A 67,402-nucleotide genomic window follows, 5' to 3' on the forward strand; every position below is an offset into this window, starting at 1 on the left:
ATCGCTATTCTTCTCTAGTCTGACCTCCTGCAAAATAAGCCTTGAAATTTTTCATTGCGAGCCCTGAAAATGGTAAAATTAAATCAGAGAAGATGAATGAATGCTGTCAGATTTTGTGTTAAAAATAGCTTTTCAAAGACACAGGAAAGAAGACAAATGCTTAAATTAAATATTTCACACACTAAACAGCTGTTAGATAGAAGACATCTACTTTGGCATTATTATTATTATTTATTGTATATTACACCACTGCCCACAGTTGTGCCTTTGTAATAAAACACAGATTCCCTTACCTACTCCCTTCCTGACTTTGAGAGACTGCAAACAAAGGCAATGACCATGCCAAGCTTCACACCCATGATGAATTTCACACACTGCAAGAGTTTCCTCTAAAACCCAGGTTTGTGCATAGATTTAATGCAGATGTGGATGATGCTGTAGCTCTATGCTTGTGCCCATGCAAACAAGACGGTACAGTTTATGGGTTTAAATACATGCTCATGTCTCTGTATACTATTTTTAAAGTCATAGAATTCACAATTATTTATTTTCCTGAAAGTTAAACAAGGGAAAACTTCTGGTTAGCAGGGATCGATGCCAGTGCATACCTCCATGGAGCTGGATACTGGGAGCCTTGTACATGGGTTGGGGTGTCAGATGTTGCTTCATGTTTCCCCACCCCAGTATCCCACAGGGACGGGAGAGGAGCACTGTATACACAGAGGAATCCTGGCACAAAGCAGATACATTTCTTGCACCAAATCATCAGCTAGCAGCAGAACAAAAGGGAAAATGCATTCTTCCACCTCCCAGGGTCACACTATTTGCATGGTGGTCTGTCCTGCATGAGTGAACAAATGTGCAAATATGCCATTTTCTCTTGTGTGCTGATCTCGCTGTGTTTAGCTTACCTACACAGAAGGTTTTTCAAATGCACTTAATGGGTATTAACTTGCAGTTCCTTACAACCCTCCAGCCAGATTGCTGAGCAATTATATACATACTTTCTGTTTTCAGAAACTCAGACAGACTCAAAGAACTAAATCAACATAAGGTGCAGAAATTTGTTCTACCACAACTAATTGTCCAATGAAAACCCTCAGTTCAGCAATATATCTGAAAATAGAGTGCTTAAGAAAGCCAACCTAGCATTTCAATCTATTTATAATATAAACCTTCATTATAGCCACTGTCGTTAAGAGGTTTTTATAGTATATAGCAAGAAGTTTTGGTCTTTAATTACTCCTTTAATCTTTGCTGGGCTTGTTCCTGAGAACAAGTTACACTCCTGCCTTTTACAGGATAAACAGCTTCCAGGAATGCATCAGACTGCCATAGGGGTCAGAGAGTGCATTTATTGAACACCACTCTATTTCAGCCTAAATCCTGACTGATCTGTTTTTGCTTAGTGGAAGTGTAATTATTATAGCTAATTAACAAATGGCCACCCAACTTTTTTTTTTTTTCCAGAGTAAGAGAATTTACATAAACTTTAATTTCTTCCATATGGCTCCATTTGTGGGGACACTTAGTAATAACAATGTATCGATGTGGTCCATTTGTGTTGACTGATGAATGGCTGATAGAACTGGTTTCAGCATTTTCCTCTTTTTTGTTACTTTTCCAAAACAGATGCAGGGGATGAGATGGTGCAGTGGCTCCTGTTACAGATTCATAGAAGACCTTCAAAGGCCATGTGTTTTCTTTACTGTCCTGCAGTATGACAAAGCACCATTGGAGATGTTTCTTTCACAAGGATGCACTGTTTTGATTACTCCTGGAAACACCATGGAGGCATAATGCTACTGTTTTCTGGATACCCTTGAAACTTGTGCTGGTGATGGGAGAATGACCCTTTATTGTAATTATAGGCCTCTCCTGTAAGAACAAAACTCTTTTATTCACCAGACACCCCCTAATAACCCTTAACAGAAGACAAACACAGAAAATGTTCACAAGCTAGTATTGATTTCTGAAAATTGATTTATTCATAAGCATTCACTAAGCAGCTTTCACAAACAGTTTCTGGACTAGAAGGTATTCATGAACAGCGCCTTCTCACCCTGAACCGTACATTATGCATAATGTGTTACTTCAGTCATATAGTATTGCTCCTGTTCCTGGACTGGTCAGTGATAATGTAGCTAGTGACTGGATGACTAACGCATAACGGCCAATATTGAATCATAAATAACATATAAATATTCAGAAAAGTGACATTTGAGGAATACAAGGGATCTGTAAACAGATACAGAAGTAGACTGTAGTCATTCATATACTCATGAATAACCTTATGAGACCTCATAAGAGAAGAGAAGTAAATCCACATACTCATTTGTGCCTAACCTCATTTTGTTATTCCAAGAGCTCTAATCTAACCCAGAGGGAGAGCAAAATTTACATGAAAGAGTCAGATAAAATGCATAAGCAGTCTTTGAAAGACATATGAGAACACAGTTCTATCTCCTCTCCAAAGCAAGCATGATCTACGGAAGGTTTGAGAGCTCTGCAGTCAGTTGATATCCCTTTCAGATTCAAAAAAAAAACTTGTGTGCTATTTTGTGATCAGCTTCAGTGTTTGAAGAGAAGAGAAGAGAGAAAGAGAAGAGAAGAGAAGAGAAGAGAAGAGAGAGAAGAGAAGAGAAGAGAAGAGAAGAGAGAGAGAAGAGAAGAGAAGAGAAGAGAAGAGAAGAGAAGAGAAGAGAAGAGAGAGAAGAGAAGAGAAAGAGAGAGAAGAGAAGAGAAGAGAAGAGAAGAGAAGAGAAGAGAAGAGAAGAGAAGAGAAGAGAAGAGAAGAAGAGAAGAGAAGAGAAGAGGGGTATGTGTCCATTTACTACCATCTGGTGAGTCTAGGGCTCCCCGTAGGAAATGTGAGGTCTTATTTTTAACCTGTTCGGGTAAAAGTGAACTTGAACCTCAGCTTCTCAAAGATCCAAGTGTTCCAATGACTAGGGCTGATAGTTCTACTTTTAAAATATAAACAGCTTCTCCTCCTTTACCTACCTTTTAAACACTACAGAAATAAAGAACTCAGATGTGAGACACTGTTTCTGTACTTCCCCCAAGTGATGGGGAGGGGACATCACCAGGGCAGCTGACCTAAACCAACCAAAGGGATATTCCATACCATATGATGTCACACTCAGCAATAAAAAGGGGGGCTCTCGTGGGGGAGGGGGCTGTCCTCCAGAACAACCATTACGTGTATTGAGGCCCTGCTTCCCAGGCCAAACATCGCTCGTTGATGGGAAGTAAAGAATAACCTTTTTTTTTTCCTTTCTCTCTGTGCTTCCACGCGGCCTTTGTTCTTTTTTTTTCTTTTTTTTTTCTCCCTTTTCCCTTTAATTAAATCATGCTTATCTCAAACCTTGAGCTCTTTGTGTTGTATTTTCTCCTCCTTCCTCTTTGAGGAGGGGGAGTGAGAGAGCGGCCGAGGTGGAACTCGGCTGCCCACCTGAGTAAAACCACCACAGTCCTTTTTGGTGCCCAACATGGGGCTCGAGGGTTGAGATAACAGTAGAATTGATTAAAATATTTACGATTAACATACTTCCTAGTCACAATGTTCGGTTTGCTGTTAATATTTTTCTGTGTGACTATGTCATATGTAATCCATTCTCTGTTCTCTTTTCTCCTCTATATCCGGTCAAGAGAACGTGCTAAAATCATAAACGAATCAGAAACCACTCCATCCCTATCCCTGAGTGAGTTGCGAGAAATACGAAAGGATTATGGTCGTCATCCAGGTGAGCACATCCTCACGTGGCTGCTTCGATGCTGGGATGCTGGGGCCAATAGCCAACAACTAGAAGACAATGAAGCCAAACAGCTGGGATCCCTCTCTAGAGAAAGGCTCATTGACAGAGTAATTGGGAGAGAGGCACAGGTTCTCAGCCTCTGGAGGCGACTCCTGGCAGCTGTGAAAGAAAGGTATCCCCATAAGGAAGATATTGTATATCAAGTAGGCAAGTGGACCACCATGGAGAAAGGTCTCCAGCAACTGAGGGAGTTAGCTGTGCTGGAGATGATTTACAGTAATCTGAACCATGAACAGACACCTAAAGACCCTGATGAAGTCCAGTGCACAACATCCATGTGGCGGAAGTTTGTATGGGCTGCACACCTATCACATGCCAGCATGCTGGCAGCAATAAATTGGGATGACAGGATGGGGCCAACAGTGGAAGCTCTGTCCAACTAGCTTCATAAATATGAAGAAAATCTCTCGCCCCAGTACGGGCCTGCATTTCAGTCATGGAGAAACTGTCCCAACGGTTAGAAGAAGACACAACTTCCTCCTTACCTAGATGGACGAATCTTTCAGCCATTAAGTGCCAGCCTTCTCCAGCTCAAGCAAGGGAGAATCCAGGATGCACACCACGGGGCACCTTGTGGTTTTATTTACGTGACCATGGGGAAGATATGAGGAAGTGGGATGGTGAACCAACCTCGGCCCTAGCTGCTCGGGTACGTGAACTGCGGAAAGATACAGCAGCAAGAAAAGAGGCCCCTAGGAGGACCGCTACCCCAGTTTCTGTTGGGCAGTCCCCCAGAGGCAGTAGAAGGGCTAGCATTGCTCCTGACCCTGATGAAGAGACCTCTGCTTCACATTTGGAAGAATTAATTGACAGATGCTCCAACCAGGACTAGTGGGGTCCTGCCTCTGGCCAGGTAGAGGAGAGGGACAACCGGATTTACTGGACTGTGTGGATTCGATGGCCTGGCACACCGGAACCGCAGAAATATAAAGCTCTAGTGGACACAGGTGCACAGTGTACACTAATGCTATCAAGCCACCAAGGGGCAGAACTCATCTGTATCTCTGGAGTGACAGGGGGATCCCAAGAGCTAACTGTATTGGAAGCTGAAGTGAGTCTAACTGGGAATGAGTGGCAAAAGCACCCCATCGTGACTGGCCCCGAGGCTCCATGCATCCTTGGCATAGACTACCTCAAGAGAGGGTACTTCAAGGATCCAAAAGGGTATTGGTGGGCTTTTGGCATAGCTGCTTTGAGCACAGAGAAGATTAGGCAGCTGTCTACCCTGCCTGGTCTCTCAGAAGACCCTTCTGTTGTAGCATTGCTGAGGATTGAAGAACAGCAAAAGCCAATTGCGACCACAACTGTGCACCAGAGGCAATATCACACCGAGACTCCCTAATCCCCATCCATGAGTTGGTTCATCATCTGGAGAGCCAAAGAGTGATCAGCAAGACTCGCTCACCCTTTAATAGTCCTATATGGCCAGTGCGAAAGTCTAATGGCGAGTGGAGGCTAACGGTGGACTATTGCGGCCTAAATGAAGTCATGCCACCACTGAGTGCTGCAGTGCCAGACATGCTAGAACTCCAGTATGAACTAGAGTCAAAGGCAGCTAAGTGGTATGCCACAATTGATATTGCTAATGCATTTTTCTCCATCCCTCTGGCAGCAGCATGCAGGCCACAGTTTGCTTCCACTTGGAGGGGCATCCAATACACCTGGAATTGACTGCCCCAGGGGTGGAAACACAGCCCTACCATTTGCCATGGACTGATCCAGATGACACTGGAACAAGGGGGAGCTCCTGAACACCTGCAGTACATTGATGACATCCTCGTGTGGGGTAATACAGCAGAAGAAGTTTTTGAGAAAGGGAAGAAAATAATCCAAATTCTCCTGAAAGCTGGTTTTGCCATTAAACAGAGTAAGGTTAAGGACCCGCACAGGAAATCCAGTTCTTGGGGGTAAAATGGCAGGATGGACGTCGCCACATTCCAATGGATGTGATCAATAAAATAACAGCAATGTCTCCGCCAACTAGCAAAAAAGAAACGCAAGCTTTCCTAGGCCTTGTGGGATTTTGGAGAATGCATGTTCCAGGCTATAATCAGTTTGTGAGTCCTCTATATCGAGTGACTCAAAATAGGAAGTATTTTGAGTGGGGCCCCAAGCAACAACAGGCCTTTGAACAAATCAAACAAGAAATAGTCCATGCAGTGGCCCTTGGGCCTGTCCGTACTGGACAACCTGTGCAAAATGTACTTTGCACTGCAGCTGGGGAGCATGGCCTCACCTGGAGCCTCTGGCAGAAGACCCCAGGAGAAACGCGAGGTCAACCTCTGGGTTTCTGGAGCCGGGGCTATCGAGGATCAGAAACCAATTACACCCCAACTGAAAAAGAGATACTCATGGCATATGAGGGTGTTTGAGCTGCTTCAGAAGTTGTGGGTACAGAAGCAGAGCTCCTCTTGGCCCCACAGCTACCTATGTTACATTGGATGTTCAAAGGGAAAATTCCCACTACACACCATGCGACTGATGCTACGTGGAGTAAGTGGGTAGCGTTAATTACACAGGCTCGAATGGGGAAACCCAACCGCCCAGGAATCCTGGAAGAGATCATGGACTGGATGGGGAGGCAGGGATTTCGGAGTACCGACAGAGGAGGTAACCCGTGCTGAAGAGGCACCACCATACAATGAGTTGCCAGAAGTCAGAAAGCAGTATGTGTTGTTCACTGATGGATCCTGCCGTGTGGTAAGGAGCCACCGGAAATGGAAAGCTGCTGTGTGGAGTACCACACGATGAGTCGTGGAGGCCATGGAAGGGGAAGGCGAGTCGAGTCAGTATGCAGAAGTGAAAGCTATACAACTGGCCCTGGAGATTGCTGAAAAAGAAGAATGGCCAGTACTGTGTGGCGTAATGACCACACGGATACCAGGGTTCTTTTAGGATCAGTAACTGCTGCTTCTTTATTGATGACATAACATCAGCTCTCTCTTACTGAGGGCCTAACTTCGTCTCTCATATTGAGGGCACAACTTCATTATTCCTTGTTGCATCCCCATCTTGAGGACAGGCTCCCTTCTTATACCATTTGCCCCACAGCAGTACTTTTCCACTAACTATTCATTCGTCAACAACTTTGCCCAGCAACGGCAAACACCCAGCAACTTCCATGCCTTAACAACTGGAGAACAAGCAACAGACAACAAGGCATCTCCTGAATCACCCTTCTTTGTTCCCTCTAAACTCTTTACATTCCTGATGGTCTCAACGTTAAGAGCCCGATGTTATCACCAACCATGGGGCTTGACCCCCATGGCCACACTCCCACAGTACTGCATCTCTACACTGACTCATGGACGGTGGCAAATGCTCTGTGGGGGTGGCTGCAACAGTGGAAACAGAACAACTGATAGGTATAGGTACTGGTAGGTAAACCCATCTGGGCTGCTACCCTGTGGCAAGATATTGCTGCTCGGGTAGAAAACCTGGATGTAAAAGTACGTCATGTAGATGCCCACATTCCCAAGAGTCATGCCACCGAAGAACATCAGAATAATGCAGAGGTGGATCGAGCTTCAAAGATTGAAGTGGCTCAGGTGGACCTGGACTGGGGATGTAAGGGTGAGCTGTTTGTAGCTCGATGGGCCCATGAAACATCAGGACATCTGGGGAGGGATGCCACATACAGATGGGCTCGTGATCGAGGGGTGGACCTGACCACTGAGGCCATCACACAGGTCACCCATGAGTGTGAGACCTGTGCTGCAATCAAACGAGCCATGAGGGTAAAGTCTCCCTGGAATAGGGGGAGGTGGCTTGGATTTTGATACGGTGAGGCCTGGCAAATTGACTACATCGGACCACTCCCACAAACCTGACGAGGCAAACGGTACATACTCACCATGGTAGAAGCAACTACTGGGTGGCTGGAAACATACCTCGTAAACCATGCCGCGGCCCGAAACACTATCTTGGGCCTGGAAAGACAAGTGCTGTGGTGACAAGGTACACCAGAGAGAATTGAGTCTGACAATGGGAGTCACTTCCAAAACAATTTGGTCACCTCCTGGGCCAAGAGGCATGGTATTGAGTGGGTGTATCACATCCCTTATCACCCACAAGCCTCTGGGAAGGCTGAGAGGTACAATGGGCTGTTAAAGACTATGTTACGAGCATTGGGTGCTGGGACATGGAAACAATGGGACATAAATCTACCAGAGGCCACTTGGCTAGTTAACAACAGAGGGTCTGACAGCCATCCTGGTCCTGCTGAAACAGAACTCCTACACTCTGTGGGAGAAGCTAAAAAGTCCCCGTAGTGCATGTAGTGAGTGGATGGGGAAGACAGTGTGGGTTGCTCCTGCCACTCGTGGGATTGTCTTCACCTAGGGACCAGGGTACACCTGGTGGGTAATGCAAAAGGATGGGGATATCAGGTGCGTGCCTCAAGGAGATTTAACCTTGGGAGAAAAATAATCTGTAATCTAAGTTATGTGTTACAGTATCACACAGTATCACAGATTTCTAGGTTGGAGGAGACCTCAAGATCATCGAGTCCAACCTCCGACCTAACACTAAGTACTCCACTAAACCATATCGCTAAGCTCTACATCTAAACGTCTTTTAAAGACCTCCAGGGATGGTGACTCCACCACCTCCCTGGGCAGCCCGTTCCAATGCTTAATAACCCTTTCGGTAAAGAAGTACTTCCTAACATCCAACCTAAAACTCCCCTGTCGCAACTTTCGCCCATTCCCCCTCATCCTGTCACCAGGCACATAGGAGAACAGACCAACCCCCACCTCTTTACAGCCTCCTTTAAGGTAACTGTAGAGAGCGATAAGGTCGCCCCTGAGCCTCCTCTTCTCCAGGCTGAACAAGCCCAGCTCCCTCAGCCGCTCCTCGTAAGACTTGTTCTCCAGACCCCTCACCAGCTTGGTCGCCCTTCTCTGGACTCGCTCGAGCACGTCCATGTCCTTCCTGTAGCGAGGGGCCCAAAACTGAACACAGTACTCGAGGTGCGGCCTCACCAGAGCCGAGTACAGGGGCACAATCACTTCCCTAGACCTGCTGGCCACACTGCTTCTTATGCAGGCCAGGATGCTGTTGGCCTTCTTGGCCACCTGGGCACACTGCTGGCTCATATTCAGCCGACTATCAACCAATACTCCCAGGTCCCTCTCGGCCAGGCAGCTTTCCAGCCACTCATCTCCCAGCCTGTACCTCTGCTTGGGGTTGTTGCGCCCCAGGTGCAGGACCCGGCACTTGGCCTTGTTGAACTTCATACAGTTGACCTCAGCCCATCGCTCCAGCCTATCCAGATCCTCCTGCAGAGCCTTCCTGCCCTCGAGCAGATCGACACACGCACTTAGCTTGGTGTCATCTGCAAACTTACTGAGGGTGCACTGGACGCCCTCATCCAGATCATCGATAAAGATATTAAAGAGGACCGGCCCCAGTACCGAGCCCTGGGGGACTCCACTAGTGACCGGCCTCCAACCAGATTTGACTCCATTCACCACAACTCTCTGGGCCCGGCTATCCAGCCAGTTTCTAACCCAGCGAAGCGTACGCCAGTCCAAGCCCCGAGCAGCCAGTTTCTTGAGGAGAATGTTGTGGTGAACTGTGTCAAAAGCCTTACTGAGGTCAAGGTAAACCACATCCACAGCCTTTCCCTCATCCACCAAGCGCGTCACTTGGTCATAGAAGGAGATCGGGTTCGTCAAGCAGGACCTGCCTTTCATAAACCCATGCTGACTGGGCCTGATCGCCTGCTTGCCCTGCAAGTGCCGCGTGATGACCCTCAAGATAATCTGCTCCATGAGCTTTCCTGGCACTGAGGTCAAACTGACAGGCCTATAGTTCCCCGGGTCTGCCCTGCGGCCCTTCTTATAGATGGGCGTCACATTGGCTAGCCGCCAGTCAACTGGGACCTCCCCCGATAGCCAGGACTGCCGATAAATGATGGAAAGCGGCTCGGCTAGCTCCTCCGCCAGTTCTTTCAGTACCCTCGGGTGCATCCCATCCGGCCCCATCGACTTGCGCACATCCAAGCTCCATAGCAGGTCGCCAACCATTTCCTCATGGATTGCGAAGGCCATGTCCTGCTCCCCATCCCCTTCCACCAGCTCAAGGCACTGGGTATCCAGAGAACAACCGGTATTGCCGCTAAAGACTGAGGCAAAGGCGGCATTAAGCACCTCAGCCTTTTCCTCATCCTTAGTAACTAGGTTTCCCCTCGCATCCAGTAAAGGATGGAGATTCTCCTTAGTCCTCCGTTTCGCGTTGATATATTTGTAAAAGGATTTTTTGTTGTCTTTAATGGCAGTAGCCAGGTTGAGCTCCAGATGAGCTTTGGCCTTTCTAATTTTCTCCCTGCACAGCCTCGCTACATCCTTGTAGTCCTCCTCAGTGGCCCGCCCTTTTTTCCAAAGATTATAAACCCTCTTTTTTCTGCTAAGCACAAGCCGCAACTCTCTGTTGAGCCAGGCCGGTCTTCTTCCACGCTGGCTCGTCTTTGGACACGTGGGGACGGACCGCTCCTGAGCCATCACGATTTCCTTCTTGAGGAGTGCCCAGCCTTCCTGGACTCCTCTGCCCTTCAGAACCGCCTCCCAAGGGACTCAGCCAACCAGCGTCCTGAGCAGCTCAAAGTCAGCCCTCCGGAAGTCCAATACAGCAGTTTTACTGGTCCCCTTCCTGGCCTCGCCAAGAATAGAGAACTCTACCATTTCGTGGTCACTCTGCCCAAGACAGCTCCTGACCACCACATCTCCCACCAGTCCTTCTCTGTTTGTGAACAGAAGGTCTAGCGGGGCACCACCCCTGGTAGGTTCACTGACCAGCTGCGTCAGGAAGCTATCTCCCACGCTCTCCAGAAACCTCCTAGACTGCTTTCTCTGTGCCGTGTTGTGTTTCCAGGATATGTCCGGGAAGTTGAAGTCCCCCACGAGGACAAGCGCCGACGATTTTGCAACTTCTGTCAGTTGCCTATAAAACTCCTCATCCGTCTCCTCATCCTGGTTCAGCGGTCTATAACAGACCCCGACCAGGAAGCTAGCCTTGCCGGCCTTCCCGCGGATCCTAACCCACAGGGATTCAACCTTATCATTCCCAGCCTGGAGTTCCACAACATCAAAAGATTCTCTAATGTAGAGAGCCACGCCACCACCCCCTCTGTGCTGCCTGTCCCTCCTGAAGAGCCGATAGCCAGGCATTGCAGCACTCCAGTCGTGGGAGCGGTCCCACCACGTCTCCGTGATGGCAACCAAGTCGTAGCCTGCCTGCTGCACGATGGCTTCCAGCTCCTCCTGTTTGTTACCCATGCTGCGTGCATTAGTGTAGATGCACTTCAGCTGGGCCATCGCCTTCTTCCCTGACCTAGCCATTGTTTCCCCCGGCACAGCTCCAACAAGCCTTGTTTGAGCCCCGTCCCCCTTCTTACCTAGTTTAAAGCGCTCTCTATGAGTCCCGCCAGCTCCTGGCCTAGGATCCGTTTTCCCCTTGGAGATAGGGACCCGTCTGGGGCCATCAGGCCGGGTGCCGAGTAAAGCTCCCCATGGTGAAAAAACCCAAAATTTCTGTGCTGGCACCAGCCTCTGAGCCACCTATTAACCCCGCGAGCTTTCCATGTCCTCTCCGTGCCTCTCCCTTCCCCCGTAGGGATAGACGAAAACACCACCTGCACTCCCGCTCCCTCCACCAATCGTCCCAGCCCCCTATAGTCCTGTTTGATAGCCTTGAGGTTTCTCTTTTCAACATCGTCACTGCCAGCCTGGACTATCAAAAGCGGGTAATAGTCAGAGGGGCGAACCAGGTTTGGAAGCTTCCTGGTAATGTCTCTGACCCTGGCCCCAGGGAGGCAGCAGACTTCCCTATGTGTGGGGTCAGGCCGACAAATAGGGCCCTCCGTTCCCCTGAGGAGGGAGTCGCCCACAACAATCACCCTTCTTTCTTTCTTGGTGGAGGCAGTCCTGAGGCGTGGAGTCAACTTCCTCACCTCAGGCATCCTCCTGGGTAGGCTTCCTACCTCATCCTCACCCACCGGTCTCTCAAGCTCCAGGGCCTCAAACCTATTGTTCAATGGCACCTGGGAAGGCGGCACCGGAAGGGGAGGGCATCTCCTGCGAGGTCGAGCAGGGACCTGTCTCCATTCCTCCTCAACTCACAGGTCCCCTCCCTCTGCCCGATGGCGACAGGGCAGGGGGTCCACCCCCCTTTGGAGCGTCTCACCCTGGTCCCTCTCCCTCCGGTCCTGCAGGGAGTCGCTCCACCAGTCTATCTCCCGCTCGCACTCCCTGATATCCCTCAACCTCTGCACCTCCTCCTTGAGTTCCGCCACCATGCGGACCAGGTCGTCCACCTGCTCGCACCTCACGCAAGCAGTCTCTCTGCCTCCCGCCGATGGCAGCAAGAGGCTCAGACACTCCCCGCATCCGGAGACCTGAACTGCCGCGTGTTTGGATGGGCAGTCGGTCTGGGTGTGCACTGACTTCCTAGAGAAAGCACCGTGCCTGGTGGAGACCATTGCAGCCCAGCTGACAGGAGAGTGCCGTTGGAGGAGTTGTCCCTATGGGCGGGTGTGAGCGCTCCGCCCTTCCTGCCCGCGCTAACTGCCTCGCTAACTGCCACGTCACTCCCTGTTTGCCGGCCCTGGTCGCCGCGCTCCTGGTCGCTCGCGCTCCCTAAGGGCTGCCTTTGAACGGCCAGGGGGAGGCCGGGGGGAGGAGCTGTCGCTGACGCTGCTGGCTCCGCCTACGCCTCGTCAGCCTCCCTCACGAGGGCTGCCGGTGCCTGGCGGCTCCCTCACGTAGGCTCGATGCCCGAAAAATAGCCCTGCCTGTCCCGATCCCGCGCTCCGCTGCAGCACGCATCTGCCCCGGAGCCAGTCGCCTCGGCAAGTGTTGTAGGAGGACACTGCATAACCAATGACAGGTCAACTTTGCAAGGAACCAGGCAAGTAAAATAAAACTACTTCATGTTTCTGGTTGCAAAATCTCTTTTGAACTTCATGTGAAATGACTTAGTCCCACAGAAGCTCCATATTTGATAAGAAAGCCAGTCTTTGCTTCAGAAAATAAAGAATCGTGCAAAATTTTATTAACATCATAACTCTTAAAGTATTAGCCAGCTCAGCTTTGTAAAGCCCTGTAATGTATGTTTTCCATTTTATATATGAGGAATCTTAGACATCAAAAGACGACATTGTGAGCACTGCGAAATCATTGGTAATAATTATTTAAAAAATTCTTCTGTAGGGTCTCATCAGTTAGAAGACTATTGATGTAAAAAGGTACATAAGTGCTCTCCAAAAGCAGGAAGAGAGACTCCTAAAAAGACACAGTCTTAATGGAATTCATTGAATGGAAAGGCACAGTTACAAGTAGTCAGAGAGTGCATATAATTACATATACAGTTAAAAGAGAAAAAAAAGCACGGTGAGTACATGCTTTGAAGTTTTCCACATACCTACTCTTTCATAAAGAGAGGCAACGCACACACTCTATTGAACCCTAATGGCTTGTCTGAAACAACTTGCATTCAGAGAACTTTCAAGGAGCATTTGACTGTTTTCAAGATTATAATTATGTTTATGTTCATTACATGTACTTAAATCTCTACATCTTTTTTATTGGCTTTGCTCGATTTAGACCAAACCCTGTTCTTCAAATAATTAACTTTTTTACAACTAAGAAATCCTGTATAGCTACTTGGGTTCAGCTGAATTTCAGCTGAATTGTATCTAAAATAATCTTTATAACAATCCTAAAGTATTTGCCAACTCCGTCATCCATTAACTTTTCACAGTAGGCAAACATTTCGTGTTTTACTGACATATTCCAAAAACACGTACAGGGGGACTAAGTAGGCATGAGGGCAAGGGAGTTATCATTAATTTGCAATTTCCTGTTATTGTACATTACACCTAATCTGCATCTTTATGGCCTTCTTCCATCTTAAAATGTTACTATGTTATTTTTCTGGCTTACTTTTGCTCCTTGAATATTGTAAAAAATACTGTAAAAGTCACTAAAAATGCAATAAAATTGTGTCAATCAAAAGCAATGCAGCAATCTCTATTGAGCAAACAATTCGAAAGCTACAGCGAAAATGCAATTGCAGCATGTTGCAATTGATTAAAAATATAAATCAGAAAATTAATTTTTTTCAAGTTTTAGTTATTACGAGCTGTTTAATGTATAGAGTAGTTAATGTGATCCTATCTGAAGTCCTGTAAAGAGGCTACCAGTACAAACAGTGATAATGTCTTCCGTTGTTCCATTAATATGGATTCACAGAATCACAGCATCACAGAATCACAGAATCATCTAGGTTGGAAGAGACCTCCAAGATCACCTAGTCCAACCTCTGACCTAACACTAACAAGCCCTCCGCTAAACCATATCACTAAGTTCAACATCTAAATGTCTTTTAAAGACCTCCAGGGATGGTGACTCAACCACTTCCCTGGGCAGCCCATTCCAATGCCTAACAACCCTTTCAGTAAAGAAGTTCTTCCTAATATCCAACCTAAACCTCCCCTGGCGCAACTTTAGCCCATTCCCCCTCGTCCTGTCACCAGGCATGTGGGAGAATAGACCAACCCCCACCTCTCTACAGCCTCCTTTCAGGTACCTATAGAGAGCGATAAGGTCGCCCCTGAGCCTCCTCTTCTCCAGGCTGAACAACCCCAGCTCCCTCAGCTGCTCCTCATAAGACTTGTTCACCAGACCCCTCACCAGCTTCGTTGCCATTCTCTGGACTCTCTCGAGCACCTCGATGTCCTTCTTGTAGCGAGGGGCCCAAAAGTGAACACAGTACTTGAGGTGCGGCCTCACCAGAGCCGAGTACAGGGGGACAACCACTTCCCTAGTCCTGCTGGCCACACTGTTTCTGATACAAGCCAGGATGCTGTTGGCCTTCTTGGCCACCTGAGCACACTGCTGGCTCATATTCAGCCGACTATCAACCAATACTCCCAGGCCCTTCTCTGCCAGGCAGCTTTCCAACCACTCATCTCCCAGCCTGTACCTCTGCTTGGGGTTGTTACGCCCCAGGTGCAGGACCCGGCACTTGGCCTTGTTGAACTTCATACAGTTGACCTCAGCCCATCGCTCCAGCCTATCCAGATCCTCCTGCAGAGCCTTCCAACCCTCGAGCAGATCGACACACGCACCTAACTTGGTGTCGTCTGCAAACTTAATGAGGGTGCACTCTTTCCCCTAATCCAGATCATTGATAAAGATATTAAAGAGGACTGGCCCCAGCACTGAGTCCTGGGGGACTCCACTAGTGACCGGCCTCCAACTGGATTTAACTCCATTCACCATGACTCTTTGGGCCCGGCTATCCAGCCAGTTTTTAACCCAACGAAGCGTACGCCAGTCCAAGCCATGAGCATCCAGTTTCTTGAGGAGAATGTTGTGGGAAACGGTGTCAAAAGCCTTACTGAAGTCAAGGCAGACCACATCCACAGCCTTTCCCTCATCCACTAAGCGTGTCACTTTGTCATAGAAGAAGACTATAGGGAACTCTTCCCCAGGGAAGACTATAATAACAGGGGAAGTGTAAAGTCATCCTTCCCAGGAATGATCTCATTGATGTGGCTCAGGGACCTCTTGACCCAGCGCTGCACATCTCTGCCTTTAGGAGCATTTGCTGAATTTTTCTCCCCTGCCCTTGCCTAATCACTTCTTGAGCCCAGTATAGACGAAGCATGAATGAGACTGAGACAGCTTTCAAGCGAATGACTTGGGGGTTGTGCTGATTTCAGACTCTGCTGTAACTTCACGTTAGAAAATAAATTTTCTCACGGGACCACCACAATGGATCAAAAGTTCAAAAGCTGAGAGGAAATGATAATCTTGGGATGGGGATATGGGAGAAAGAAGATCTAGTAATTTCAAGGCTAGTGTGGGTAATTTTCCTTCCCCATCCAATTTCGGTGTATGAGTGGAGGTAAAGTAGCTTCTTCAAGAATCCAGATATCCTTTTGGTCAATATGACAACTTAGTTCTAATCTGGTTTTACGCACAACAGATAAATAAGCAATCATAAACTATGTCATCATAAATAAAAGCCTTACTGAGCTCAGGCAATGAGAACCAATCAATAGAGGATACATCCCCAGTGAAAGCAACAGCTAATGCTGTGTGGTTCCTGGTGGATACTCTGTCATTGTATTTTAAAACCACAAGGAATTCCCTGTGTCATCAGCAGTGACCACTTTATTGCTGGTGAATTAGAAAATGAGCAGGGCTAAAGGTACATTTGAATTCCACAGACTCATTCATTTAGCACATCTTCCAATGGGGGAGATCACCGGGTTAGCCCATGGGTTTGGAGGGATGCAGAAAAGAAAAACAGGCTCTTGAATTTCAACTTACCAATGATACTAGATTATGATATTTTCTGCTCTTTCCATTGCAGTGAAGCAAATTAAGGCTGATTACCAGCAAAAAATAAAGGACTGAGCTGGTCTGCTTAGTCATTTATGTCACATAGTAATTAATGTCTATTCCTCTGATTGTTTCAGTCAGAAATTCAAACTCAAAACAAAACTACATTTTTTCAAGAACTATTACACTTCCTAATATTTACTAGATTGAATATTTCCTTTTTTAAAGATCAAAATTCTCAATTTCAAAATAGCTCTTCACTTTTTTTTTTTTTTTGGTGAGACGAATCTTTTAAAAATGGATCATTCCAACTTGAAATTAATAATTTTATTTATGTCTAGAAAAGTTGATTTGTTCAACCTGGAAAACCATATAGCACACCCTTCCCCGCCAATATCTTTTAAATCTTTTTATGTCATTGAATATTTTTAATGAATCGGAAGTTTTAGCGAACTGAAAACTATCTGTTTATTTTTGTAGTTGTGCTACCTATCTATCCCATGGCATATATCCTGAATACCATCAGATACATTAATTCAGTCTCAGTCTAAAAAGTGAACAAACTTCATTAAAACAGTGCAATTCCTTTTGCAAATATTAAAGGAGAAAAGAACAGCAATTTGAAATCATTCATTTCTCTCTTGCTTAATGAATTATTGATTTGTACCTTACATTTGAATGATAGTGCTCTGATGTGATAAACATTGATTTGAATCTTTATACAAATATTGTATATCATCACCAGATTATGGCAACAGAATAATACATAGCAAGATAGACCAGAAGGGTCTATAATACAAAAATCATTATGAGGTGCCATGACTGTGTACTGCGTGTGTATGATGGGGGTGTATATGTAAAATAGAAAATGGAAATGAAAGTAATACATCCAGGGGGATGGTAACAATGAAGAATTATAGAAAGTTTACATTTGCGTTAACACTGAACAGGGAACCTTGAAAATGAAAAATAATTACTTTCTGCTACTAGTAATTCTTCTAAGTTGACATTTCTTGCAACCAGAAGTGCAGAGCTGTTACAGGTTTAGAGAGTTCTCTTACACCTTGCTCACGTTCAGGAGCTTTAACTTCATGCGCAGCTATTCACACCAATAGGAACTACATAGTCAAAAGACAAAAGAAAAGTGCTGAGAGCAGTAAACACATAGATAATACTGTCCACCAAACAATTTTGCATTTCCTTTATGCACCATTTATTTCAGACAAAAAAGATGCTGAGAGATTTACATCAAAGTGATTTCCACAGCTCAGCTGTTCAAGGCTAGGGAGATGATTGAAGCACTGAGCTACGCTTTCCCGGGGACCTGTGTCTACCCCTCTCCTGTCATGCCTGGGAGTGGGAGATCTCATATGGTCTCTCTCAGACAAGTTCATTTCTGGGATCCGTTGTCTGTATTTAAGCAGCCTGGACAAGGGGCAAAGGCCCCTGTTTACAGAGAGGATGAAGGAAAAATTGTCTCTATTTTTCCCTTGGACAGCAGAAGGACCGGTTGTCCTTCCTTTGGGGTACGTGCAGTGGGCAGGCTGGGAAGGTCTCCACCATCCTTCTCCTGAGCCCACTGCAAAGTGGAGAGCACCCCTTCAACATTCGTGGGGGAGAAAGCCATGCTCAGGGCACACATGAGGTTGAAATAGTCAGATATTTCACAATATAAAACAAATCATCCATGTCCAGTTCCAAAATATTCATATTTGTCATGCAAAATCCTCAAAGATCCTTATTTAGAAAAAATAAAATACAATACAATAAAAAAATAAATTAAAATAAAATAAATAAAATAAAATAAAATAAAATAAAATAAAATAAAATAAAATAAAATAAAATAAAATAAAATAAAAATAACTATTATGGCCAGGAATTATATCAACAGTTGCCACAAAAAAATGTGCTCTGCTGTAAGGGATCGGTTTGTCAAAAAAAATGCAATGTTTGATGAGTCGAAAGTTAGTTGTCTACCTAACATACAGGAATCTAAAAAGTGAGAATTAAGACATGAGAGGATGCATTTTCTGCAAGGGAGGCCTGCGTCCCTGCCTGTCAGTGCCTGCAGCATCAGTAAGGACTTCAGCAAAGCAGGCGTTTGTTAGAAGAATGTGTGAAAATGTTACCAGATTGCAGGGCAACACACAACAGCCCTTGTGCTGAACATGGAGTCCAGCTCTTCTTAGTTACCATCAGTTACCTGGAGAATTTATTATAATTGCTGCAGACATTGCCCAAAATATACATCCTGAATAAACTTTGATATCGAGTGCAACTGCACAAAACAGTAACTTGGTGCACCTTTGGCATTGCCTTTTCCCTGGCTATGGACTGTTGTCCTGAACCTTTTCTGTTCCCATGTCTCACCCATTGTGCAGCTCCTTTGGCAATACAGGTTAGAGAATCACTCACTGAGCACGGTTTCTACTCCAGACATTTTCAACATTCCTTTTCTGTTCCTTTAAGAACTAAATAAGAGGAACAGAGGTTGTATCTGAGAGCAGAAACATCACTAGGGAAGAGTTGCCCTCCTGTTGCTTTTTTTGTTTGTTTGTTTGTTTTTTGTGTTTGTTTTTTTTGTGTGTGTGGGTGGGGGGAATAAACATTAATTGATGATTAGGGAATCATATGAAGACATCAAAACACATTCAACTCCAGACACAGCCTTAACTCCAAATCCATTATCTTGGCTCTGCAAGAACCCACATTACCTACAGCAGCTCCTGCTGGTCACTGGGGCTATGCCCAGTTCATCTGCTCATTACATTTTTTTCTGTCGCCTACTTACAGAATAGTCGGAACATCTCATTTTAATGACAAAATGGTGTGGAGATTCAGGTGGCAGTCAGTGGCAGTGATGAGAAATCCAGCCCAGGAAACTGCTCCAGGAAAAAATGCTTGGACCTAAGTGAAAAGAGCAGATGCATTATGGCTAGTTGCTCATCCCATTTGAAGGCCGAGTTGTGTTATGTGTATTTATTTCACATTACTATAGTCAAAGTTAAAATTTTTATGTACTACTTCTCATTTGTCCAAGAGTTTGGGAAAAAGGGAATTACAATTTCATATACAATGTGTGGTCTGAAACAGGGTGAATACATGGCTTGTGTTTGTATTTAAATCCATCACTGCTCAGAACCTTCTCCAGCAGTAATGTTTAATACAGGCTTTAATACTGTGCTTCTGTTCATTTAGAGGTGATTTAAAACCATTTCTGGAGTAAGTACACATTTAGGAATTGTTGTCCAGGGCACAGAAACTTCCTGACTTGAGCTTCAGAAGAAACCAAAACCTCCTAAGCAAAAATTAAAGTAATTGCTTATTATTGAAAATCAAGTAAACACCTTTGTGGCCAAAGTTTCTCTTCAAACCTCACCACCAGGACATATGTTGCTAATTTGCAAGTCCCATTTTGAAAATTTTAGGCATATTATTTTTAATTTTTTTCATATTCAAAATGTCAAAAGCATTTATAACAGAGAAGCACTTCCTGTAAAGAAAAAAATGGGAAAGGTAATGCAAATTCGTTTTTAGTGCTTGTCAGAGCCTTCACATGGGTTTTAGTTTTGATTAAAAGAAAACAATACACAATCATCGACCACAAAACCAGCAGTGATGATGTAGAAGATTTGGGCAACTGGAAATTTCATTTTTGATTACCAATTTCTGCCTTTTTCATTCATCTCCAATGTTTTCAGAGAAATGCCTTCTGGAAAGTAGCTATATATTATAAGCTAATTTAATTTTAAAACTCTGGTTTGGTGACATTTACAGGATATTTAACACTTTCCAAAACTGTGACGGTATTTATATTCCTGGATATAGTTTTAGGAGCCTAATTTCAAGTTTAAAAATGTTGACTCATAGGCTGCTCAAGATGTATGAGAAACATCCTTTAGAACATGTGTAAAATGACAAGAATAAAGGTGTTAGGCTAAAAACCTGGTCGAAGAAATAAAAACCTACCAGGAAGGCTGTTAATCTGCTCACGTAAAACTGCACCAAGCAACCTGCAATCTCCTTATGTAAGGTTTCTAACCAAAGGATGTCTTGGGCTGTACAAACACTTACCAAGCTGGAATTGCAGCTCTGTGGTGGATTATCTGGGTAGATTGAGGATGCACATGCTAGCTTGTAGCATACAGGAAACAAGGGGGGAAACTTGGTTATTAAGATTTTATTATTGAATTAGGCAATTGTACTTTCGGAAAGTTCAGTGTTTCTATTTCATGGAGTTCCCTGAATCCAAGAAACCGGGTGAAAATATCCCATGAATAGCATTTTCTATGTTGGCCCCTTTCAGAATGCTTGGTGCTTGTTATACAGACCTGGATTCAGGTGATAACAATTTTTTTTATTTAATTTTATAAAATGTTTTTATTTTTGACAATTTTAATTTTATAAAATGTTTTTATTTTTGACAACATCAACAACAACAACAAAACCAAAGAAATTCAAAACAAAAGTGCTTATGGTATTAATTATAGTGGTTGCAAGAAAAAAAATAAAATAACAGTCTTTACAGTTATGCTAGCAGAGGACAAGGCAGACCCAAAGCTGTTCTTCCTTAAAAAATACCTCATGATCTGAACTTCTTTTCAGGATTTTAGAAATTATTGGGATATCTCGTATATTTCTGAAACTTGAAAATCACACTACAATCTTTTTGGTGAATTTTCCATCACTTGGTTGGATTTTGAAGAAATTAGAAACATACTGCTTTCCTAGGACTTTTCAGCACCTCCTCTTTTTCACCCTCCTACAGATTAAAACATGGTATGATATACCAAGACTGGCCAAAAGAAAGAAAATGCAGAAGCACGTCTTAAAGCCTCAGGCTTTCAAACTGCAAGAGACAGGGATGGAAGCTCCAGACAAACATGTGCACCCATGCTGTTAGAGGGTGCAGCCCCAAGCTTAAATATAATGCCCAGTTGAGAAATCTTTCCTTAAATTTCAAAACTCACAGGCTGCTGCCCTCTGCCTCTTCCCTTGCTGCCTGACTACTGCATTTTTAATTAATGACATCATTATGTACCAATTAAAGACCCTGTTGAGCGCAATATATAGGAGCACTTTGAAGGGGCAAAAAACATGATTACTCTTCTTATGTTAGGACTTCTTAAAAAATATCTGGACATATAGAGATGCCATTGCAGATTTCATAAATGAAATGTGTTAGTGCTCTTTAGCATCCCAAATACATTGAAGAAGACTAAGTGCAGAAAAGCCTCAGATTTAATTCTGTCTTCAGTAACTTTCCTTCTCCTATCCAACCTCTGAATACAGTTCCTGCAGAGCTTTATCCATGGGGACAATTCAGTAGCCCCAGTGATTTACCAATGGCCAGAATTCTGCATCAGGTAATGAATTGCCAGCCCCATTCTCATATAGGTGCCTTATCAAAGGTTTTCTCTCACTGATTTATGGAAATGATTCTTCTTCTGGAGCTCCCTGCCTCAGGACAGCTCTGGAAATACAACTGTAAGAGCTAGATATTGTGAAGATGGGGGCTAGCTACTCCAGCCTGATCTGAAAGGTTTTCTTGAACTGTCTGATATTTTCCCTTTTCTGCATCTTCTGTACTGACAGAGATCTACATCATTTCCATCCCTGACCAATATTAATAGACTTCTATTTACTGACTGCCTTATGTGTATCATTGGGTTTATTTGGCAAGGTTTTGGTGGCAGGGGGGCTGCAGAGGTGGCCTCTGTGATCAAAGCCCAGCAGCTGCCCCATGTCAGAACAGCGCTAGCTCCAGCCAGCTCCAAAAGGGACTCCAGATGCTCCAGGCACCAGAGGAGAAGTTCCCCTGTGGCCCGTGGAGAGGCCCATGGTGGAGCAGGCTGTCCCCCTGTGGCCTGTGGGGTTTTGCCCATGATGGTAATTGTTGAGTGATCTCCCTGTCTTTATCTCAACCCTTTGACCCTTTTCCTTTGTATTTTCTCCCCTCTTCCTTTGAGAAGGGGGAGTGAGAGAGCGGTGTGGTGAAGTTTAGTTGGCCATCAGTGTGAAACCACTACACAAAGCCTCATTCATTCAAGACTGCCTGCAAGTTTTCATCCTTCCCTAGCACCACAAATCTTCCTCAAGGCAGTATGTGCCATACATACACATGTATGTCCAGGTGTGGCTGCAATGGCTCTGAGATATAGGAAAAGGTTAGTGCTGTGGTCTGCAACACAATGTCATATCAAGCTGCATTGCTCAAAAGTAAATTCCCTTCTGCTTTAGTGCATACGTGTGAATTGTTTAACTCTGCTATTTTGATAGGCACCTTTGTGAATTAAGCACTACAGCAGATAAAGGTTTCTAACTTCAGCTTAAAACCAAAGCAACGTGACTGGGTCTGTAAGAGCATCCTCTGCTGTGGGAGCATGGGGCTGGGGGAGGTTGGGGAAGCTGCAACCCCATTCAGCACTGCGTCACCACCGATCAATGCAAACTGAATGACCAAATACTTTCTAATCTATTTAGCTTCCTGGGTCTTTTATTTTAGCTTGGGGTTGGTGTGCTGTGCAAGAGCTAAACAAATAAAACTTCCATGCTGAAATGTAAAAGAAGAGACAGAAGAGTGAAAAGAAATAGAGGAGATATTTCTAGCACTGTTTTTTATAACTGTTTTCCAGCATCTTCCAAATCTACTGTTATCCCTTTAAGAATGCTCATCTTGGTTTATAGAAGCTAGTAGCATTAAAAATACAGTAATTAACATGTTCATAATGTAAATGCTAATCATTTAACATGTCAAGCATCTTCATCCCCTACTGAATCAATATGAATTATTAAAACAGACTCTTTAAGACCTTTAAAATCAACTCTCAAAGCATGCACTAAACAACCACACCACTGGCATACAAGAGCACCAAGTTACAAATTCATGTGTTAGACTGTCTGACACACTCATTCTCTTTGATGAGAAAAAACAAAGACAAAAACCTCCTCCCAGAATGTTATAATCAGAACTACATAATCTGTATGCATAAGTGAAATAGTTTTTTTTTTTCTCAGAGGTTTTGTAATTTTTTTTTTTAAGTAAGCCCTATAGAGTTGAAAAAAAAAAAAGAGAACTAACATGTTCAGGATAAGCAATAAGTTTTTCCACAACAAAACTGTGAGACAGTCCCAAAAGATCTTGAAACAATAAATATATAAAGTTAATAAAAAACAAATATAATAGAGTAATAACAAGTAGGATAAAAGTTAAAGTCCCTAGCTTTAAAAAAAGTTTTGTCAGAATTGTTATTGGTCCTGAAGAATGCTGTATGGACATTTGGAAATTTATTTTAAATATTACAAATAAACCCTAACTCTTAAAACCAAAGTTATTTCCATCTTTATTGCAGAAAGGACAAGAAAAAGGTTCACATTTTCAAATGGCTGCAAAACAGAGATGAAATTATTAGACATGCATCTTACCTCAGATCCAGCTTACTATGCTTCAAGAGAGTCGTGAAGTAGCTTTTGTGTATTTATATACGTACGCAGACAAATGTCTGCATGAGATGGCTGTTTCTTGATCAACCCATTGAAATAAGATTGTTTTTTGTTGTTGTTGCTTCTGTTAGAGATATGAAATAAATGAAGTTTTGCAATCGGATGCAAACAATCACATAAAGAGTGAATTTCAAATACTTTCATATCAGATTGCACAATGCTGGTGTTAACATCATGTTCTACTTAAACAATCAGATAACAGCCTGGATGTTAATAAGCCAGAGGTTGTTCTTGCTTTGTGAAAATCTTCTATGCCCATCAAGTTAATTGATAGGCATTTTTCACAATGCCACTGTACTTCACTACAGCTATCTGGATTCAGATATCAGATATATCAAATTTTCTGCATCTGGATCTACCTGATTTCAGGTATAAGTTGAAGTTCTACCTGGGCAATCCTAAATCCCTTCTTTACAGTGAGAAAGGAGGAAACATTTCAGAAAGGTTAAAATTTTACAAACTTTGTGTACTCAGAAATAATTTATGAGGGCTTATGCATCTGATAGGAGATAGGAGCTCATGCATCTTGCTTTCCTAGCATGAAAAATAGATCTTGACCTCCCACCACCCCCAACTAGGAAAAAGTTCAGTAAACTGCCTCAGATGCTTGTAGATAGCACAAATTATAGTCAAAGGGTAACTAGAACAAGGAGAACTTCAGATCTAAGACAAAATAAGTCAGCTGCAGTTAGGGAGGTTTTTCATGCCTGTGTCAAGAAGCAGCTACTTTATGTTTGGTGGGCATATCTTCCTGTCAACCTCTCATGATTTCACAGTAAAAATTATTTTCACAACAGGGTATAAAACAGGCATCATAGATGTGAGCATGGTCTACTAGTTTCTAAAACATCTAATGATTTAGAAATGATGATGAGTTGCCTCTTCTCACAGATAATTAGCGATAGGACAAGAGAGAATGGCCTCAAGTTGCGCCAGGGGAGGTTCAGGTCAGAAATTCAGACACTTTTCTTCTTAGAAAGAGTGGTTAAGCATCGGAAGGGGTTGCTCGGGAAGGTGATGGAGTCACTGTCCCTGGGGGTGTTTTAGGAAAGGTTGGACTTGATGCTTAGGGACATGGTTTAGTGGGTGATATTGGTGGTAGGGGGATGGTTGGACCAGATGATCTTGAAGGTCTTTTCCAACCTTAATGATTCTATGGTTCTAATGAGAAACCTCCAAACAGCTCCTGAATTTCCCAAAATGTCTGGAAAGGCTACACAGGTTACCAGACTAATGTGGGTGCTTGGAGCTCTAATACCTGCCCCTGAAAATAAACACAGTCAGACTTCAAAACTCTTAAAAGGTGAGAGATGAAACAAAAATCTGGGTAGATTTCCCAAGTTATATAATCATAAACTGAATGTAAAACAACTTTTCCTTTCTTCCTTCCTTTTTTTTTTTTTTGGTTGTTGTTGATTTTTAATTTATGTACTTGAAACAAATGTTCCTGAAGTTAGATATCCAGAGTCAGAATCATAGCATGAACACAAACAGAATCATGATGGAATTAGCTTTTACAAGATATTAGTTGCATTGTAATTTCACAACACAAAGAACATACTAAGCAAAAAATAGGCTAAAATCTTACAGAATCACAGAATCACAGAATCATCTAGGTTGGAAGAGACCTCCAAGATCACCTAGTCCAACCTCTGACCTAACACTAACAAGCCCTCCACTAAACCATATCACTAAGCTCTACATCTAAATGTCTTTTAAAGACCTCCAGGGATGGTGACTCAACCACTTCCCTGGGCAGCCCATTCCAATGCCTAACAACCCTTTCAGTAAAGAAGTTCTTCCTAATATCCAACCTAAACCTCCCCTGGTGCAACTTTCGCCCATTCCCCCTCATCCTGTCACCAGGCATGTGGGAGAATAGACCAACCCCCACCTCGCTACAGCCTCCTTTCAGGTACCTCTAGAGCGCGATGAGGTCTCCCCTGAGCCTCCTCTTCTCCAGGCTAAACAACCCCAGCTCCCTCAGCTGCCCCTCGTAAGCCTTGTTCTCCAGACCCCTCACCAGCTTTGTTGCCCTTCTCTGGACTTGCTCAAGCACCTCGATGTCCTTCTTGTAGCGAGGGGCCCAAAACTGAACACAGTACTTGAGGTGCGGCCTCACCAGAGCCGACCACATCCACAGCCTTTCCCTCATCCACCAAGCGCGTCACTTGGTCATAGAAGGAGATCAGGTTCGTCAAGCAGGACCTACCTTTCATAAACCCATGCTGACTGGGCCTGATCGCCTGGTTGCCCTGCAAGTGCCGCGTGATGACCCTCAAGATAATCTGCTCCATGAGCTTCCCTGGCACTGAGGTCAAACTAACAGGCCTATAGTTCCCCGGGTCTACCCTCCGGCCCTTCTTGTAGATGGGTGTCACATTTGCCAGCCGCCAGTCGACTGGGACCTCCCCCGATAGCCAGGACTGCTGATAAATGATGGAAAGCGGCTCGGCCAGCTCCTCCGCCAGTTCGCTCAGTACCCTCAGGTGGATCCCATCCGGCCCCATCGACTTGCGTACATCCAAGTGCTGTAGCAGGTCGCCAACCATTTCCTCATGGATTAAGAGGGCCACAATCTGCTCCCCATCCCCTTCCACCAGCTCAGGGTACTTGGTATCTAGAGAACAACTGGTCTTGCCGCTAAAGACTGAGGCAAAGAAGGCATTAAGCACCTCAGCCTTTTCCTCATCTCTCGTCACTAAGTTTGCCCCTGCATCCAGTAAGGGATGGAGATTCTCCTTAGTCCTCCTTTTTGTGTTAAAGTATTTATAAAAACATTTTCTGTTACCTTTAACAGCAGTAGCCAGATTGAGCTCCAGATGAGCTTTGGCCTTTCTAATTTTGTCCTTACACATCCTTACAACATCCTTGCAACATCCTTATAATCCTTCTGAGTGACCTGCCCTCTTTTCCAAAGGTCATAAACCCTCTTTTTTTTCCTAAGCTCTTGCCACAACTCTCTGTTCATCCAGGCCGGTCTTCTTCCGTGCTGGCTCATCTTTGGGCACGTGGGGACAGATCGCTCCTGAGCCTTTAAGATTTCCTTCTTGAAGAGTGCCCAGCCTTCCTGGACTCCTCTGCCCTTCAGAACCGCCTCCCAAGGGACTCTGCCAACCAGTGTCCTGAACAGCTCAAAGTCAGCCCTCCGGAAGTCCAAGACAGCAGTTTTACTGATCCCCCTCCTGACTTCGCCAAGAATAGAGAACCAAGAATAATGACCATTTTGTGGTCACTCTGCCCAAGACAGTTTCCGACCACCACATCTCCCACCAGTCCTTCTCTGTTTGTGAACAGAAGGTCTAGCGGGGCACCTCCCCTGGTAGGCTCTCTAACCAGCTGCGTCAGGAAGCTATCTTCCACACTCTCCAGAAACCTACTAGACTGCTTCCTCTGAGCCGTATTGCATTTCCAGGATATGTCTGGGAAGCTGAAGTCCCCCACGAGGACAAGAGCTGACAATTTCACAACTTCTGCCAGCTGCTTGTAGAACTCCTCATCTGTCTCCTCATCCTGGTTTGGCGGTCTGTAACAGACCCCCACCAGGATGCTTGCCTTGTTGGCCTTCCCGCCGATCCTAACCCATAGGGACCCAAAAGTAGCTAGGGAAAATTGGTAAACCAACCACTACAAGAAAGACTGGGACTGATAAATGTGAACCTCCCTGACTGTGAGCAATGCCAAGAGCTATGACCAAACTGGACTTGGATTTTCTTCAGTGATAGGACAAGGGTCCAGGTGAGAAGGTGAGGCTGAAGCCATGAAGGGAAAGGAAGAAGAGGGAGAAAGAGGGGAGATTGTAGAGTTGAAGGGGATGTGCTTTGGAGGTAATGGATGAGCTAGTCGCCTTGTAAATATAAGCAAAGAGTATGATCCTGAAACTACTTTAGGACTGTAATTATGTAATAGAAATAATATCCCTTAGTGAGTGAAATATGGACACAGATGTTGGAAACAAGAATTTTCTATAACACATTACAGAACCTCACAAAATAAGAGACCCTAGAGCCTGTCAGTGTAAAACTGATCAATAGCTAAGAGTGATATGTGAGACTGCAAATAAGACGGTGGTTCAGTGGGTTCATTTGCTCTCTCTGACACTCCCGATGCTGTGAGTTGTTGTCCAGGCTTAAGCCTCCCAGGAACTTACAGCATGCTAATGTTGTCTTTTACTAGATGATTTGATACGATTTAATTTTGCACGGAGGTAAATGGACATGGCAGTATCAGAACGTGGTAAAAGGATTATCATCTGGAAAAGCTTACATTAATGGCATAAAAAAGCAGACAGACTAGAAAGCAAGCAGATACAAATGAGTTGTGATGAGATTACTTGATCATGCATAACTCTAAACTGAGTGTCTTTAATATAAGGAACTATTCTTTAGGGAAAGGAATACTGGGAAACAGAACATATTGTTCATTTAATGTCCATATTATTTCCCTCCCAGATTTAGCTTTTAAAAATGTCTTTTTATTCTAAAACAATGTTAATTTGCTCATTATCATTTGAGGAAACTGGGGATAAAGTACAGACATTAAGTATTCATGGTTATAGCTCAAGCAAATACACTATCAAGACAAGGTATTAATATACAAGCCAGCTTGATTGTCCAAGTTTAGATTATGTACTATGCAAAGAAGGAACCAGGAAAAAAAAATCCAGAATTTGCCTTATAACTTGCCGCCAGCTTTGAGTATCTACTGACTTAGAAGAGATACAGCCAGTAGTTTGACATTTCTGCAGGAAAGTTACAGTGAGTGACATCTCTATTAGAGCTGCAGACTTAGTTAAGTATACAGTATCTGTAGTGACAAGCTATCTGCTGAGAAGAAAAATCATTGGCTTGTCATGTATATCTGGTCCTCTAATTACACATATATATGCAGACAGTGTAAAAGAAAGAACTTCTCCAACAGAAAATGTTTCCATCAGGAGTAGGCTTTCAAATCTCTGCGGGTCCATCCTTTTTAAGGTAAAACATCATTGCGCATATCCCAGAGATTAATTCACACAAAGGTCTAATTTTCTTAGGGATGGGATATTAAAAAGAGGGACAGGGAAAGGAAGTGAGGTCACACAGCAGTTTGTTTAGTGAAGACCAGAAAAAAGCTAAAACCAGCATCCTTCAAGCCTGGCCACAGACCCAAAGTCAGGATTATCCCACTGGGGTAGCTCAGAAATTGGTAAATTTGACTTTCAGATGGCTTATTTCTGGCTGTTGTAGAACTTTTGATCTCATCTACCCTGAAATCTATTGTCATCCAAAGGAGACCTGTCACCTCGGAAATCAACCTGACTTTATACCCTACTTCTTTTCAAGATCCTGTGCACAAATTTGACCAGCATCAGATGTGACTGACTTCATAGAACAGACACACAGAAAATTTGAAGTCAGGATGAAAACCCATTTTGATTCCTGTGTTATGGTGAACAAAAGAATCAAAACCCTCATCCAGTTTGTTAATTTTATATGCAAAAGATATATTCATCATGTATTTCACATCAACTATGAAAATAGGTCATTAACTTTGGCAAAAAATAAAAATAAAAAATGTAGAAAGAAATATGTATTGCAGCAGAGTTCTCTGCCTCAGAGACCCAAACAGTCTCCATTTCATCAGATGCCATCATCCCCACAAGCTCTTTCAGCAAGTGACATGCAAGACAAGATGTGTTCCTGGGTCTGATGCTGTCCATGCCATGAAAAAATTATATGGACAAGATCTTTGTCTAGAAGGGAAGAAATGTATGCCATTTTTGAAAAACACCAAAAGCTGTTCTAGAGCTTGGGACAGAAAGACGGACATACTGGTGGCTGCATTTACACATTCTGAAAAAGGAGATAGAGAGAAATAGCCTGCTGGAATATAACAAAAGGGAATCATTCTTGCCTGAGCCCCATTCCTTAGGTCTCTTCCAAGACATCAGGGATTTTAAATCATGTCTATGTGAAAAGAAGACTCAAATACTTCATGAGCTCCCTGACTCTTTTTTTTTTCTTCTTTTTTTTTTCCCCATCAAAGCCATTCCCTGTATCTACATTCTCACCAGCAAGAGTCCAGTCCTCTGTTTCTGCAAGAGGACCAGCCTGTAGATCTCACATGGTTCCTCTCAGTCCCAATCTGAAAAGAAAGAAGCCAAGGATGCCGATCCATGACAAGTTTCAAGACATTCTCCAGCAGAAGGGCTGTCCAGTGAGGACAGCCTTGGGGGCAGTTTTCAGTGACTGCAACAGATTTGTGGTCCTTTAGGGCCCATGTGATCTGAATGCTCTGAACTTCTGGGCTGTCATGACCATAACCTTGTCCAAATCCCCCACAGCCAGGGCTATAGCTGCAGTGCTAAGGGTTGTGCTGGGTGGACTAGAGGAAGCCAAGTGAGATGGGTCACAATGAGACCCAGGTTAGAAGCCTGGTCTCGGTTCCTCTGTTTGTTGGGGCCAGTCAGTTCCAGGGAAAAGAAACAAAATGCACACATTTCTTTCATGGCCAGTTGCCTGAGCTGAACGCAGTGGCAGCGAGAAACCTTGGGGGAAGGTTGCAGGCAGCAGAGGAAAATGCAGGTTTCTCAGTTCTGCAGGCTCCTGGCAGGCAGAGAGGCAGCTCCAAACTGTAAGAAATGTAACACGCTGACACTACTATGCCTCCTGTGAGAAGGATTCCTTTATTCTGTATAAAACAAAGTGAAACAATGTTCATTGTGGGATCAGTAGACAGGGCCAGGAGATATTAAATACCTCCTCCTGCCTTCCAGCAACAGGGTCCCTGCAGCAAGGGATCATCTCCAAATCACCACCCCTGCAAGGGAAACGTTCCACACATCTCTCACTGCATATCTTTCTTTCTGTAGAAATACTGCTATTTAAAGAGTAGTTGGCATTAAACAATTTGTTCTGCACTTGCTGTGACAAGGTTTTATCCACCTGACTTGCTATTTTTCATGCAAGTTTTCTAGCTGCCCTGTGTCTAAATTCAAAGACTTTAACACAAGTCTTACAGCTAGGAAGTAGCCTAAATGTACAAACACAAAGTTAACGGATCTCTGGCTTTCAGCAGCTTCACAGTGGCCCTCCTCACCTTGCAATTCCACTTCCAGCACTGAAATCCTTTTGCTGAAATATGAGCCTTAAAGACATGGAGCTTAGCACTGTAACAGAAAAACAGCCTGCTTTTCTGGGAGCTACCTATGAGTGTGCGTTTCAGTATTTCTCAGTGATTTTTCAGCTGAAAATAGTAGGCAAAACTAGTATCAATATACTGAGGGTGAATAAAAAACTTTCTTTTTCATATGAAAGATCAGTACAAATATTGCCTCCTTATGCAACATGAATAGAAATTAAATATGTATGGTGATTGAAATAGGCTTTGCTAAAACACGGCGGTGAACTAAATTCCACCATCTGTCTGCAATTTTCAGGAAAAAATATTGTATTTTGGTGATCAGACAAATGTCTATCCAGCTCTTTTTCCTTTATTTTTCATTCACTCTCTCGTAGTACCGATATTACATGCATACAGGAATAGAGGATTCTAAGGAGCAAAACCAGACTTCACCTGCCTTAAGACAAAAAACTCACCTGTCTGTCTTTAACCAAAGACCTTTCAGATTTAAAATTCTCAGTTCACAATTTGATGAATATGGTTGGTGTCTGTCTCGGCTTCATGGACAGGAGTCTGGCACCAGCAGTGTTTTGTTTTCTGCTCAGGCTCCAGCAGAATCCTTATGGACTATTTTAGCAGCTTTGACTTTGGGGACTGGAGTATTATCCTCGACTGTAAGGAAGGATGGAGAGTTTATAGCAGAGGGCCCTGGGACCTTGCTGTATCACAGGTACTTGTTATGTGGATAGTACTGCAATGGCTTGCTTCCCTCTGCCTACATTTTCTGTGTGTAAAACAAGAGAGGTAGCTATCATCATTAAGCTGGAGAAGAACTACCAATTAGAGCAAGAGACTGCAGTCAGGAAATCCGTGCAAGCACCTTGCAGAAAGTTAGAACAAACATATCTCTTTCTATTTGCCATTCTGTTCCTGCGTCCACTAACTACAGAGGCTCGTGAGAAAAACAGGAATGCAGCTGTCTTCTCACTTCAAGTGAGATAATTCAGATCAGTAGGCAAAGGAAATAAACAGCTGAGAGAGCACTGAAGTGGAGGTTATGTTTCCTTTGGAGCTGCTGTTTACATCATGTATGCTGCAGAAGATGCTTATTTACTCCCTTTAGAATAGGTCCTGCACTCAGAGAGATTTTTGTTGTGTTGCTGTTACAGTCCTCAGAGAACAGCAGGGAGTATCCTTTATTCATATAAAGCTTTGAGAAGCCACTTCAGATTCAGGCCTTCTTTAATGGAGCCCCTCTCTGTCTTTTGAGAACAGGAGGACCTGTACCATTGCCTTCTTGTTCCTGAAGAAGTCTTCAATTTTGATGAATTAATAAAAAAAACTTTCTTATTCTATTTATTTATTTTATTAAAAAGTAGCCATATGACCTCCTACTAGTAGGAAGAGTAAATAATAGATAAATGGTTTCAGAGTCAGAAGTAAAACATGTAATAGTTCACACACAGCTTTCATTCTGTGGCATCCTCCACTCCACTCAGGGCTTTTTAGAATCAAAGTGCACACAGATATTCAGTTACACACATTTTTGCAGATCCTCATACTCTAACCTGTACTTCTGTGGAGACCACCAGGGTATATCAGAAACACCGTGATGTTATCCTTTGTTTAACTTGTTGCAAATTATACCAATAGAAATACAGGATCAATAAGAAGCTTTCACAGGTATGGACATTTCTGGCTACTACGTGGTAGGTTTGTGGAAAGAGATGGACTCGGTCATCTTGGGAAGTCTTGTGTCACTTTGCTTCCTGTAAGTAACACGCTGGTCTGTGCCTAGGCTTAATTTCCCTGGAGACAATGCCATCAGGGAATCAGGGCACTTCTTATTTGAGCATCAGATGTCAGGCATAAGGTGATATTTCACTAGCTGATGTTGGCAATCTTGCTAGCAAGACTTTAAAGGACTTGAAAGATTGACTTAAATTTACCACAAATACTTCCTCTTGTAACATAAGAATCTTTTGGTCCAGACACAGACGTGGCAAAGGAAATATTTGGCTAGCACTTGTACAAGACAGCAATCTCAATACCTAAACAAAGGTTTCCCACTGCCTGTCTGGCACTCATGAGCCTGGTTAATTTGTTAGATGTTAGAGGAGAAGAATACTGAGAAGATTTCCCCATATATTGCCAAAGCAGAATGCTTTCCTCCTAAATGGGAGGCAAATAGATTGCAAAAGTTAGTACTGATTTCTTTGTCCTTTGTATGCTAAATACTAACTTAGGGAGAACAGCTCCATAGAAAAAATGAAGGAAAAGCTCTTGCCTTGCCCTGTAATTATAACAGGGCTTTGGGGGTGTGCCTCTGAGCACACCACATGTACTTTGTCATAAATCCCCTCTCCTGGAGGTCCCCAGCTTGTCTTTGCATAGGTGGACAACAGACTAGTTTGAGGTGATGGACTGACTTGGGACAAGGTTGTTTACTGAGCTCTTAGCCATCCATCTTCACAGCAAAGTATTTGACTAATTGGTGCAGCAGCTCTCCAGCTGGGGATTTTAGATGGTCCTGGAGATACCCCAGCTCCAGCAGTGCCTGCTACGTCCAGATCAATTCAAAGTCACTCTTTGTATGCAATTGCATATAAATAAAGCACTTCTAAGAAACTGTACCTACAGATACAGAAATTGACACATAGTACAGTCTTTTGCATATAGTTTGGAGACATAATACATAGTACAGAGTTTAAGCAAATCAATAGCAATGGATCATGCAGGTATCGGTGTGGCCATGTAGGACCATGGACTGGCTGCCTATAAGAGCATAACAGCAGTTTGGTGAGTCCCAGCCCAACCAGGTTCACTGTTCTTGTGAGTGTTGGAGCCACTCATAAAAGTATGAGGAGCGCTCCTTAATCCACACTCAGATTACTTCATCCAGTGTGGCTTTGTCTGATAGACTGTAGGTATTATGTGGTGTGTGTATGTACATAGGGAGAGATGATAATATATATGAATAAAGAGAAAGAAGGGGGATTTTTTTTCCTGAAAATGCAGCCTCTGAAGTTGCTCAGTGCACTGTTATTCCAGCTCAGAGCAAGATGCAGAAAATGAATTCACTGAAAAACTCTCATGGATTTTGTGCTTGGCCTGGAACCTTTCAAAAGTGTTTGGAAAATTCCATGAAGGAATGTGTCTGCATGGAGCTCTCCAAAAAGTGAAACGAGAGATACTTCACACTCCCATGTGAAGAAAGCTTATTATATCTGCTCGGGGTGGGGGATATGTAACATACATGGTCCTGCAAGAGATGAAATTAATTTTAATTGATGGAAACCTCAAAAATCAGACGCAAAAGACATTAATCAGCTAACTGACTTTCTGTGGTGTTGGTTTTACCCACTAGCTAGCGCATGCTCCTTTATGACTCAATTTAGTGTGTGTAACATTTAACAGCCAGGACAATGCCAGGACACGTGTTAGAAAACTGCAGTCAATAGAAGGTGCTGGATCCTGTCATTACATCAAAGCATCGTTTCCCTTCTTATTACCTAGAGATTGTAAAGGATGCTTTTCTGACAGAGAAATATAAATAAAATAAACTGCCAGAACCGAAGCTCTTCCTTTCTTAGTTTGCATTAATTTATGAAAGCACACCGGAATAAATGAAAGCATGGCTGAGACATACAACACGCTTTTTGCATGTCAGTGACAGGTGGTCTGTGATATAATGTGCCTATGAAAATATCACGCAGTTTAAGAAGAATGAGGAATAATTTGAGTTTCAGAACTCATGAATTTCAGCTTCCAAAGTATTTGTGTTCTAAACATTGGATTAAAATGCTGTGTACTGAATGCACCCCTTACTAGACACCAGCGAATCCACACACTACCCTTGATTGAGAAAAAGCCTCTTTGCTGTTGTATGGTTACAGCATTTCTGTTTCTCTCTCTTTTTTTTTTATTAATTCCTTTAAGTTTGAATGTTTAATCTGTTAAAATCTTTCTGCTTATTAATCAGGCACTTTCCACCCAGCAGTGGAAATTCTCTTTTTGAGAATGCTGAGGACTGGGTAGCTCTGACAGCATCACTCCTCTGTCAGGTTTGCAGCTGATAAATGGATCCAGCAGTTATTAAGTGGGACTGAAAGACAGAATGATCATCCAAGCCTCATTTCCTGAAGAAACCAGGCTAAAAATTTTTCAGTAATTATCACTAATTTGCCAGGATGCATCACCAGCATTTGATGAGGAATGTTTAATTTGATATTTAATCTTTTTTTTTTCCTTTCAAAATTAAAATAATACTTCTTCCTTACCTCACACCTTCCCAGAGGTTTTTCCAAAGATTCTCCTCCCTAGAGCAGCCATTTATCTGCCCAGATTCCTTGAACTAAGGGCCTTTTTATAAATAAGATCACCTTGGATTACATGAGGCTAACACATAGATAACTTGGATAACTATCAGCCTCCAGCAATAACTGAATTATTTCCTTAAGTAGTCAAAATAACTGGGTAACTGGGTCTTTTAACAATCCCAACAAATAAGAAATGAGCATAGATCACAAATCCAGCAGAACTCAGAGGTGGAATTGTCTTTATCTTTTCTTGAGCAAGCTGAAATGGGCCATCCAAAGGTTTTGAGTCTCTCAGACTACATTTGACTAGACCATGGAAAAGAGCAAGCTTTTCAAATAGACACAACTCAGATTTACTGGGACAGAAAGCAGCTTTTACGTATCTCCAGGATCTGTGAGGATCAGCAGTTCTCCTGTAGTGTTTTTCAGTGTTTCTTACACTTGTGGCTTCTTGGACTGCAAGAATTGATAATAACTTTTTGTATATTATATATTGTGGAAGATTGTATCAGGGACATAATATGGGCTTATTTATTTCTGTACACAATTCTGTCAGGTGAGTTTATCTAGAAAGTTTATCTAGAAATTAACAATTAAGATGACCTCTTCCATGACAATTTAGTGCTGTTTGCCAAATGTTTGATGAGAGAATGATACATGACGGTGCCGTGTCCTTCCCTCACCTAAGATAATACATAATAGCTGTACACAACCTTGGAAAGAACACTGTTATGCCTCAAATACATATCTGCACTACTCTAGTTAAAAAGAAAGTCAAGTAAGTTATTAGTAGGGTTTAGTACAGACAAGAGTACAATACACAGGAAGGATAAAAAATTAAAAGGTAAAAATCACCTTATTAAAATACATGCAGCAAAAGGAAAGACACTACGGTCATGACAAATTCCTCTACTTACCTCTGAGGGCTGAGTGGGCCTTGTATATCCTTTTTTTTCTCCTGTTTAGCACATGATAAAGAAATGCAGTGTGGAACCCCAAGTCAGTTTATATTTATCATGCATTCCCTTTCTTGTTTGGAAGAGGTCATCTTTAATGGAAAGACTTGGGAGAAACTGTGTTCCTCCCCACAGCTTTCACACCTGCATGCCTACCAACAACATTTCAACTTACAGCTAGCTGCAAACCTTGATGCTTCACAGAGGTCCATTGATAAGGAGATTCTTTTTCCTTAGTTATGTCTTATGTTGTGATGATTAAACCATCTTATCCTGTAGAGTTTGTGGAAAACGCATAAATGAATCTCTTACTGCTTCTTAGTGAGAGAGAATACATTTAAACTGGATTAACAAAGTATAACTCTGAGAAGCACAGTAAAATCAAAGGAAAATAGCAATATTTGGCACTGCTGAAATTGAATTGCCAGCAACCTTTTATATATAGCTCAATATAACCAAGTGCACTTGTTCAGAACCAAATGCAATTAAATGTTACCAGTGTAGTGTTATCTAACATAAGCAACGCATAAAACTTTGGATATTTGGCTTTTTTGTCCTAAGCTACTGTCTCTTCCCATTCATCTCTTCTTTAGAAATGGGTGAAATTACTCTGAGTTGTCTCTGAACAAATTAATCTGTATTATGGCTGAGTGACAATGCTTGGTGTCCAAAGTGGTATATGAATTAATAGATTCAGATGAAGAGTCTGACCCATTTCAAGCTATTTTTATGGGGTACATAAAAATGTTAATGCTATGGAAAACAAATATAAAAATATATTAATATCCCACTAGGTAATGCAAGGAAATTCATTCCGGTTCTGTGTACCTGGACAATTTGGAATCTTCTCAGCCGACAGCCCTTCCTATCCTTAGAGCTTGAAAACTGATAAAAAAGCTTGAAAGCCTGATAGATAATAAGCACATTGTCCTCCAGGACATTTGACATGGCATATGCTCTGAAAAGAATTCAAGTAAGGGATGACTTAAAGAAGGAGGAGAAGATTCATTTCATTTGTGGTGTTTTTTAGTTTTGTGATTGTGCTGTAAGTTCAGGCCTAGCTTTGTCAATGTGATTATTTTTTAAACATATTAGAGAAAGGTTGAGAAATAAGTGTAACTGGGTATTGCTTTATAATCTAAACAATGTGATAATATTTAATATGTAATGTTACAAAGGGATAAATCACCTTACTAGAATATTAGTATTGGAGAGGAATGACATGGAAGCATTTTAGGGCTGGCTACATAAGATGCAGATTCAGACATGAGTTTTGCATCTGTAGCCATTGTTAAAAAGGAGTAGATATTGCAAAGATTTATTGACATAGCCTCAAACTTTGAATTATTCTAGTGATTTAAATTGAACTAATAATTTAGTTAAAACATAGAGACATAGTGGCAAGTATGTAATCATGAAAGCTAGATCCTCTCCCACAGGTGTAGGAAGCTGGAAATTAGAAATCATGACTATAAAAGCAGCTGATGAGATTTTAGTCTCTGTGACTTCCCTGCACTTACTTAACTGTGACCGTTTCAATGTCACCATGCTATAATATGATAACAGTCATTTATGATGGTCTAATGCACTTGCAAAGAGTCAAAGTGTCTTCAGTGTTGTTCTCTTTTGGCCCCTGCCACTTGCAGACCCACATCAAAGCCTTGAACACGGGTGCCAAAAGCTCTGGATGCGATAAAGTGTATGTGGAAAATATGCAAATCATCCTCAGGAAGAAATTTCCATTTCTGTACCAGTAGTTTTCACTTTAATCCTTTTGCCTTGAAGATTTCATTTCCTTGGAAGAAGGGGGAGAAAGGGATGGATAATTGCTCTCTAGTTCCATTTCTGTTGTTGTAGGGCCCTGATACTGAGATCCCATTTCTCAAGCTTTATTGACTTTGATAAAAGCCTTTGACTTGCTGAACTTGCTCTCACTTTAGGTACAGCTATGGAATTATGGATTTCCTGCCAAAATAATTAATCTCTATCTTTCTTCCTCTCCCTTTACATATGTGAGGAAACCGAATAAGCTCACTAATAAAATGTTTTAATGCAACTTCTCCCTAAAAACAGCAATATTTTTTCCAGTAAAATTCAAGGAGAAATGGAATAGATAATCTCTGACTTGCTGTGCAAGATAGAAAAAGGTATCACAAGTTCCATCATTGCACAAGTCACCCTACTTAACATACTTGCAAGAGAGCTCGACATCGAAGCTAAGAAACAGATGGACAACTTCAATGAAATTTCTCTTTTAATAGAACAACTAGATGGAGAGGGACACTTTTGGGTTGCACTGTAACCTTTTCCAATTCCCTATTGCTACTTTATTTATAAAACTTTATATTCTGAACATAAACATCTTTAGGCACAAGAAAACGTACTGTAGCTGGACAGTTGTGCAGTCATTTTAAAATGGGAAACCTGTGGTAAAACCAAGACGTTTATATCTTGGTTAAATTTTATGACTCACACATTTAAGGAAGCTATCACACTTTAATAAGCTTCTTTGGGTTAGCTGAGCTGTGGTTATTGTCTGTATTTATACATTTAGCCTGCATCCAATGGAACATAACACAAGTTAACTTAATGCTCTTCACTGCAGTCTGATGTGAGATAGAGGATCTCAAACTACCATAGACTAAGATCATACACATGGTAATTCTGTAAAACCATGGCAAAATGTTTTGATGTTTTGATGTTCAGTCTGGTGAGCAGAACGTGTGACTGCTTCTCCTTTCTTTCACCAGGTATCAGTGAGGCACAGCTCCTAATTGTCATCAGCTCTCAAAGTTCAGAAGGAATGTCCTGATGTTTTCTGACCCACAGACAAAACAAAAATCTAAACTGTTATTACTATGGTGACCTGGTAAGTTTTCAGAAATCTTTCAGGGTCAGCGTTCATGTTTTATAGACAGGGATGTGCCAGACTTCAGAAGTTACAACTCCACTTTCACCCCTTTACATACATGAGAAAAAGTTAGATATTTCCCATTTGATATTTGGCTCTTTCTATTTTGCATTGAAATTATAAATAACATCCTAAAAATTAGATTCAGGAATTCAAGAGAAAGGAATGAAAATCAATGTATATTTGTAATGTGCTGACTTCTGAGTCTGAGGCTTACTTTTCAGAAGGATCCAAGTTTCAGATGTTCACTTGTGCCAAGGTTTTTGATCACTGTTCCCCTCTTTTACACCCACCTGTTCCTCACAAGGGCACAAGTAGGAAAACAAGGATCCTGTATCCATCAGTGCTAGTGCGGGAGGTAAGCTGTACCATGCTCTGTGAGTAAGAATACTGCAAGCTTTTGATGAGGAAATGGTTTCACAGTCTTTTTGTCTGTCTTGAATGCAAACATCATTTTTGCTTCCCTCATGATCTACTTTGTGCGTTTTTGTAGTGTGATGGTGTACTTGATTCAGGGAGACAAGAAGTTCCTGGAAGAGCAGAGTTAACATTTCTGAACCATGTATTTCAATGAGACAACCACGTGTTAAGGTCGCCTTGCTTCTGGTTGCTATTTTGTTTTTATTTGTTTGTTTGCTTGTCTTGTTTTTGTTTGATAGTTGGTTTGCTTTTCCCCAAGATTGTCTTTCTGTGGCAATCTGGAAGCTAGCAAAAAACAGTCCTATCAGGTTGTCATCCCTCTCCACTCTTAGATGCTCCTTTAGGAAGAATAAACCACAGCCAATGTTCTGACCTAAACAGCCCGATTTCTTCCTCATTACATTTTCGTCTGCCAAAAGAGTCTCCTATTCATTTATTCATTTGTTTCTCTCCTGAGCTCCTTTTGAGATTTGTGGTTGATGATGATTTTTGATGCAAAAACCTTTGCAATAGGATTCTGGAGCAAATTTTATGTCACCAAGAGTATGAAAGGATGGAATGAAATCAGTGCTAAAAGGATCTAAAGGCTACTGTGGAAAATAAAGTTTTTCTAGCTTTCCCTTCTATAGCTATAAAGTCACAATAAGAAAATGGGACGGATTAAACTGATGAACAAAACAATTCACTTTTTAAGATGTCTTAAAAAAATAAAACAGTAATTTTTATAACCTTAGCATTACAGATTACTCTTCTGAAGATTTATTTGGGGGTTTTAACTTTTTAGTAACATTATGATTAGCTGGATTGTACATCACCTTTGAACCAGATAACATACACAGTGTTCTTATTCATATTGGACACAATACACTTTGCAGCACAGATCTAAAATATTATTCTCATAGTACCGGCAGAATTTTATTTTATTTTTATTTCAAGTTCTGGGTATAGGTGGACAGTTACAAGTCCTCATATTTGCAAATACCAGAAAGTAACTAAGAGAGTAACAAATTTTAATTTACCCAGTGTCCACTCCTTGTTTTGGCATAATAAATTCATACGAAGTGTCCCTTAAACTATTCTTGCAATTCAATTTTCATGATGCCTTAAGTTTTATAATTTTGCATTGGAATTTCAACAGATAAGTACTGTGTAAAGGGATAATTACCACATCCCAAAGCAGACCTAGAGAAATTCCCAAGTTGTAATTTCCAGGGCAGAACTGCATCAGACAACCAAGAAGCACCAACATCCAAATCCACTAGATTGAGATTTTCCAGAGACGGTGTATCAAAGTTCTAATTTCAGAGTTTTTCCTTGTCAGACTGTCATATTATAATGACAACACTAAGAAAATATTATAACATCCCAAAATTTACAACTAGAATGCACATCAATTTTTATTTATTTTTTTGTCGGTTTAGGTATGTGTTTGTGTATGTTTATGATAATAAAGTGTCAATTAAATTTAATACATTTTAACTGCAAATCTAAAATAGTTCTTCAAGGTTTGGAGGGTTGTTTTCTCCTTCCTCAGTATCAAAACCTTGTGTGGTAAACCTCACAGTAGGGTTAAGTGTGATTTTTTTTCCTGTGACTGAATGATGCCTCAAGCATTTGGTAGTGTTTGTGGTCTTTTCTGGTAATTTGAAGTTGTTGGATAACTGCTGTTCTTTCCATGGGCTGTTCATCATGTCTCATGGGAAAATACATTTCACTAGCTTGTATTCCCCACAGTTTTGTCTTGGGTTTGGTGGAAACAGAATAATTGGAAGCTTGGATGAAATAATCTTACTGCCCATTGTCATGTTAGAAGCTTGAGCTTTTATCTGTTCAAGGCATTTAACTTGCTTCATAATGTGTGGTTTGTCCTAGGGAAACAATTTGATCCTAACAAGATCTGCAGCTATAGGCATGGAAATATCTCTACAATCCAACATTGAGTGTTGGACCAGGCTTCTGTTAAAGACTTCTGTGAATTTCTTTATGAGCAGCTTAGCAATTTGATCTGTCAAGCTGATGGCTAACGTACGGAGATGATGTGATGTGACCAAATTCCCACTCTCATATAAATAACAACACTGCCAGTAAACTGGGACTGTAGTCTGAAATTAAATATTTTGGGATGCTTTGGTTTCTGAAGTACTAGATAGCTTGACTTACAGTATCCCAGTAGTAATGTATGGCAGTTCATCTATTTCCCAGATGCGTGAGTATTAGTATACTTTGAATAAGTTGGAATGAAACTATCCCTTCCAACCCTGCTTCTGTTCGTCTTATGGGAAGACTTTGCACTTTGTGTATCTCTTTGCTTACTCTGCTTTTGCCCATGTGTCACCCATGCTAACCAGGTCTCTCATGTCCTTGGACATATTTGGACAAGATACTGGTTTTGTAGACTTCTGTTGTGGATTCCTGAGACAGCTTCTGCTTTCAGTGATCAGTGTTATAATTCAACTGACTACATCTGTGATAGTTCTATGTGTCTTTTATTCACTCACCGTGATGCTTCCAACATTTCTGAGAGCTGACTTAGCCTTCTGTGTGACTGTCAATTCTAACAGAATAGTACATCGACAGCTGGATATGTTTCCTGGTAGATAATCATCAGATCTTTTACTTGCCTTGGAAATTACAAACAAGCCAACTTGGCTGAGGATTTCCATATCTTTTCATGTTTTCTTTAGTTTCCTCCAGTTGAGAATCTCATATGCTAGTTTACTTTCATATTTTCAATGTGCAGGGTTTTCTGGATAAGAAGCCAACTTTATGTATCTCATTTCATTGCATGTGACACTACAGGCTCAGTAACATGCATTGCACTTATGCTAAAAATGGATTTTAACCATTTTCTTCAAACAATTCCCCTTCCCTGAAAAAAGAGCACACCTTCATGTTGGTCATAGTAATATTCATGCAAAACTTACCATATGTTCCTTGGTTCCTTGATGCTGTAAGCCATGCTTTATTTATGCCACTCTGTATAGTCTCTTTCTCTATATCATCTTCTCAGCATAGATAGGTGGCTAGCAGTTTTTCTGAGATATACAATAGCTGAACCAAGTAACCATTTTAAGGAGGACCATTATTGAGTTGAGGTATGAAGGATTAAAAGACATTTGAGAAGCTTAGAAGACTTTAATGCTTTATGCTTTTATGCTTTACAAAGCATAACAGTAATAACCATTTAAATCTATTTCTATGTGGATATTTGCTATAGAAATATATTTTTGAAAGTATTGGAAATCATTAAAGCAGATAAAGCATATTAAGTATTTAATCCATTGTATTTCAACCAGTTGCAACCTTGTCTTTGTTTTGTTTGTACTCACTTTCAAATGTATTCAGTGACTTTTTCTTGTGAACAGATGGCGTTGGGATTGTGACCTGCCACAGCTTCTGTCACGCTGCCTCTAAAGGCAAAGAGACTAAGAGCTAAAATATGTCCCCAGTGAGAATTTTAGAGAAATAAAATGGAAATTAATCCTGAACTTGCAAACCAAAACTAGTTCTAAACAAATCAGGACACAGCAGGTGAAAACAAACAACTCAACCTGTACCTGCTGAGGTCTGCAAGTAAGCAGATTTAACTCTTACTACATGCAGGATGCACAAGAATGAGCTGTAAAAGAAAGATATTTGCTCTTAGAAGAGGTGTGCAACTACAGAAACGTTGTGGTGGTTTTACTCAGCTGGACAGCTGAGCTCCACCACAATTGCTCTCTCAGTCCCCTTCCTCAAAGGGAAAGGGAGATCACTCAACAATTATCATCACAGGCAAAACAGACTCAGCATAGAGAGATTAATATTATTTATTACTTATTGCTAACAAGCTACAGCAGTGAAAAACTAAAAACAGTCTAAAAACAGCTTCCCCCCCATCCACCCTCTTCTACCTTCTGCCCCCAAGCAACACAGGGGAACAGGGAATGGGGGCTGCAGTCAGTCCCTGATGCTTCATCTCTGCCACTCCTTCATGGTCACTCTCTGCCTCTCCTCCACGTGGGGTCCTTCCCATGGAATGCCATCCTTCCTGAATTGATCCTGTGGGGGCTGCCCACAGGCAGCAGCTCTTCAAGAACTGCTCCAACATGGGTCCGTACCACGGGGTCCATCCCCCAGGAGCAAACTGCTCCAGCACGGGTCCCCCACGCATCACCTGCTCCACCGGGGGCTCCTCCATGGGCTGCAGCGTGGAGATTTGCTCCGCCATAGGACCCACGGGCTGCAAGGGGACAGCCTGCTCCACCAGGGGCCTCTCCACAGGCCGCAGGGGAACTTCTGCTCTGTGCCTGGAGCACCTCCTGCCCTCCTTCTGTACTGACCTGGGTGGCTGTAGGGCTGGTTCTCACTCTTCGCTCTCCCAGCTGCTGTGATACAGCATTTTTTTCCTTAAATCTGCTCTCACAGAGGTGCAAACAACATGGCTTATTGGCTCTACTCTGCCTAGCAGTTAACTCCATCCCAGCCAGACCCAGTACAGTGCCATCTGAGATGCCCTATATTGTTTGAGACATTTGCCTGGAGTTGGCAGATGTGACCCAGGACCTACAGGAGGCACATGCTCCTCTCAATCAAAAGTTAGAGACTATGTTATATTCTAGAAAATCTCAGCACCTGGTACCTACATTTAGTCAACAGAACTGAGTTTTGGATTGTACAGAGATAACAATTATCTCATTTGTAGACAGCTAAACGTAGGTGTCTCATTCAATCTGTGATCTGAATCTCATCTTAAATAATTAATTATACTAAGATTGATTGGAAAACTGGACTTCTCATGCAAGTAAGAGTTTTACAAGTACGAACATACAGAGATTTATGTCTTGCAACATGATGCTTTTCATATCAAATAGTATCTGAGTCATAGAATGTGGTACAAGAGATAAAGCAGAACAAAGAGAATGTGTGAGGTATATGTGTCTGGTTTTGGAAAATGGATTTTGCATTGATACTGTCTAATTTATTTGCATTGTGAGATATGGACATTCAAAGGGACAGAAGTAGCTAGGCAAGAACTAAATAATTAAGAGAGCACAAAAATCAGGATAAAGGAAAATGCTCATATTGGTTTAAAAAAAGGGAGAAGCAAAACAGGAAGTCATTGTCTACACTGTTATCTATCAATGTATTCTTTAAAGGGAATAAAAGTCATATTTTCTATGAAAATTTTTGAAATTTGCTATAAAACTTTGATTTTCCATTGGAAAACAAAAATAAGGAAGATCAAACATTACAATATTCTTTCAGAAAAATTTCAGAAGGTTATTTCCACCAAATGAAAGATAACTTTGTTTTTCATATGGACTTGGGGAACTCCCCTTGCCTCTAAAATAATTAAAACTAAGGACCTCAGTCTTTCAAAAAAGAGTTTTCTGTTTCTTGGACAGCTTTACTGGTCAGTAATTTTACCATTCTGTTTTGCCAGTACTGTCATACTGCAAGAGGTGAAGCATGATTTATAATTATAATTATTAAGTGTTACTGTTGGGGAAGGAATAGCTAGATTCCCCCAGATCATAATGTTCCCTATATGTGACATGTCCTGTCCCTTTGGCTTCTCTACGACAGTTTTGAACAGGTTATTTTTAGTCTTATTATTATTTCTTGCTGTCTGTGCTTTCAAGTTTCCCCCTTACTTTAATTAAAGTGTCCTTACATTTATGTGTGTAAAAATCTAACAAGTTCACCCAGTCAAGATCTCTCCTAATTACAATGCAAAGTAGGAGTTCAAGTGGGGAGAATATCAAACAGTTTTTATGTGACATATGAGAGGTTGACATGGTATTTTGACAGGCCTGTTGTAGAATACATGATGCCACTAAAATACAGTTTATAAGTAATATCCCAGCTTATACGTCAGCCACAAAACAAGCCAGTGGTATAGAGAGCAAGCTGTAAAACATGCTGTATATAGAAAAAGACAGTGTTTGGTGTGTTATTGATGTGTTATATAAACAGTGGTAAGATCCAGAACACTATGACTTTTGGTTTGGCTTCTTCTATATGATGGTATTTACAGATAAACCAAATCTATAGGGCATTTCTTCAAATCTAGGTGCCTTCAGAGTGGCTGCTTGATGAAATATTAAGCAGTGGACCTTCAGCAGTAGCAAACACAATCTGCCAAAGCACTAGCTAAACAGTGAAGCCTTTCCAGGCAGGACCAGAGTGCAACAACTTTTTTTTTTTTCTGGCACAAAAGCAAAGCTGTAGTACGATCTCATTACACTAGGACTCTGTGCCCCAAAATACATGATTTTCACCCCAGTTGCCTTCATGATAGCTGTAAAATGTAGGCTCACACTGCAGGTGCCTAGAAAGCCAGGCTCTGTGTCCAGCCATACTTTTAGGCAGCAGTTCATCCAACTTGGAATGAGATGAGTCATGCCAGGAGGTTTCACTTTTCCTACTGCTTGTAAGAGGAGCCAAAGGTGACTAGCTTAGATGTCAGCATTGCAAGCATCTGCACTTAGTCACACCTGTGTACAAATCCCTCTATTTTCTATGTTCACTCTTGCAATTTTAGCTCTCCGTTAGCATATAGTATGTAAACTAGTTGAGGAAGAAGACAAGCTGGGACTGGGAGAGAGGAAAGAAGGTTTGATATGATTAGTATGTGTTATCAGAGCCAAAACAAACAGACATTTTTTACTGCCAGTGTTTTTCTTTCCATGGAACATTTGTTGCTGTTGCTAACACTGGAATTTTCTTGGAAAATATATTGTTGGGTTGAAGTCTTGAAATATTGCAAAACAGACTGAGAAACAACACAAGATGTGTGAAGAAAGCGTCAGTGAAAAGTATGAGAGGTTAATTTCCTGACCTTCAGCTCTAGTCATAACTCACCATCGTCAGCATTGCTGTGAGCACCCTACAGTCAGAGCTGACACTACCGTAGCAGGAATGGGTGAGTCAAGTCCTGTGGGAGTGCAGATGACTGTACAGGACTCCTGCATGACAAGTACCTTTTATTTCACAACTCATGGTGCCACTCAGCACTCAACAGTGACCTATGCGGTTGCAAGATCAATACACTGAATGAGAAGAGGCAGAGGATGGAGGAATGTGAGATAGATAAAGAACAGAAACACATTGTAGGACAGAGAAGGGAAGTGAAGGAGTGGAATCCACAGTGTGAAAAGGACACCATTTTTTGTTTGTTTTGTTTGTGTTGTCTTTTTTTTTTTTTGCCCCCTAATAATTGCACAGAGCTGATCACACAACTTTTTGGTCAAGGGTAACACTTCTGAGAGATTCCCATAACATCACAGCTGCAATTTCTGCCTTTCATTGTTGAGATGAATGCAATGTTAATAACAACATTATTTCATAAAATATATCACAGTGTGAATATTTAAAGCAGACTAACTGCAGAACATCTGAACTGCCAAACAGCTCCTCAGCTGAGCAAAATTTAGGACTGAACAGCAGAGGTATTATGCATTGTCTCACAATTCAGGCAAAAAGGAGGCAAAAGCCACCAATTTTTGCTTTCTGCTCATCCCTGGCTGAGGAAAGCAATTATTTCCTCAGAATTCGATGCAAGCACAAAATATATTTGAAGGCAAAATAATGTGCAGAGACTAGAAATACAGTGTCTCAATATCTTAGAATGTCTTAGGCATCCGCTATTAGAGCTGCATTTACCTGAATGTATTTAATTGTGGGTTGTCTTGTAAGGAGTACATGTAGACAGTGTTGTAGTTATCGTAACAGCCACAGGGCCTGCCTGAATGGCATGGCACAACATACTGTACTTAATGTTGACACTGTTCAGTGAAAAAATTATTACAATCAATTTGACTTCTAATGCAACTTCTCTTGTAAATCTCTGGGTCATTAACCTTAACAACATCAATGTACTGTCAGTATCCAATTCCATCAAATTAGTGTCCGAGGTAATAGGAGAAGGAATGTATTAATGCATTATTGGTGACTAATGAAGACAGTAACCCTCTAATGTGCTATGAAGAACAGCTGAAGCATGCAAGGGAAGAGGAAGCAGGCAAAGTCAGGGCAACAGACACATTTGGTGGTATATGTCAGGTCATCTGATTAGGTGTTAAACAACTTAACCTCTTTACCACAGACTCAGGAGGACCAGGGATGGAACTGGCTCCACAGCATATGACAAATGAAGAACACATTGCATTTTGTGCTGATCAAAAGAGCCTTTCTTCACAAAGTATCACTCCATGTTCCAGCAGTTGAAGAGCACCATCAGGTACAATCATATGGTTGTACTAGAAAGAAAGGGAAAATGCTCCTCACTGTGAACAGATTTAATTTTATTAGCCCTGATTATGCTCCAAAGCATAGCTTGTACTTCACAGAACTGAAGTTATGCTGGGCTGATATAAATAGCTCTTTGCATCAGTGCCATCCAGTTTATCTTCCAGCTGGAAGGCTCTAAGTGATGTCTTCTGATATTGTTTGAGACAGCAATTTACTGAGATGATAGGTGTCACAGCCCATCACGTCCACCACTGTGAAAGGAACACTGAGTGCTGACAGCGCAGCAGAAAAGGTGCACCAAGGCTCTGGAGGGAGCAACCAAGTGAGCGTTAGGAATCCCACTGACATACAAGTGTCAGGAGAGCGCCATGTTTGGAGTTGACTCCTGCCAGCTTGCATTAGTGAAGAGAGTTGTGGTGGGTGAACGTGGCATGACACAGGCAGGATTTAGATCCCCTTTAATGCCCTGCAACATCAATCTTTACCTGTAATTACTGAGTGGCAATAAATTTCTCATCCAAGAAAAGTGATATTCAGATAGTTGATATAGCACAGAATAATGAATCACAGAAAAAAAAAGGGAAAAAGGAGAAATTAAAGGGTTGAAGAAAAAAAATTGTACATATATGGTATAGAGGAGCATCAAGTAGCTTGTGAACCTGTAGTACTCAGCCAATGAGGAAACAGGGGAGGTGATCAGGCGTCAGGTAATAGGGAATAAAAGGTTATGATTTGTTTACTAAAATGCGCTCCTAATTGGCAGGACACCCACCATTGCAATTGCGAATAAAATAGCTTCACAGAAAATCCTGTCTGAAGAAAATTATTGAGATTTTTCTCACATTAGGAAGTTGTCATATCACAGAAAAGCACCTCCATAGAAACCTAATGAGGTTCAACAAGGCCAAGTGCAAGGTGTTGCACTTGGGCTCGAGCAATCCCAGGTATTTATATAGACTGGGAGAAGAAGAACTTGAGAGCAGCCCTGCGGAGAAGGACTTGGGGGTCCTGCTGGACGAGAAGCTGGACATGAGACAGCAGTGCACGCTTGCAGCCCCGAAGGCCAACTATGTCCTGGGCAGCATTAAAAAAGAGGTGGCCAGCAGGGAGAGGGAGGTGACTGTCCCCATCTACTCTGCTCTTGTGAGACCCCACCTGGAATACTGCATGCAGGCCTGGGGCCCCCAGCACAAGAAGGATGTGGAGTTCTTGTAATGGGTCCCGAGGAGGGCCGCTAAGATGATCAGAGGGCTGGAACACCTCTCCTATGAAGAAAGGTTGAGGGAACTGGGCTTGTTTAGCTTGGAGAAGAGAAGGCTCCGGGGAGACCTCATTGCGGCCTTCCAGTACTTGAAGGGAGCGTATAAACAGGAGGGGGAACGCCTGTTTCTATGTGTTGATAGTGATAGGACAAAGGGGAATGGTTTTAAACTAAGACAAGGGAGATTTAGGTTACATATTAGGAGAAAGTTTTTCACTCAGAGGGTGGTGAGGCACCAGAACAGGTTGCCCAGAGAGGTTGTGGATGCCCCATCCCTGGAGGCATTCAAGGCCAGGCTGGATACGGCTCTGGGCAGCCTGCTCTAGTGGTTGGCAACCCTGCCCCGAGCAGGGGGGTTGAAACTAGATGATCTTTAAGGTCCTTTTCAACCCAGGCCATTCTATGATTCAACCCATCATCTGCCTGCTTTTACACAGGAGTCTAGAGGAAAATGAATGTGGAGACCAAGTGATCCTCCTCCTTGTAAGGGTTCAGGTCATGGCTGAGGGCACTTTGTCTGGGGCTGGCCAAGCCAGGCAGACCAGTGTGAGGAATCATGTCTTTGCTTCTGATCAGGACCTGCAAGTTCTTCAGGTAAGCTCAGGACTTCAAGGTCCAGAGCTGCCAGTGGAGCATCTTTCATCAGCATGTAGACTTGCAGATTCCAAACCCTTTCTTAACCCAAACAGAGCACAAAGGGAAAGATAATGACATTTTGTTGCAAGCAGAGAGCAGATGATAAATGTATAGGGTTCATGCTCTAATGTGAGAAAATGTTTATTTTCTTTGTCTGGGGAAAAAAATAAAGTAAATCCAGATAACTAACAGCACAGCTGTTTTTTTCTACACTCAGTTGCCCCCACCTGATTGCATTATGGCAAGATTGGCTCACATCAGGGAAACTGTTCATTCCCTTATACAGCTTCACAGCAAGAGGGCAGGTTGAAGATGATGTTGTTGTTTTCTTTTCTTCTCCTCTAAGGTGTCTCCTTCTGGTATACCAGCTTGGGGCTGCTCTTTTCATGTTTGCAGGATTTCATCTCTCCACTCTGTGCTCCATTTTGGGTGTCTCTAATGAGATCATTTTGAATAGGATTTCGGTTGGCACTGGTGACCCCCAAGCACAAAGGTCTGAAGAAAACATAAGATCACTGAACCTACATTTTTTATTTTTTATTTTTGATGGAAGAATGATTAGGGAAAAAAAAAAAAACAAAAAGAAAATAAACATATTTTCATATACAATTGAAAATTTGGCTTAACTGAAGTCTTCAAGAGTTTGGTAGGTAGTTCATTTTAGAAATCAGAACAGAACTTTTCACTTAATCATTAGAATAAAATCATGACATTTCTTTCTAGTCAGGTTTTATAATGCTTTTTTTCTCCTTTCTTCTTTGATCCATAATAACATATATAAAAGAAATTTCACTTTGGAGAGGGACCTGGAGAAATGAACTATACCCAGTCTCTTTAGGGAGTGGTGGAACATTTTCCCCATGCACTGCAGTTGCTTTGGTTCAAATCCAGCCCTCTCTTAAAGAGTTTCTGTAAATCAGGACTAATGTCAGTCTGGTTAGTCCCTGAACATAATATATTAGGGAGTGAATAGAGGTCTCATCCTCATCCCTAGCTGACAATGAACCTACCCTTGAAGAGGAGCTGGTAATTAGCTTCTCTGCTGGCATCCTTAGATGAAGAAGTAGGGATTAATTGGGCTTTGTAGCCCAAATTGCCTACTTGCTACTAAAAGAAAGATTGGTGTATTGTTTCAGAATAATGTAAGAAAGACTAGTATTGCTCCCATTCAGACAGTATGTAGTGATCTTGCATGGTGTAAGTGAGAAGTGGCCCATTGAAGGGCAGTTCAATGGGTGATCTTGTCTGGTACAAAGGTTTGCCGCACTTCATGAGTTATGTATGAGGCTCCCTCATTTGATGACCATTTCATGTCCCTCTTTCAGCATCCCTCCACCAGCCACATCATGTGGCTGCAGAGGGAGGGCAAGAATGCATTGCTGTGCCAGCGTGCAGTTTTGCATGGCAGCTTTGCATGGCTCGTTCCCATCGCCATCCCCAGCAAAAAGGCTCTCCTGGGCTCCTTTTTTTTGCAGAGTCCTTCCCCAACAGCACATGCATTGGGTGCAAAAGTATTTCAGAGATCCCAGAACAAAACGACTGCAGTGCTAGTTTGGCACTTTTGGCACGTACAATAAAATCACCACAAAATGTAAAGATACAATGAACTAGTGATCAAAGGGTTTTGTTTCCTACTACAGTGTTACTTTTCTTGTTGTACCTAATAAAATTTCTAACTTTTCCTCCAAAAAATATTTGTAGGTAGCATTTCTTTCCTGTCGGCTAGCAATCACAGCTAGAATGACAATATTGCTGGGAAACAGTACAAACCACAGCAGAACATCTGAAAGCTTGGCTTGCTTCAGCCTGTTTTCTGCACAGCAGGCCCTGACTTTAATATCTCATCTTAACAGAGAACAATTTCTCTGGGAAAAGCAATAATCACACAATTTGCTCACTGTGCCTCTATATAGTTGCAAGCTCTCAATGGGAAACAAGGCAAGTCATTTGGATTTCTATTTTAATTCGATACGGCACTGAAAAAATAGACTGAAGCCTTCAGATGTGTTCATCTTATTTTTGGTTGTGGACCTGCTTCCATATGGTCAGAGACACCTCACATTAATAAATAAACTTCTCAAATGAGTAATATAGGAAAGGGAAGAAAATCGGCTTTTTTTCTGTGATAACTCTGTGCAAAACCCGAATCACACAGGTGAAAGCAGGGATGCACGGCCATCATCAATACAACCTAGATGTCATGCTGGTATGGCCAACAAGTCAACAGAGAGCATCTTAACATGTGCCAAAGGGTCTCTCTGATCAGGTAGATGGAGTGACTCTGTACTGGTGTCCCAGTGCTGGCTAAACATTCTGGCTTCCTCCTAAATCTCCAACCCCTTGCCCCCTGGTACTGTACTGAGTGCTTCAGCAATGACCCAGGAGATCTTTTACCATCCCCGTCTTCTCCCAGAAAAGCCCACACTGTAAATCCCACTTCCATCCTGACAGCTCACTACTGTGCTGGTGATTATACGCCCTCAAGATGTTTTGAGTGCAGCAGAGAACCAGAAATATTACAGAAAATCACCCCTGGGAGCATGCAGCTGATCAGTGCCACCAGAAATTGCCTGCAGCTTTGGGGCCCTGGGCAGCTCTGCATTGCTGTCACCAACAGGGACATCTGGACCGTGGAGGGTCACAGAGGACCAAGGTTCTCTCTGGCGACACTGCTGCAAGGACTGGGGGGGACACCCACAGAGGTAAAAAGATGAGGGCAAAGAGTGGGAGTAAGAGATGCTGTTAGGATAATTACTATAAGAAATAAAAATAAAAATAAAAATCCTGCTACATGCTAAAATCCTGACTCCTCTCTTACAACTTTCTCTCTTTTTGAAGCATGAATATAAAGTGCCAGAGTGGTATCTTCAGGGACTGATGGTCCCTGTCCCTAGGACAAACATTGCAAGGGAACAAGCCAGGCAAACATCTTTCCATGCAAGCTTCAAATGTGTCTCAGCTCCAGCCATGAGGCTGGCCCAGTAGCAATGGGGAAGAGAAACCATGCAGCCCTTCCAGATGCATGGTGCAGGGCCTCCGGAGGGAACTCTGCATCTCCTGACACCACCCGGCCCAGAGCACAGCGGAGCAGTTACGCACCAGTTGAAGCACAAACTAGTTTAAGTGCACAGTTAACTGCTTTGCCAAGTCAGGAATAACAAGCTTGTCGTGTTTCTAATGTGTGGCTGGGCAGCACTGAACCAAGTCCTGCACGGGAGGTTTATGAGGATGGCTCCAGACTCACACGTATGCACTGGGCCTGGATGGCTCATTTCACGCCAGTGTTAATTCCACTGGTGTGAAAACTGGCTGAACTCAGAGGTGAATCATGAGGCTGACATGTTTCTCTTTCCAAGGATATTTGCAACTGGATTACCAGGTTGTCCTGGTTCCAGTTAGGACAGAGTTAATTTTCCTCCTAGTAGCTGGTAGGGTGCTATGTTTTGGATTAGGATGAGAAGAGCGCTGATAACATGCTGATGTTTTAATTGTTGCAGAGCAGTGTTTACACCAGGCCAAGGACTTTTCGGCTTCTCGCTCTGTCCTGCCAGCAAGCAGGCTAGGGGTGCAGCAGGAGCTGGGAGGGGACAGACCCAGGACAGCTGACCCAAACTGGCCAAAGGGGTATTCCATACCATCTGACGTCATGCTAAACAATATATAGGGGTGGCTGGCCAGGGTGGGGGGCCGGCTGCTCGGGGATAGGCTGGGCATCGGTCAGCGGGTGGTGAGCAATTGCATTGTGCATCACTTGTTTTCTTACACATTATTATTATTATTATTACTGTTATTATTATTTTCCTGTCTTAATAAACTGTCTTTATCTCAACACAGGCTTCACTTTCCCGTTTCTCTCCCCCATCCCGGAGAGGGAGGGGGGAGGGTGAGCGAACGGCTGTGTGGTGTTTAGCTGCCGGACGGGTTAAACCACAACAGTCCTTTTGGCGCCCAACGTGGGGCACAAAGGGTTGAGATATCGACAGATTTGACCAGAGTGTGTTAAACTAAAATTGGTATAAGTATTGGACCTGCTTAATAGTTGCTAGTCACGATGTTGATTGCCTTAATCTCCAGTCTGGTGTGCCTGTTTTCCAAATTGAGTTTTATAGCGCGTTACTTTCTGTATGTGCTCCCTGTTGCACTGTTTATCCTTTCCGGGCCCTGGTTTAAGATTGTTATGGTACTGTGCGGTGTAACAATGGCTTATGAAATGATGAGATTTCTGGTCATGACTCTAACCTGGTAATTGTACTCAGCACTGTCATCGACTCTATACTTTGGAAACCATATCTCAGATACTATTAGCAATTACACCTATTGCCTGTTTTCGTTAGGGAGCCAATCTGTGAAGGGGACAGGGGAAGACATGTTTCCCTACCTGTTCACTCTCCCTTTCTCCTTCACCACCACCCTCTTATCCCCCGAGCTAGTTACGGTGGCTCTCCGAGATGTTGAATATCCTTGGGATACTCAGACCAGCCTGCTCTTGTTGTTATGTCTCCTGAATGCGCTTCAGGTTTTGTTTAAGGTTAGACAACTACTTAGGAATCTCATCCGGAGATCTGTCTTGAGGCGGGATAGTTGCGAGTGGCAGGGAGTGTGGGAGGATATGGGCAGGTTTCTAGAGCAGTGGGCACCTCCAGTGTTTTGGACATTCACCCCTGAACAACTGCAAAATCCTAAAAAGCTGGCAGAATGCTTGAAAAAAAGGTGTCATGACTCTGGCAGTTCCAAAGTGACACAAATCACTGTAGCGTGCTGGGGTCTGGCTTGTGCCTATCGAGCTGCAATTGATACTACTAGCAACCTAGCTCCAGCTCCTGCAGCCGTTCCAGCTCCAGCTCCTGCAGCCACTCCAGCTCCAGCTCCTGCAGCCGCTCCAGTTCCAGCTCCTGCAGCCGCTCCAGCTCCAGCTCCTGCAGCCGCTCCAGCTCCAGCTCCTGCAGCCGCTCCAGCTCCTGCAGCCATTCCAGTTCCAGCTCCTGCAGCCGCTCCAGTTCCAGCTCCTGCAGTCGCTCCAGTTCCAGCTCCTGCAGCCGCTCCAGCTCCTGCAGCCGTTCCAGTTCCAGCTCCTGCAGTCGCTCCAGTTCCAGCTCCTGCAGCCACTCCAGTTCCAGCTCCTGCAGCTGCTCCAGCTCCAGCCCCTGCAGCAGCTCCAGCTCCTGCAGCTGCTCCCACTCCTGTGGCTGGGTCAGTGCTGGGGTGTGGCTTGTGCCTATCAAGCTGCAACTGATGCTACTGTCAACCTAGCGAAAGACCCTGAAGCCGCTCCACCTCCCACAGCCACTCCAGCTCCTGCAGCCGCTCCAGTTCCAGAACCTGCAGCCGCTCCAGTTCCAGCACCTGCAGCCGCTCCAGTTCCAGCTCCTGCAGCCGCTCCAGCTCCTGCAGCCATTCCAGTTCCAGCTCCTGCAGCCGCTCCAGTTCCAGCTCCTGCAGTCGCTCCAGTTCCAGCTCCTGCAGCCGCTCCAGCTCCTGCAGCCGTTCCAGTTCCAGCTCCTGCAGTCGCTCCAGTTCCAGCTCCTGCAGCCACTCCAGTTCCAGCTCCTGCAGCTGCTCCAGCTCCAGCCCCTGCAGCAGCTCCAGCTCCTGCAGCTGCTCCCACTCCTGTGGCTGGGTCAGAGAAATGAGCTGTAGCAGTGCAAGTTGACCCCGCAGAGGGTATTCCAACCCCTGTGGCAGACCCTGTGGCTGGGTCAGAGAAACGAGCTGTAGCAGTGCAAGCTGCCCCTGTAGACAAGGTGAAAAAATGGTATAGAGGCTCAGGTCATTTAGAACGCAGACAGTCTTCTGCTAAGTCTGGGCATAGTGAAGACGAGGCTGGGCCATCAAAGGTGCAGGAGGATGAAGATGAGGATGGGGATGTCGAAAAATCAAAAGCAACTACCCGGACTCTATACCAGCGTGAGCTACGCGATGTGCGAGAAGATTTTGGTCGCTGTATAGGTGAGCAGCTTGTCACCTGGCTGCTCCGGTGCTGGGACACCGGAGCCAATTATGTGGAATTGGAGGGCAAGGAAGCCAGGCGGCTGGGATCCCTTGCTAGGGACGCATGTATTGACAAAGCAATTGGAGATGGAGCACGATCTCGCAGCCTCTGGAGGCGTCTCCTGTCAGCTGTGCAGGAAAGGTATCCCTTCCAGGAAGAACTTGTATGTCTACCAGGCAAATGGACCACCATGGAGAAGGGAATTCAGTACCTGAGGGAATTGGCCGTACGGGAAGTAATTTATAAGGACCTCAACGACGCACAAACATCCACAGATCCAGATGAAGTCCGGTGTACACGACCCATGTGGCGGAAGTTTGTACGGAGTGCACCATCATCATATGCCAGCTCATTGGCAATACTAACCTGGAAAGAGGAGGAGAATCCCCCAGTGAATAAAGTGACTAAAATACTCCGGCAGTACGAAGGAAATCTCTCCTCTTCCCTACAGGCCTGTGTCTCGGCTGTGGAGAAACTCTCTGAAGAGGTCCACCAACTTAAAGAGAATTTATCTTCCCCTCCACCTGAACGAACCAGTGTCCACCAGCTAAAAGAGAATGCTTTGGAGAAACTTTCTGAAAAGATCCACCAACTTGAAGAAAGATTATCTTCCCCTCCACCTGAACGAAACAGTGTCTACCAGCTAAAAGAGAATACTTTGGAGAAACTTTCTGAAAAGATCCACGAACTTGAAGAAAGATTATTTTCCTCCCCACCTGTACAAACCAGTGTCTCAGCTATTAGGGGTAAACGTTCATCTATGCAAGGAAGACAATATGGTGGGCACACACACCGCGCCACCCTGTGGTTTTACCTACGTGACCATGGAGAGGACATGAGAAAATGGGATTGAAAATCTACTGCGACCCTAGAGGCACGGGTACGTGAATTGCAAAAGAAAACAATTGGGAAAAAGGGGTTCTCTGAAAAGTTTGCTGCTCCAACTTCCAGCAGGCAGTCCTTTAGACACAGAAACGAAGATTCTGACCAGGACTAGAGGGGCCCTGCCTCCAGCCAGGGGGAGGAAAGGGACAATCGAATTTATTGGACTGTGTGGATTCGATGGCCTGGCACGTCAGACGCACAGAAGTATAAGGCTTTAGTAGACACCGGTGCACAATGTACTCTAATGCCATCAAGCTATAAAGGGCCAGAGCCCATCGGTATTTATGGTGTGACGGGGGGATCCCAGCAGTTAACTGTATTGGAGGCTGAAGTGAGTCTAACCGGTAATGAGTGGCAAAAGCACCGTACTGTGACTGGCCCGCATGCTCCATGCATCCTTGGCATAGACTATCTTAGAAGAGGATATTTCAAGGACCCTAAAGGGTTCCGCTGGGCTTTTGGCATAGCTGCCTTGGAGACAGAGGACATTAAACAGTTGTCTACCTTGCCTGGTCTCTCAGAGGACCCTTCTGTTGTGGGGTTGCTGAGGGTTGAAGAACAGCAAGTGCCGATCGCTACCACAACTGTGCACCGGCGGCAATATCGCACCAACCGAGACTCTCTGAGTCCCATCCATAAGCTAATTCGTCAACTGGAGAGCCAAGGAGTGATCAGCAAGACTCATTCACCTTTTAATAGTCCCATATGGCCAGTGCGAAAGTCTAATGGTGAGTGGAGACTAACAGTGGACTATCGTGGCCTGAACGAAGTCACGCCACCACTGAGTGCTGCAGTGCCGGACATGCTAGAACTCCAGTATGAACTGGAATCAAAGGCAGCCAAGTGGTATGCCACAAATGATATCGCTAATGCATTTTTCTCCATCCCTCTAGCAGCACAGTGCAGGCCACAGTTTGCTTTCACTTGGAGGGGAGTCCAATATACTTGGAATCGGCTGCCCCAGGGGTGGAAACACAGCCCTACCATTTGCCATGGACTGATCCAGTCTGCGCTGGAGCAGGGGGAAGCTCCTGAACACCTGCAGTACATCGATGACATCATTGTGTGGGGTGACACTGCAGAAGAAGTTTTCGAGAAAGGGAAGAAAATAGTCCAAATCCTTCTGAAGGCCGGTTTTGCCATAAAACAGAATAAAGTTAAAGGACCTGCACGAGAGATCCAGTTTTTAGGAATAAAATGGCAAGATGGACGTCGTCAAATCCCAATGGATGTGATCAACAAAATAACAGCTATGTCTCCACCAACTAGCAAAAAAGAAACACAAACTTTCCTAGGTGTCATGGGGTTTTGGAGAATGCATATTCCAAATTACAGTCTGATTGTAAACCCGCTCTACCAAGTAACCCGTAAGAAGAATGCTTTTGAATGGGGCCCTGAGCAACGACAAGCCTTTGAACAAATTAAGCAGGAAATAGTTCATGCAGTAGCCCTTGGGCCAGTCCGAACAGGACCAGATGTAAAGAATGTGCTCTACACCGCAGCCGGGGAGAATGGCCCCACCTGGAGCCTCTGGCAGAAAGAACCTGGGGAAACTCGAGGTCGACCCCTGGGGTTTTGGAGTCGGGGATACAGAGGATCTGAGGCCCGCTATACTCCAACTGAAAAGGAGATATTGGCAGCATATGAAGGAGTTCGATCTGCTTCGGAAGAGGTCGGTACTGAAGCGCAGCTCCTCCTGGCACCCCGACTGCCGGTACTAGGCTGGATGTTCAAAGGAAGGGTCCCCTCTACACATCATGCAACTGATGCTACATGGAGCAAGTGGGTTGCACTGATTACTCAGCGGGCTCGAATAGGAAACCCCAGTCGCCCAGGAATCTTGGAGGTGATTATGGACTGGCCAGAAGGCAAATACTTTGGGATATCATCAGAGGAGGAGGTGGCCCGTGCTGAAGAAGCCCCACTGTACAACAAGCTACCGGAAAATGAGAAGAAATATGCCGTGTTCACTGATGGGTCCTGTCGTACTGTGGGGAAGCATCGTAGATGGAAAGCTGCTGTATGGAGTCCTACACGACGAGTTGCAGAAGCTGCTGAGGGAGAAGGTGAATCGAGTCAGTTTGCAGAAGTGAAAGCCATTCAGCTGGCTTTAGATATTGCTGAACGAGAAAAGTGGCCAGTTCTCCATCTCTATACTGATTCATGGATGGTAGCAAATGCCCTGTGGGGGTGGTTACAGCAATGGAAGCAGAACAACTGGCAGCGCAGGGGCAAGCCCATCTGGGCTGCTGCATTGTGGCAAGATATTGCTGCCCGGGTAGAGAACCTGGTTGTAAAGGTACGCCACGTAGATGCTCATGTGCCCAAGAATCGGGCTACTGAAGAACATCAGAACAACCAGCAGGTGGATCAGGCTGCTAAGACTGAAGTGGCTCAGGTGGACCTGGACTGGCAACATAAGGGTGAATTATTTATAGCCCGATGGGCCCATGACACCTCAAGCCATCAAGGTAGAGATGCAACATACAGATGGGCTCGTGATCGAGGGGTGGACCTGACCATGGACACTATAGCACAGGTTATTCATGATTGTGAAACATGTGCTGCAATCAAGCAAGCCAAACTGTCAAAGCCTCTTTGGTATGGAGGACGATGGCTGAAATATAAATATGGAGAGGCCTGGCAGATGGATTACATCACACTCCCTCAAACCCGCAACGGCAAGGGCCACGTACTTACAATGGTGGAAGTGTGAGAAATACTCCGTAGCCAATAACAGGCTCAGGCGAGGATCTCAGTGAAGTAGTAATTTATTCCCGATTGCAATGGCGGGCACCCCACAAGCAGGAGAGCGCCCCTACTAGTTCCAAAACACAGTTTATATACTTTTTGATGACAGGACCCACCCCTGTTTCCCCACTGGAGTGGGTAATCCAGGTTCACAATCTGATGCTTCACAGACAATGCCTGGCCTTCAGTTGCTGGCCTGTTTTTGAGGTGGTAATGTTTTCTCCCCTTATCTGGCTTGACTTAACATAGTGATTTTCACCTGATTGCTCTAAGGAGTCTGGTTGTCTGCATTTTAGGAGGTCACCTGCTAAGCTTTCTTATCACTGTAAGCATATCTCAATACCACATTCCTTCCTTCTAAACAATGTAACACTGCAAAAACAACATTTCTATTCCCACAATTCCCCCCTTTTCTCTTTTTATAATTTGTTGATTTTTGCAAAATTTTTCTCTAAGGTGTAATTTGGTAGATGTCTTCCTCTTCTTCACTTTCTTTGCTTTCCATTTCCTCTAATATCATCATCTTATCTGAGTAGGGTGGTGGATCCATGGTCATTTGTTTCAAAAGTGCAGTTTCAATTAACCGCTGGACTAGTCCTTTTCAACAGGGGACAATGCAACAACCAATGGCTGTCAGAACTCCTGCTACTACGATCAAGGATGTAAATATGGACACTACCATCCCTTTCCATTTACCAAACCAAGATTCCAACCATCCTGTGATGGAAGTGTCTGCTCCTGAGTTTTCTGCCAATTCATTGGCAAGGGTGGTAAGCCCTTGCAATGCTGTAGTGTCCTGGTTCCAGTTAGGACAGAGTTAAGTAGCTCATAGTAGCTGGTAGGGTGCTATGTTTTGGATTAGGATGAGAAGAGCGCTGATAACATGCTGATGTTTTAATTGTTGCAGAGCAGTGTTTACACCAGGCCAAGGACTTTTCGGCTTCTTGCTCTGTCCTGCCAGCGAGCAGGCTGGGGGTGCAGCAGGAGCTGGGAGGGGACAGACCCAGGACAGCTGACCCAAACTGGCCAAAGGGGTATTCCATACCATCTGACGTCATGCTAAACAATATATAGGGGTGGCTGGCCGGGGTGGGGCGCCGGCTGCTCAGGAATAGGCTGGGCATCGGTCAGCGGGTGGTGAGCAATTGCATTGTGCATCACTTGTTTTCTTACACATTATTATTGTTAATACTATTACCATTATCACTATTATTATTATTATTGTTATTATTATTTTCCTGTCTTAATAAACTGTCTTTATCTCAACTCACAGGCTTCACTTTCCCGTTTCTCTCCCCCATCCCAGAGAGGGAGGGGGGAGGGTGAGCGAACGGCTGTGTGGTGTTTAGCTGCCAGCCAGGTTAAACCACAACAGTCTTTTTGGCGCCCAACGTGGGGCCCGAAGGGTTGAGATATCGACAAATCTGACCAGAGTGTGTTAAACTAAAATTGGTATAAGTATTGGACCTGCTTAATAGTTGCTAGTCACGATGTTGATTGCCTTAATCTCCAGTCTGCTGTACCTGTATTCCAAATTGAGTTTTATGGTGCGTTACTTTCTGTATGTGCTCCCTGTTGCACTGTTTATCCTTTCCGGGCCCTGGTTTAAGATTGTTATGGTACTGTGCGGTGTAGCAATGGCTTATGAAATGATGAAATATCTGGTCACGACTTTAACCTGGTATTTGTACTCAGCACTGACGTCGACTCTATACTTTGGAACCCATATCTCGGAAACTATTAGCAATTACACCTATTGCCTGTTTTCGTTAGGGAGCCAATCTGTGAAGGGGACAGGGGAAGACATGTTTCCCTACCTGTTCACTCTCCCTTTCTCCTTCACCACCACCCTCTTATCCCCCGAGTTAGTTACGGTGGTTCTCCGAGATGTTGAATATCCTTGGGATACTCAGACCAGCCTGCTCTTGTTGTTATGTCTCCTGAATGCACTTCAGATTTTGTGGAGGGTTAAACAACTACTTAGGAATCTCATCCGGAGATCTGCCTTGAGGCGGGATAGTTGCGAGTGGCAGGGAGTGTGGGAGGATATGGGCAGGTTTCTAGAGCAGTGGTCACCTCCAGTGTTTTGGACATTCACCCCTGAACAACTGCAAAATCCTAAAAAGCTGGCAGAATGCTTGAAAAAAAGGTGTCATGACTCTGGCAGTTCCAAAGTGACACAAATCACTGTAGCGTGCTGGGGTCTGGCTTGTGCCTATCGAGCTGCAATTGATGCTACTAGCAACCTAGCTCCAGCTCCAGCTCCTGTAGCCGTTCCAGCTCCAGCTCCTGCAGCCGCTCCAGTTCCAGCTCCTGCAGCTACTCCAGCTCCAGCTCCTGCAGCCGTTCCAGTTCCAGCTCCTGCAGCCGCTCCAGCTCCTGCAGCCGTTCCAGTTCCAGCTCCTGCAGCCGCTCCAGCTCCTGCAGCCGCTCCAGTTCCAGCTCCTGCAGCCGCTCCAGCTCCTGCAGCCGTTCCGGCTCCTGCAGCCGCTCCAGCTCCAGCCCCTGCAGCCACTCCAGCTCCAGCTCCTGCAGCCGCTCCAGCTCCTGCAGCCGCTCCAGCCCCTGCAGCCACTCCAGCTCCAGCTCCTGCAGCCGCTCCAGCTCCAGCCCCTGCAGCTGCCCCAGCTCCTGCAGCTGCCCCAGCTCGTGCAGCTGCTCCCACTCCTGTGGCTGGGTCAGAGAAACGAGCTGTAGCAGTGCAAGTTGACCCCGCAGAGGGTATTCCAACCCCTGTGGCAGACCCTGCGTCTGGGTCAGAGAAACGAGCTGTAGCAGTGCAAGTTGACCCCGCAGAGGGTATTCCAACCCCTGTGGCAGACCCTGTGGCTGGGTCAGAGAAACGAGCTGTAGCAGTGCAAGTTGCCCCTGTAGACAAGGTGAAAAAATGGTATAGAGGCTCAGGTCGTTTAAAACGCAGACAGTCTTCTGCTAAGTCTGGGCGTAGTGAAGACGAGGCTGGGCCATCAAAGGTGCAGGAGACTGAAGATGAGGATGAGGATGGCGAAAAATCAACAGTAACTACCCGGACTCCATACCAGCCATCAAAGGTGCAGGAGACTGAAGATGAGGATGAGGATGTCGGAAAATCAACAGTAACTACCCGGACTCTACACCGGCCATCAAAGGTGCAGAAGACTGAAGATGAGGATGAGGATGTCGAAAAATCAACAGTAATTACCCGGACTCTATACCAGCGTGAGCTACGAGATGTGCGAAAAGATTTTGGTCGCTGTATAGGCGAGCAGCTTGTCACCTGGCTGCTCCGGTGCTGGGACACGGGAGCCAATTATGTGGAATTGGAGGGCAAGGAAGCCAGGCGGCTGGGATCCCTTGCTAGGGACGCATGCATTGACAAAGCAATTGGAGATGGAGCACGATCTCGCAGCCTCTGGAGGCGTCTCCTGTCAGCTGTGAAGGAAAGGTATCTCTTCAAGGAAGAACTTGTATGTTTACCAAGCAAATGGACCACCATGGAGAAGGGAATTCAGTACCTGAGGGAATTGGCCGTACGGGAAGTAATTTATAAGGACCTAGACGACGCACAAACATCCGCAGATCCAGATGCAGTCCGGTGTACACTACCCATGTGGCGGAAGTTTGTACAGAGTGCCCCATCATCATATGCCAGCTCATTGGCAATGCTAGCCTGGAAAACGGAGGAGAATCCCACAGTGAATGAAGTGACTAAAATACTCCGGCAGTACGAAGGAAATCTCTCCTCTTCCCTAAAGGCCTGTGTCTCAGCTGTGGAGAAACTTTCTGAAAAGATCCACCAACTTGAAGAAAGATTATCTTCCCCTCCACCTGAACGAACCAGTGTCCACCAGCTAAAAGAGAATACTTTGGAGAAACTTTCTGAAAAGATCCACCAACTTGAAGAAAGATTATCTTCCCCTTCACCTGAACGAACCAGTGTCCACCAGCTAAAAGAGAATGCTTTGGAGAAACTTTCTGAAAAGATCCACCAACTTGAAGAAAGATTATCTTCCCCTTCACCTGAACGAACCAGTGTCCACCAGCTAAAAGAGAATACCTTGGAGAAACTTTCTGAAGAGATCCACCAACTTAAAGAGAGTTTATTTTCCTCCCCACCTGTACAAACCAGTGTCTCAGCTATTAGGGGTAAACGTTCATCTATGCAAGGAAGACAATATGGTGGGCACACACACCGCGCCACCCTGTGGTTTTACCTACGTGACCATGGAGAGGACATGAGAAAATGGGATGGAAAATCTACTGCGACCCTAGAGGCACGGGTACGTGAATTGCAAAGGAAAACAATTGGGAAAAAGGAGTTCTCTGAAAGGTTTGCTGCTCCAACTTCCAGCAGGCAGTCCTTTAAGCACAGAAATGAAGATTCTGACCAGGACTAGAGGGGCCCTGCCTCCAGCCAGGGGGAGGAAAGGGACAATCGAGTTTATTGGACTGTGTGGATTCGATGGCCTGGCACGTCAGACGCACAGAAGTATAAGGCTTTGGTAGACACCGGTGCACAATGTACTCTAATGCCATCAAGCTATAAAGGGCCAGAGCCCATCTGTATTTATGGTGTGACGGGGGGATCCCAGCAGTTAACTGTATTGGAGGCTGAAGTGAGTCTAACCGGTAATGAGTGGCAAAAGCACCGTATTGTGACTGGCCCAGATGCTCCGTGCATCCTTGGCATAGACTATCTTAGAAGAGGATATTTCAAGGACCCAAAAGGGTTCCGCTGGGCTTTTGGCATAGCTGCTTTGGAGACAGAGGACATTAAACAGTTGTCTACCTTGCCTGGTCTCTCAGAGGACCCTTCTGTTGTGGGGTTGCTGAGGGTTGAAGAACAGCAAGTGCCGATCGCTACCACAACTGTGCACCGGCGGCAATATCGCACCAACCGAGACTCCCTGAGTCCCATCCATAAGCTAATTCGTCAACTGGAGAGCCAAGGAGTGATCAGCAAGACTCATTCACCTTTTAATAGTCCCATATGGCCAGTGCGAAAGTCTAATGGTGAGTGGAGACTAACAGTGGACTATCGTGGCCTGAACGAAGTCACGCCACCACTGAGTGCTGCAGTGCCGGACATGCTAGAACTCCAGTATGAACTGGAATCAAAGGCAGCCAAGTGGTATGCCACAATTGATATCGCTAATGCATTTTTCTCCATCCCTCTAGCAGCACAGTGCAGGCCACAGTTTGCTTTCACTTGGAGGGGAGTCCAATATACTTGGAATCGGCTGCCCCAGGGGTGGAAACACAGCCCTACCATTTGCCATGGACTGATCCAGTCTGCGCTGGAGCAGGGGGAAGCTCCTGAACACCTGCAGTACATCGATGACATCATTGTGTGGGGTGACACTGCAGAAGAAGTTTTCGAGAAAGGGAAGAAGATAGTCCAAATCCTTCTGAAGGCTGGTTTTGCCATAAAACAGAATAAAGTTAAAGGACCTGCACGAGAGATCCAGTTTTTAGGAATAAAATGGCAAGATGGACGCCGTCAAATCCCAATGGATGTGATCAACAAAATAACAGCTATGTCTCCACCAACTAGCAAAAAAGAAACACAAACTTTCCTAGGTGTCGTGGGGTTTTGGAGAATGCATATTCCAAATTACAGTCTGATTGTAAACCCGCTCTACCAAGTAACCCGTAAGAAGAATGCTTTTGAATGGGGCCCTGAGCAACGACAAGCCTTTGAACAAATTAAGCAGGAAATAGTTCATGCAGTAGCCCTCGGGCCAGTCCGAACAGGACCAGATGTAAAGAATGTGCTCTACACCGCAGCCGGAGAGAATGGTCCCACCTGGAGCCTCTGGCAGAAAGAACCTGGGGAAACTCGAGGTCGACCCCTGGGGTTTTGGAGTCGGGGATACAGAGGATCTGAAGCCCGCTATACTCCAACTGAAAAGGAGATATTGGCAGCATATGAAGGAGTTCGATCTGCTTCAGAAGTGGTCGGTACTGAAGCGCAGCTCCTCCTGGCACCCCGACTGCCGGTACTAGGCTGGATGTTCAAAGGAAGGGTCCCCTCTACGCATCATGCAACTGATGCTACATGGAGCAAGTGGGTTGCACTGATTACTCAGCGGGCTCGAATAGGAAACCCCAGTCGCCCAGGAATCTTGGAGGTGATTATGGACTGGCCAGAAGGCAAATACTTTGGGATATCACCAGAGGAGGAGGTGGTTCGTGCTGAAGAAGCCCCCCTGTACAACAAGCTACCAGAAAATGAGAAGAAATATGCCTTGTTCACTGACGGGTCCTGTCGTATTGTGGGAAAGCATCGGAGATGGAAAGCTGCTGTATGGAGTCCTACACGACGAGTTGCAGAAGCTGCTGAGGGAGAAGGTGAATCGAGTCAGTTTGCAGAAGTAAAAGCCATTCAGCTGGCTTTAGATATTGCTGAACGAGAAAAGTGGCCAGTTCTCTATCTCTATACTGATTCATGGATGGTAGCAAATGCCCTGTGGGGGTGGTTACAGCAATGGAAGCAGAACAACTGGCAGCGCAGGGGCAAGCCCATCTGGGCTGCGGCATTGTGGCAAGATATTGCTGCCCGGGTAGAGAACCTGGTTGTAAAGGTACGCCATGTAGATGCTCATGTGCCCAAGAATCGGGCTACTGAAGAACACCAAAACAACCAGCAGGTGGATCAGGCTGCTAAGATTGAAGTGGCTCAGGTGGACCTGGACTGGCAACATAAAGGTGAATTATTTATAGCCCGATGGGCCCATGACACCTCAGGCCATCAAGGTAGAGATGCAACCTACAGATGGGCTCGTGATCGAGGGGTGGACCTGACCATGGACACTATAGCACAGGTTATTCATGACTGTGAAACATGTGCTGCAATCAAGCAAGCCAAACGGTCAAAACCTCTTTGGTATGGAGGACGATGGCTGAAATATAAATATGGAGAGGCCTGGCAGATTGATTACATCACACTCCCTCAAACCCGCAACGGCAAGCGCCACGTACTTACAATGGTGGAAGCAACCACCGGATGGCTGGAAACATATCCTGTGCCCCATGCCACCGCCCGGAACACTATCCTGGGCCTTGAAAAGCAAGTCTTATGGCGACATGGCACCCCAGAGAGAATTGAGTCAGACAACGGGACTCATTTCCGAAACAACCTTATAGACACTTGGGCCAAAGAACATGGTATTGAGTGGGTGTATCACATCCCCTATCATGCACCAGCCTCTGGAAAAGTTGAACGATACAATGGACTGTTGAAGACTACACTGAAAGCAATGGGTGCTGGGACATTCAAAAATTGGGATACACATTTGGCAAAGGCCACCTGGTTAGTCAATACCAGGGGATCTGCCAACCGAGCTGGACCTGCCCAATCAAACCTGTTACGCACTGTAGAAGGGGATAAAGTTCCTGTAGTGCACGTAAGAAACATGCTGGGTAAAACAGTCTGGGCTACTCCTGCCTCAGGAAAAGGCAAACCCATTCGTGGAATTGCTTTTGCTCAGGGACCTGGATGCACTTGGTGGGTAATGCAAAAGAATGGGGAGGTCCGGTGTGTACCTCAAGGGGATTTGATACTGGGTGAGAATAGCCCATGAGTTGAATTGTAGTATGTTAATTATTATATAATAATGTATGTCATCACTACCATGATTGCTATATATCATAGATGAAAATGGTGATTAATTAGAATGTATTGGACAGAGTGTAACCTGAGCATGACATAAATGGTATGGAATAAGGGGTGGATATCTGTCCTGGTTCCAGTTAGGACAGAGTTAAGTAGCTCATAGTAGCTGGTAGGGTGCTATGTTTTGGATTAGGATGAGAAGAGCGCTGATAACATGCTGATGTTTTAATTGTTGCAGAGCAGTGTTTACACCAGGCCAAGGACTTTTCGGCTTCTTGCTCTGTCCTGCCAGCGAGCAGGCTGGGGGTGCAGCAGGAGCTGGGAGGGGACAGACCCAGGACAGCTGACCCAAACTGGCCAAAGGGGTATTCCATACCATCTGACGTCATGCTAAACAATATATAGGGGTGGCTGGCCGGGGTGGGGCGCCGGCTGCTCAGGAATAGGCTGGGCATCGGTCAGCGGGTGGTGAGCAATTGCATTGTGCATCACTTGTTTTCTTACACATTATTATTGTTAATACTATTACCATTATCACTATTATTATTATTATTGTTATTATTATTTTCCTGTCTTAATAAACTGTCTTTATCTCAACTCACAGGCTTCACTTTCCCGTTTCTCTCCCCCATCCCAGAGAGGGAGGGGGGAGGGTGAGCGAACGGCTGTG

At 44.1% G+C, this 67,402-nt stretch overlaps 1 long non-coding RNA gene across 1 annotated transcript; it reads right to left on the bottom strand.

Annotated features, from left to right (window-relative positions):
• Window positions 1–12,847: 12,847 nt before the first annotated feature.
• Window positions 12,848–23,617, bottom strand: LOC310888941. Its single transcript, XR_014576271.1, has 4 exons — window positions 23,594–23,617; window positions 20,243–20,298; window positions 18,960–19,075; window positions 12,848–17,286 (listed from the first exon to the last, which is right to left on the bottom strand). It is a non-coding gene; the product is annotated as an uncharacterized lncRNA (long non-coding RNA).
• Window positions 23,618–67,402: the final 43,785 nt, after the last annotated feature.

This window comes from Anser anser (genome assembly GCF_964211835.1).
Source record: "Anser anser genome assembly, contig: SUPER_W_unloc_6, whole genome shotgun sequence".
NCBI lineage: Eukaryota > Metazoa > Chordata > Aves > Anseriformes > Anatidae > Anser > Anser anser.